The 72,089-nt window shown below is 34.5% G+C and overlaps 1 protein-coding gene across 1 annotated transcript; it reads right to left on the reverse strand.

The window, feature by feature from the left end:
* Positions 1–3,253: 3,253 nt before the first annotated feature.
* LOC148938960 (uncharacterized) lies at positions 3,254–46,508 on the reverse strand. Its single transcript, XM_089107379.1, has 2 exons — positions 46,431–46,508; positions 3,254–3,960 (listed from the first exon to the last, which is right to left on the reverse strand). Exons 1-2 carry the CDS (start codon positions 46,461–46,463, stop codon positions 3,358–3,360), a joined length of 636 nt encoding a protein of 211 aa, XP_088963505.1. The 5' UTR covers positions 46,464–46,508; the 3' UTR covers positions 3,254–3,357.
* Between the last annotated feature and the right edge of the window lie 25,581 nt (positions 46,509–72,089).

The raw sequence follows: 72,089 nt of genomic DNA on the forward strand, positions 1-72,089 counted from the left end.
CATGAAGAAGCTTAACGGCGATTTCCTCAGAGCATGACGCCGGTATAATTGATTATGAACACCTGGTTGCTATGTAATAGTTAATTGTTTACTTATGTAAAGCCCTAAAAACCAATTCCAATGGGAAACAAATACAACTTAAAAACAATAGGGAAATTTTTTTTCAAGACAGTGCAATTTATTGCAATTAAATTGCACTGTCTTGAAAAAATTTCCCTATTGTTTTTAAGTTGTATTTGTTTGATATGGAAAGGCAGTGTGGTCGTCGTCAATATTTAATTCCAATGGGGCGCTAGCAACCAGTTCCAGGTCTCTAGCAACCAACAAGTGTTATTCATTATTGACCTTTTATCTACACTTGGTTGTTCAAGTGCAAGTTTACGTTCAATCATTTTATTATTAACATATACATGTAGATAATTGACATAGGCTCATGGGGAGACAAGCTAAAAAAACTAGGCATAGACAAAGATACAATAACCAATTAAACTACAATACTAAGATAAACACAACGGCAAATATACAACAACACAACAATAATATGAAAGTAGCAGCTAGCCCAGGATCCATAAATAAATAAAAAAATCAATATTATTAGATACAAATTAATATTAGAAGATAGCCGAGAGGCCCACATTCATCCAGAACAACTAACCAAACAAATAGCTTTGTCTTATTAAAAAGACGCTTAGTTAAAAGTAATCCTGAACTAAATGAAATTTAAGATTCCCCTTTATTAACTGGATAGAAGAAAATTTATCAATAAGATCCTTGTGAGCATCCCAGCACCGGGCTATTGACACGAACGGAGCGAATTCAGATCTCTCAGTACTATACTTATCAATGTAGAAACTCTTTTTTTGTCGCGTGTTATAATAATGTAAATCTTGTGATTGGGAGAAAAAACTTTGATTGAGGTAATATGGCGGTAATTTCTTAATGTCATAATTGAATTATGAAATAATTGCTTCAAAAATAAACTGTTGAAAAACTGGAAGTATATCTAGATGTATATCTGGATTCGTTTAATATGGCTTTTAAATGTAGATAAATATACTAGAGAACAATAATCAATATTAGACTGAATCAGAGCAAATAAATGCTTCGTAAAGCAGAGTAGGGCAAGTAATGCTTCAACCTTCACATTAAACCAGCATAACTTGAAATATTTAATCGTATATTTTGAATGTGTGTTTTGAAGATAAGCTTTCGTCAATCACAAGTCCATTTTCACCCGAGATATTGATAATAGATACTTTGAAGAAGTAACTCAGGTAATACGAGGGCATATATTTGACTTCCTGCCGTAAATTATGAGATTAGTTTTTGATAAATTCAAAGCAATAAAATTTGAAGAAAACCAATCAAGAACATTAGAAAAAGCAGTATCAAGTTCAGCCTCCAACTCCTCGTCATTCCTCTCAGAAATTGAAACTTCCATATCATCAGCAAAATGTGTGCTGAGATATGGGATTGCCAAAGCGCGGTGAAGATCATTTATATAAATTAGAAAAAGCAGAGGACCTAAGACAGATCCCTGAGGTACCCCAACCATCGAGGACTGAGGAACAGGCGAAGAGAGGAAATTGCCTCCATCTATTCGTTGCATTCTCATCAAGAAAATATTTAACTAGATCTAACGCCGGTCCGCACACACAAACAATTATCCAATTTACGAAAAAGAATACAATGGGATATTGTATCGAATGCTTTTTTAAAATCTAAATATATAGTTGCTGGAATTTCACCTCTATCTAAGCATTCATTAATATATTGGATGAGAGCAATGATAGCGTGTTCAGTATTGTGTCCAGACCTAAAACCAAACTGGGAATTTGTGAAGAAATTAGACGATTTAAGAAAGTCATAGAACTTCTTATAAATTGTCTTCTCAAATATTTTAGAAAATGCTGACAAAATAGAAATATGTCGGTAATTTGATGGGTTCTCAGGAGAGTCACCTTTGTGAAGTGGAATTATCCTCGCTTATTTAAAAGCATACGAGAATAGATACGTAATATACGGGAATAGATGTTACGTAATATAAGATTGCTTACCTATGTAAATTCATTGAGGATGACGTAATCTCACGTGACTGGTTTTGATAGAGCTGAGTTAATTGTTTACCTATGCGAATTTATTGAGGATGACGTAATTTTGCGTGTCAACGAGACTTGTTGTGATAGAGCTTACGGGTCACTAGTCAATTGGGGAGCCCTCGGATGTGAATTAGGATGACATATTGCGCTCACATTGGTGTTATGTAATACTTTGAGAGATGTTTTTTTTTCTTCAAGACATTTTCTTCGAGATGTGTTTTTTCTTCGAGAAGTTTTTTTCTTCAAGACATTTTTTTCTTCTGGACATTTTCTTGAAAATTTTTATTTCTTCGAGAATTTTTTTTCTTCAACCATTTTTTTCTTCCAGGTATTTTTTTTCTAAGAGATTTTTTTTCAAGTTGTCTTTTTCTCAAGATATTTCATCAAGGCATTCCCCAAGCTCCTTACGCAAGACGTGTTTTGATTCAGGGAACCTTTATCATCCGTCATCTAAGAGTTTTTTCCGGTGTAGGAACCGAACGTAAGACAAGGGATTTCCCAATGGAGTGATGCCTTAGTCATCTGAACTGGCGAGCAATTGTTATTATTACGTTCTTGGAAATAAATCCTGTGCAATAGGTTTCATGATCTTAACTACAATTTCCCCTTTTTCTCCGTAAGCTATGGATCGCATGTTTTTATTCCCAAGGAAACAGTTACCATGGAAAGGAGAAATCAATTACTGGAAATAGGTTTAGGGAAATTATTATTTTACTTTTACACACACGTGGGTATTACATCAGAGTTATGTAAATTTAAACACAATTGTTATTGTTTTTTTAGATAATTTTTTTTCTTCAAGACATTTTCTTCGAAATGTTTTTCTTCAAGACATTTTATTCTTCCAGATGTTTTTTTTCTTCAAAACATTTTTTCTTCCGTAGGTTTTTTCTTCAAGACAATTTTTTCGAGAGAGAGAGAGAGAGAGAGAGAGAGAGAGAGAGGGAGAGAGAGAGAGAGAGAGAGAGAGAGAGAGAGAGAGAGAAAGAAAGAGAGAGAGAGAGAGAAAAAAAAACACACACAAACTCAAAGTCAGACTATTTTAATATCCATGCGTTTCTACAGCAGCATACACGCGCAGCCTACAGCAGCCATGCGTTTTTACTCTACCTATTTACTTACTTATCGTCTAGAGCATTAATTGAAAATTAACACACAAGCTAAATTTTTATTTCCAAAAATAAAAATTTATCAGCTGATGTCACAAAACCTTTTTGGAATATTTAATTTAAAACTCTCTAACGATTCGACCCCAAACTCAACTGAGCTTGTCTTTACCAGTTGAATTAGACATATATTCATTTTCATCAATTGATAGGGTAACATCCTCCACAACATCTTCCATGATCATGCCAGACCCTTCTTTTAAGTTGTATAGCTCTTGTAAAACTTCCTCATAGCTACGAAGTATAGGAATAGAGTCATCAATAAAGCTTGATTTTTCAAAATCAATTGAAGTATCATTTTCCCACTCAACAGTTGCTGTATATGCGGTTTGACTGCTATTGTTGATTATATTTACCATTTCCATTTCATTTCCACTGATGTTTTCCGATTTAGCTATTATTTTTTCAACGCTGTTGTTTCCAACCATTTTTGGTATTTCTATTATCGACGCAGTGGCGTTTTCAGATTCAACCTTTATTTTGTCGTTGCTAATGTTTGTAGTTATATTTGGCGACTCTATTACTGATACAGTAGCATTTTCAGATGTAGCCATTATTCTTTCACTACTGTTAGTTTTAATCCTGCTACTAAGTTGGTAAGCATAATCGAACACTTTAGTTATTTCGCTGTCATTAGCTGGCTTGTCTTTGAATTGCTTTTTCTTCTGGCAATTTATTGTATCTGCTACTAGTACCTGTGGAAATTAAAAGGCATTAAAAAGTATAATCATTCGCTGTAAGCCCTGTTCACACTCCCAGGGAAGCCTATTTATATGTCTTCCCAAAATTGACTCTATCCACGAATCGTCGGGATAAAGACCTAACTACTTATATACATTTTCAACCCTGAAATTACGAAAAAACAAATTTGAGAAGAAAACTAGGAAAAAGCATTTAGTATGGCTCAGTAACCAAAACACCCACGGATAATCAAGGCCAGATCCGCCTTCTAAGGTCTATTATAGTCGTTTGGATATCGAATTGACCAAGCTGGTAAAACAAATGGTGAAGCCATTTTCAATAGAAAATTCATTTCCGGTGTAATGAAGCGCAAATGGTAAAATAGTCTTTAGTGAATTCGGTGGGATGGGGTAGCCCCGCTCTTATTTATGGTAATTCGTGTTCGTTTTAATTTTAAGTTGATTATGCATTTTGATTGCTTTTCGTTTCAGGTTTTATTGCTGTTTCCCTTTTTCAATAAACGTTTCTTTTATATTAGTTTTAAAAAAGAGGGTTCTGAAATTGTGAAAAACAGTAACTGACGCAACGACTGGCTGTAATTGGCGGGGATTTCGGACAAAGAAAGCTTTTTCTGAGACTCAACATAATCAGAAAATTCTTCCCCATAATAGAACACAGTATAAAAATTAGGATATGACATCAAGTTATCTTTTTAACATGCTCCAAGAGATTAGTTATTCTAGTTGAGACTTATTCTAGCAGAGCAATTGAAAACGGCCACAAATTAAATCAAGCAAAACAAAGCTGCCAAACAAATTGCGCTTTGGGTAATATTAGATAAAAGAAAAATGAAGGTACGAAGCAACATTAAAGCTTAAATCGTCGTTCTTAAAGAATTGGACAAAAGTTCGAATTTTAGCGTAAGGACTGGGGTATTGAGGAGGGGACCGAATCCCTATTATACGAAATTGTTTCTGTTCGTTTTAAGTTTTAGTGTTGCTCTTTACTTTCAGCTGATTAAACGTGTTTTTTTATCTGATTTTTATAGTTTTTCAGATAATGCCGGGGAATCCCCCTTCCCTCCGTGAAAAATTCCCCCTCACGAAAAATTCATCCATGAAAATTTCCCTCCAGGTAAAACCTACCCCCAGCCTGGGATTTACCCACGGACGATTCCATCCACGCTTCAAATGACTCTTTGAGTAAGATAAAATTCGTAACATGGACTTGTATATACCTAGTTAGATACAAATATAAAATTATGTGTTTATTTATGAATCATTTTTTTATTTTGTTAATAGCTACTGAGTTTGTCCTTGAGTCCACTAGGATTAATAAAATAAATGACCGTTCAGGATGAAAACGGTCATTTATTATAATTAATTCAAAAAACTTTTCCCACAAAAGAAGTTTTTCAAAGAAAAGTAAAGAACTCCATTAAACAAAAAATGAGAAAAATAAAATCAAATAATCTACCAAGCGTGAAACTACCACAAATTAGCATCGATAAATAGATGAAGCCCAAAACGAACAGAAATTACAATAAATAACCAAGTCAGACTCAAAACGAGCAGAAATTAACATGAGTTGGGCTCAAAACCCCTATGCCTTCCCAAAGAGAACATAATAAGCATCTTAATGAAAAAAAAATATTTTTTTTTTACTTTTATAACTTTAATAAATCAAATAATATGAACATTTTGATTACTAAATCAGAGGTAACGATATAGCGTTGCCTATAGTAAAGGTCATACGGCTCCAGTGTTTTATTATTTATTATTTTTTTTTCCAGAGGCACTTCATATGGAAGGGGTCGTCGTAGAAACTTCAAAGGGGGCTCATTCGATTGGGAATCGAGAGTTCTAGTGCCCTTTTTAAGGGTTAAAAGTGATTGGAAAGCAACTAACACCCCTTCTACGCCCACCAATTCCCCAAACACATTCAATCAAAATTTTGAGACAAACATTTTGTTCAGCGTAGTTGATTTCCAAATAGAAATTATATTTTTGAGGAGGAAACTCCCCCACAGCCCTCAGGGCAAGGGTTCTAAGTTATTCCCTGGGGGAATATGAGGTTCTTATAGAAAGCTTTGTCGTAGAAACTTCGAAAAGGACTCATTCGATTGGAAATTCAAAGGGCTAGTGCCCTTTTTAATAGTCAAAAGTGATAGGAGGGCAACTAACCCCCCTCTCACGCCCACATTTTCCCCAAAGAAATCCAATCAAAATTTTGAGATAGCCTTTTTGTTCAACGTATTTGAAAATTCAGGAAATTAGGTCTTTGAGGATAACACCTCCCCCACAGCCCTCAGAGCAAGGTTTGTAATTTATGCCCTGGGGGCATATAAGGGTTTTGTATAGACAGCGTTGTCGTAGTAACTTCAGAAAGGGCTCATTCGATTGGAAATTTAAATGGCTAGTTCCCTTTTTAATAGTCGAAAGTGATTGGAAGGAAACTAACACCACTTCCACGCCCACCATTTCCCCAAACACATCCAATCAAAATTTTGATATACCCATTTTGTTCAACGTAGTTGAAAGTTCTGGAAGTTATATGTTTGAGCAGGACACTCCTCCCACAGTCCTCAGGGGCAAGGGTTATATGTTATGCCCTGGGGGCATATATGGTTCTTATGAAGGAATGCTCGTATAAACTTCAGAGAGGCCTCATTTGATTGGAGATTGAAAGTTCTAGTTAACTTTTTAGGTGTCAAAAGATATTGGAGGGTAACCAGCTCCCCCCCAAGCCCCTTTTTTCCAAAATGCATCCAATAAAAATTTTACAGTGTCGACACAACCCCCAAGGGCCCGGAGGCGGGCGTTGTAAGTTTTGTCCTTACATATATGGTCTTATGGAGGGGATGGTCGTATTAACTTCAAAGAGGGCTCATTTGATTGGAAATTGAAAGTTCTAGCTCAGTTTTTAAGAGTCAAAAGAGATAGGAGGGCAAATACCCCCCCCCTCTCCACGCCCTTTTTTTCTCAAACCCATCCGATAAGAACTTCGAGATAAACATTTTTTTAGAAATAGTTCAAACACCACATAACGAAAACTCCGGGGTCGGCACAGCCTCCCCGGGCCCGAGGGCAGGCGTTATAAGTTATACCCTGGAGGAATATAGGGTTCTAATTGAAGGGATGCTCGTAAAAACTTCAGAGATGGCTCATTTGATTGGAAATTGAAGGTTTTAGTTCAGTTTTTTAGAGTCAAAAGTGATTGGATGGCAACTAACCCCCCCCACGCCCCTTTTTCCCCAAATGCATCCAAAAAAAATTTTGAGATAGCCATTAAGTTAAAAATCGCTCAAAAGTCAGATAGCAAAAACTCAGGTGTCGACACAACCCCCCAGGGCCCGGGGGCAGGCGTTGTAAGTTATGCCCTGGGGCATATATGGTTCTTATGAAAGGGATGCTCGTTCAGAGAGGGCTCATTTGATTGGAAATTGAAAGTTCGAGCTCACTTTTTAATAGTCAAAAGATATCCGAGGACCTCTAGCCTCCCCCCCCCCCCACACGCCTTCTTTTTCCAAACCCATCTGATGAAAAATTTTGAGATAGCCATTTTGTTAGAAATAGTTCAAAGGTCGAATAAGGAAAAATCCGGTGTCAATACAACCCCCTAGGGCCCAGGAAAAGGGGTTCTAGTTATGCCCTAAGGACATATATGGTTCTCATGAAAGAGATTCTCGTATAAACTTCATAGGCTCATTTGATTGGAGATTGAAAGTTCTAATTCACTTTTTAAAAGTCAAGAGAGTTAAGGGCAACTAGCCCCCCCCCACGTTCTTTTCTCCCCAATCCCGTCCACTAAAAATTTTGAGATAGCCAGTTTTTTGGAAAGTGTTCAAAAATTAGATATAAAAAACTTCCCCCCGGGCCCAAGGGATAGGCGTTGTAAGTGTTGTCCTGGGGGTGTATATGGTTCTTATGAAAGGGCTGCTCGTATAAACTTCAGAGAGGGCTCATTTGATTGGGAATTGAAAGCTCTAGTTCAATTTTTAAGCTCGAAGTTTTAGCTCTAAGTTCAATTTTTGTCAAAAGATATCCGAGGGCAACTAGCCCCCCCCCCACACACCATTTTTTCCCCAAGCCCATCCGATAAAATTTTTATAATAGCCATTTCATTAAAAATAGTTCAAAGGTCAGATAAGAAAAATTACTGTGTCGACGCAACCCACCAGGGCCTGAAGGCAGGTGTTATGAGTAATGCTCTAGGGACATATTTAGTTCTTATGGAAGGGATGCTCGCGTAAACTTCGGCTCATTTGATTGGAAATTGAAACTTCGTGTTCACTTTTTAAGAGTCAAAAGATATCCGACGGCAAATAGCCCCCCCCCACACACCCTTTTTTCCCCAAGGTCAGATAAGAAAAATTACTGTGTCAACGCAACCCGCCAGGGCCCGGAGGCAGGCGTTACGAGTAATGCTCTAGGGGCATATATAGTTCTTATGGAAGGGATGCTCGTATAAACTTCGGAGAGGGCTCATTTGGTTTGAAATTGAAAGTTCTAGTTCACTTTTTAAGAGTCAAAAGAGATCGGAGGGCAACTAGCTTCCCCTCCCCCCTCCTCCACGCCTTCAACGCATCAGATAAAAATTTTGAGATAGACATTTTGTTAAAAATAGGTCAAAGTTCAGATAAAAAAAAACTCCGGAGTCGACACAGCCCCCCAGAGCCCGGGAGTAGGCGTTGTAAGTTATGCCCTGGGGGCATATATGGTTGTTATGGAATGGATACTCGTATAAACTTCATAGAGGGTTCAATTGATTGGGAATTGAAAGTTGTAATTCACTTTTTAAGAGTCAAAAGTGATTGAAGGGCAGCTAGCCTCCCCCAACACTCCATTTATTTTTTCCCAGAGGCACTTCATATAGAAGGGGTCGTCGTATAAACTTCAAAGGGGGCTCATTCGATTAGAAATCGAGAGTTCTAGTGCCCTTTTTAAGAGTCAAAAGTGATCGGAGGGCAACTAGTCCCCCATGCCCTTTTTCCCGAAATACATCTGATAGAAAATTTGAGGCAGCCATTTTGTTAAAAATATTTCAAAGATCATATAACAAAAATTCTTTTACGTATGGCCATTTCGTTAAAAATAGTTCAAAGGTCAGATAAGAAAAACTCCTGAGTCGACACAAGCCCCTCCCCCCAGGGCCCGGGGTAAGCGTTGTAAATATTGCTCTGGGGGCATATATGGTTCTTATGGAATGTATGCTCGTATAAACTTCAGAGAGGGCTCATATTATTGGAAATTGAAAATTCTCGTTCACTTTTTAAGAGTCAAAAGAGATTGGAGGGCAACTAGCCCCCCTTTTCATGCCCTGTTTTACTCAAACCCATCCAATAAGAACTTTGAGAGAGTCATTTTTTCAAAATAGTTCAAAGGTCAGATAACAAAAACTCCGATGTCGACACATCCCTCCAGGACCCGGGGGACAGGCACTGTAAGCCATGTCCTGGGGCCGTATGTGGTTCTTATGAAAGGGATGCTCGTATACACTTCAAAGAGGGTTACTTGAATTGAAATTAAAAGTTGTAGTTCATTTTCTCAGAGTAAAAAAGATCGGAGGGCAACTAGCCCATATCGCCCTCCCCGCCTTTGGGTTTATCGGATGGATGAACCCATCCGATGAAAATTTCACGTGACCATTTTCTTAAAAATAGTTCAGTCATCGGATATTAAAACTCTGGGGTCGACACAACCGCCCAGGGCCCAAGGACAGGCGTTGTAAGGATACTCTGGGGATATATATGGTTCTTATAGAAGGGATACTCGGATAAACTTCAGAGACGGTTCATTTGATTGAAAATAGAAAATTCGAGCTCACTTTTAAAGAGTCAAAACAGACCAAAGGTTAATTAGCCCAACCCCCCCCGCCCTGTTTCCCCAAACTCATCCGATAAAAATTTTGAGATTGCAATTTTGTTAAAAATAGTTCAAACATCAGACAATAAAACTCCGAGGTTGACACAAACCCTTTCTTTCCCTTTGATATTGTTACTTTGATACCAGTTTTAATATTTTGATGAACATTTTATTTTTTTTTTAGGTTTGATTTTGAATTAAGGAATTTTTAAAAACTTGAAACTTTTTGCAATCAAAAACGAACAAAAATTAATTGAAAAAACTTTCAGAAAAATAAGTTTTTTAAAGAAAAGTAAAGGCCATTTTAAACTTAAGCTCAGCAGATACAAATACCTTATAAAATTCAAACTCAGAACGAGCAGAAATTACTATTAAAGAATAAATGAAACATAGAATGAACAGAAATTAAATAAACAATCATAGCAAAAACATACAACAAGTAATAATATAAATGAATAAATAGATCTTAAAGCGAGTAATGCTTAGATTGAATATGAAAATCAAACTTAAAACGAAAAAAAATATTTTCCTAATAAAGTATAAATGAAATTTAAAATGAAGAGAAATCAAATAAACAATCAATGCAAACAAACATACAATAGATATTAATGTAAGTGAATAAATAAATCTTAAAACAAGTGAAACTTAAATTGAATATGTAAATCAAGCTTGAAACGAACAAAAATAACTACAAACAAGAGTTTGGGTATGACCTCCTTCTCTCACTGTAAAAGTCTAAAACCTACTGCGTCATTGGGACTTTACTGAAAACTTTATGCGTCTTGAACAGTCTTGGAAAGTATAAAAAACATCAAGTTGAATATTTGGTGTATAGTGATATGAATTTTTGAAAGATCAATCAGTTCAAAAATTAATTTCACTGTAATTTTATTTTTATTTTCAATGCTGTAAGAACTGGAAAAGAAAAAAAAATTGTAATATAATTCGTTTTCAGTTAAGCGCCAATGACGCATTAGGCTTTTTTTTTTTAGGTGAACGGAATCAGTATCCAAACACTTGTTTGTAGTGATACTATATTCGTCTTGAACAACTTTAAAAAGAGGTAATAAATTAAACTGAATATTTGATGTATAATGATATTAATTGCTGAAAGCTCAGTTCAAAATGTTGCTATATGTTTATTTCCAATGTTTATTTTCATTAGAAAATGTTTGTCATAAAATTGGTTAAGCGCCAATGACGCAGTAGGTTTTAGTCTTTTACAGTGAGAGAAGGAGGTCATACCTCCTTCTCTGTCCTACCCCTTACCTCCTTCATAGTCTTTTAGACGTCAAGATTAGTATATACCAAGGTACCATATTGCGGCCTTTACGTTCCTTCCGGTTTTTTCTGGTAGGTAAACAGGTCATTACACTCGGTCATTACACTCTTTGTCAAGAGGATTTACGCAATTTCAAAGTTCAGCAATACCGGGTCCGAGAGTGATTGATTTTTTTGGACAATTGTCTTTAGTCAAGACTAGTTTTTTGGGAATGTGTCGTTGCTAAAGCTAACTCTCATTGGACAAAGGGGTATAAAGCTTATTGTTTTTGATAAGAATTGCACTATGAATGTATCGTTTGACGTGGGCATTTCTTATGAGCCAATCAGAGGTTGTTCAATATATGATAACTTGAATTGTGGTTTGGATTTGAATAAAAGAAATGGTTATGTTATTTGCTTGCATGTATAGGAATTCCCAAGTTATTTGCTTGCGTGTATATGAATTCCCATGTTATTTGCTTGTATGTATAGGAAATCCCATGTTATTTGCTTGCATGTATAGGAATTCCCACGTTTTTTTGCTTGCTTGTATAGTAATACCCCGGGTATTTGATTGCATGTATAGTAATGCCCTTGTTATGGGATTGCTTGTATAGGAATACCCAGGTTTTTTGCTTGCGTGTATAGGAATTCCCTTGTTATGTACGTGCAGGTATAGATATTCCCTTGTTATTTGCTTGCTTGTATAGTAATTCCCATGTTATTTGCTTGCTTGTATAGTAATTCCCATTTTATTTGCTTGCATGTATAGTAATTCCATTCTTATTTGCTTGAGTGCTTAGGAATTCCCAGGTTATTTGCTTGCGTGTATAGGAATTCCCATGTTATTTGCTTGCATGTATAGGAATTCCTATGTTATTTGCTTGCAAGTATAGGAATTCCCATGTTATTTGATTGCGTGTATAGGAATTCCCATGTTATTTGCTTGCGTGTATAGGAATTACAATGTTATTTGCTTGCGTGTATAGGAATTACCATGTTATTGGCTTGTCTGTATAGGAATTCCCATGTGATTTGCTTGCATTTATAGGAAACCCCAAGTTATTTGATTGCATGTATAGGTATTACCAAGGTATTTTGCTTGCGTGTATAGGAATTCCCGTGCTATTTGCTTGCATGTATAGGAATTACCATGTTATTTGCTTGCGTGTATAGGAATTCCCATGCTATTTTAAGGGCTTATGTCCCCCCCATGCTATTATAAGAGTTTATGTCCCCTTCCTATGCTATTCCAGGAGCTTATGTTCCTTTCTATGCTATTATAAGGGGCTTTTCCATGTGGTTTTTCTTTACTTGGTACCCATTAAAGAAAAAATTTTTGTGTTAAATAAGTAGTTCTTATATATTTTAAAAGAGCTTTACGGGATTTGAGACACTCTGTTGACTGATTCCGTTTGATTTTTCTTTACTTAGTGCTCATTAAAAACGAAATTTTTGTGTTGAATAAGTAGTTCTTGTATCTTTTAAAAGAGCTTTACGGGGTTCGAGAGACTCGGTTGTCTGATTCCGTGTGATTTTTCTTTACTTGGTGCCCATTAAAAAAGTTGCTAGCGAAAACCCCGTGTGGATGAGTTGAAATAAGAATTTTTAACAAGAAATGGCTGAAAAGTGTTTTGGGGGAGATGGGTTGATTGGCAGAAGGATGGATTAGCGAATTTAAAGTGGAGGGCGAGTTGCTAACGAAAAATCTAAGCTAATAGGAGTTTTTGACCGTAAACTCTAGTTTTTTGTAAGAAAATTATGGAAAATACAATTCGTTGGTTCATAGGTGAAACTTAAGTCCAGGTATGGATCGATAAATAAACTATTTCTGTAGAATCTGAGCTAACAAGGGTTTTTGACCATAAACTCTAGTTTCCTGTAAGAAAATTATCCAAAATACAATTCTCTCGTTCAAATGTGAAACTTAGGTCCATTCTCTGGTTCAAATGTGGAAAATCCCGTGTGAATGAGTTAAAATAGAAATTTTTTAAAAAGAAATGACTGAAAAGTGTTTTGGAGGAGATGGGTTAATTGGCAGAATGATGTATTAGGCTAGCGTAGTTATAGTGGAGGCCGAGTTGCTAGCAAAAATCCCGCGTGGATAAGTTGAAATAAAAATTTTTAACAAGAAATGTCTGAAAAGTGTTTTGGGGGAGATGGGTTGATTGGCAAAAGGATGTATTAGCGAAGTTATAGTGGAGGGCAAGTTGCGAGTGAAAAATCTAAGCTAATAAGGGTTTTTGACCGTAAACTCTAGTTTTTTGTAAGAAAATTATGGAAAATACAATATATTGGTTCATAGGTGAAACTTAAGTCCAGTTATGGATTGAAAAATAAACTATTTCTGTAGAATCTGAGATAATAAGGTCTTTTGACCATAAACTCTAGTTTCCTGTAAGAAAATTATGGAAAATACAATTCTCTCGTTCAAAAGTTAAAATTAGGTGAATTTTCTGGTTAAGATTTGAAAATTAAGTCAATTTTAGGATAATAATAATATTGATGAATTTCTTTTCTCATTAAATATTTTTTTTTTCATAAAAAAAAGATATTTTTTTTAAACTTCGAACTTACTCACCTTTTTTTTGTACTTATCTTAAAATTATAAAATATTCTTACGACTCTAACAATATAAATATGTAATTGTCAAGAGACAAACATTGGACCTTCCACTGGTACTATATGTCCGGATATCGACACTACCTAGTCTATTACATGTATTAAATCAGTATTTTTTACGCAGTAGTACGATAAACCCATAAGTCATATCTTTTAAAAAAGTGAAGATGGAGCATTGTAATAAAGTGTGTTCACATTTCAATATTATTGTAGCATTGAATGCTGACAAGTAGAAGTATTTAAACTAAGAAACAAGTAAAAATGGTAGCACTGTTGGAAATGTATGTGTGCATTGTCATGACAGTAAGGTATTTAATTTCTTTGGAGTACCAAAAAAATTCAACTCTTGTTAGGGTGGATATGCAAGAGTGTGATATCCAGAGATGATAGCATTAAAAGAAAATGACAACATAAAAATAATAGTTGATGAAGAGGGACATCTTCTTGCCAGTGCTTGTGGTAATATGCTACCTCTTGTTACATCCCATCTTCAACTTTCGGGTATTAGCATTCAACGGAAGATAAAAAGAAGACTTGCATACTCTTCTACTAATATCATAAACAATTTCTTGTCGACGTGACGAAACTGTTACCTTTTTAAAAATAATGTTGTAATAGACAGTGAAATTGCCGGAAAAATAAAAAGGGCATTTGCAAAAAATATCACTAAGGAATATAAAGATGAATCGATGAAAAAAAAAAAACAGCAAACTTCACTACCATTAATCAAACAATTAATGAACCAAATAATAGTAAAGATGAAGTGCATATTGAACATATGGAAAGCCCTATAGGAGACCCGAGGACACAAGTTAGGATTTTTGCAGTTGTAAAAGCTAAGAAGAATAACTATTTGAAATACGAACAAAGCAAATGCGATTGCACTCTCGGATGAGTAGTCGGGTATCTTAAATAAACTACGTACTTAATTTTCTTTTTAATACCAAAAAAATTCAATGATACACATGGTGGATATGGAAAAGTATCATTTCCAGAGATGTTAGTACTCAAAGAAAATGCCAACATAAAAATAATAGTTGATGAAGAGGGATATCTTCATGCTAGTGCTATAGGTAACATACTACCTATTGATAGAACCTTTCATCAACTATTAGGTATTAGAATTCAAATGAAAGCAAAGAGGGATAAAAAGGCATACTCTGCTACTAATATCATTAACCATACCTTGTCTAAGTGCCTAAACTGTTACTTGTGTAAAAATAATGTGATAATAGAGAGTAAAATTGCCAGAAAAATGAAATGAGTATTGTCAGAAAATATCACTATGGAATATAAAGATGAAACGATAAAAAACAAAGCACCAGCAAACATTACTGACATTGATCAAACACTCAATGAATCAAATAATACCAAAGACGAAAAGCATATTGAATCTGTTCATGAAACACCAGTAAAAATTGTGTATGATTCAAAATGGAATAATGATTATTCCACTGATTACGAACCAAGAGAAGACAATAACTACAATATCAAGACAGAACATGGGGAACCATTTTATGGAACAGATTCAAAATGTCCAAAGTTAATCATTGATATTAATAATGTATCATAATATATTTTTGTATTAATATTCTACATAACACTATTTCATTAAAAACATTACATTGTTATATGTTCATTATTTTTTAGAGTAAGCTAGCACATCAAGCGCTTAAAATATCTATTAAAACATCGAAAATGGAATAAAAGGAATTTGCATACATCCATCGTCAGACACATGTGATAACATTGTCAAAATCTAGCTATCAGAATAAGAAATTGTAGGTAAGTAAGTAAGCAAGTAAGTAAGTAAGTAAGTAAGGAAGTAAGTAAGTAACAAACTCTTTTTTGAATTCACCTCCTGGTTATACAACACAGAAATTTCATTCAATAAATTATGAAAAAAATTGTAAGCAAGTAACAAAAAATTGTAAGCAAGTAACAAACCCTATCCTGAAGTCACCTCTCAGATCAAACGCTTTATTGATTCCACCTCTTTGATATACAGTACAGATAAATAAATAAAGAAATTATGAAAAAAAATCGCCACTACTTAACTTTTTTTCTCTTTATCACCCCAACTTGACGCTGATCTCCTATATGCATAAATGTAATTAAATTAATTGTTAAAAAATTCTAAGGCACCAACACTATTTTTACTGATGTATAGTCTTAGATAGACACAATGGACACTTCAGTCTAGAAATTCTGACAGCATTTGTAAGTAAGTAACAATCTCTTTATTGATCTCACCTCTTGAATATACAGTACAGATACTTCATTCAAGAAACTTGATTAAACACGTTTTTTGAAACTACATGCTATGTGCATGCCTTTCCTTGGCACCTTTCCAAGTGAACGGGAAATCCCCACTGCTTCCTACGACGTGAAAAAAGTAAGCAGTACGACAACTCCGCGTTTTCTACCAGACAGATTTTTTGGTTTTTTAGACAACACGAGAGACATGCACAGTCGACATATCCTTATTTCGTTTTTTAAAATTCTAGAAATTATGAAAAAATTCTCATCTAGTAACAATTTCTTTCTTTAAGTCACCTAATGTGTAGAAATTATTGAAAAATTCTCAGTAAGTAACAATTTATTCCTTGAAGTCAACTCTTGGATACACAATACGGGAATTTCATTCAAGAAATTATGAAAAAAATTGTAACTAAGTAGCAAATTCTTTCTTGAATTCACTTGTTGAATAAACAAAAAGACATTTCATTCAAGAAATTATGACAAAATTCTAAGTAAGTAACAAACTTTATTGTTTTCACGAGTTAGATATACGATGTAGAAATTAAATTCAAGAAATTATGAAAAAATTGTAACTAAGTAGTAAATTCTTTCTTGAATTCACCTGTCGGATAAACAAAAAGACATTTCGTTCAAGAAATTACGACAAAATTCTAAGTAAGCAACAAACTCTTTATTTTTTTCACGAGTTAGATAAACGATGTTGAAATTATTTTCAAGAAATATTGAAAAAATTATCAAGAAGTTACCATTTCTTTCTTGAAGTCAGCTCTTTGATACACAGTACGGAAATTTCATTCAAGAAATTATGAAAATAATTGTAAGTAAGTAAGAAACTCTTTATTGATTCCACCTCTTGGATATATAGTACAGATACTTCATTCAAGAAATTATGAAAAAAATCGCAAGTAAGTAAGTAACAATTTTTTTTCTCTGTCAACTCTTAGATACACAATACGGAAATTAAATTCAAGAAATTATGAAATTATTTGTATGTAAGTAACAGTCTCTTTATTGACTTCTTCTCTTGAATATACAGTACAGATACTTCATTCAAGAAACGTGATTAAACACGTTTTGAAACTACATGCTATTTCCTTGCCATTGCTTGGCACCTTTCCAAATGAATGGGGATTCCCCACTGCTTCCTACACATTGCAAAAAGTGAGCAGTACGAAAACTCCACGTTTTCAACCAGACTGGTTTTTTAAACAACACACCCACAGAGATGAAACACACAATACGGAAATTTCATTCAATAAATTATAAAAAAATATTTGTAAGTAAGTACCAAGCTCTGTATTGATTTCACCTCTTGAATATACAGTACAGATACTTCATTCAAGAAAAACGTGATTAAACACGTTTTGAAACTACATACTATTTGGATGCCTTTCCTTGGCACCTTTCCACACGAGCGAGGATTCCCCGCTGGGTCCTACACATTTCAAAAAAAGTGAGCAGTACGAAAACTCCATTTTTTCAACCATCCGTGTTTTTTAGGTACCAATCTGGAGAGATAGGCAACGTCGACATCGCTTAATTTAATTTTTTTAAGGTTCATTTAGACGGGGTTACGGGGGCATCCTTACCCCCGGAGAAAAGTAAATTAAAAAAAATGAAATAAAGCAATGTCGTCTTTTCCTATCTCTCCTGATTGGGCCCTAAAAAACCAGTCTGGTTATAAAAGTGGAGTTTTCGTACTGCTCACTTTTTGCAATGTGTAGGAACCAGTGGGAAATCCCCGCTCGTTTGGAAATGTGCCAAGGAAAGGCATGCAAATAGTATGTAGTTTCAAAACGTGTTTAATCACGTTTTTATTGACTGAAGTATCTGAACTGTATATTCAAGTGGTTAAATCAATAGAGAGCTTTTTACTTATTTACATATATTTTTTTTATAATTTCTTGTCTGATTTTTCCAGATTGTGTGTGTGTCATCTTTGTGAGTTGGTTGTCTAAAAAAACAGTCTGGTTGAAAACATGGGGTTGTCGTACTGTTCACTTTTTGCAATGTGTAGGAAGCAGCGTGGAATTCTCGGTCATTTGAAAAGGTGCCAAGCAATGGCATGCAAATAGTATGTAGTTTCGAAACGTGTTTAATCACGTTTTTTGATTGAAGTATCTGTACAGTATATTCAAGAGAAGAAATAAATAAGGATACTGTTACTTACTTACAAATACTTTCATAATTTCTTGAATTTAATTTCCGTATTGTGTATCTAAGAGTTGACAGAGAAAAAAAAATTTTACTTACTTACTTGCGATTTTTTTTCATAATTTCTTGAATGAAGTATATGTACTGTATATCCAATAGGTGGAATCAATAAAGAGTTTTTTACTTACTTAAAAATATTTTCATAATTTCTTGAATGAAATTTCCGTACTGTGTATCCAAGAGTTGACTTCAAGAAAGAAATGGTAACTTCTTGATAATTTTTTCAAAATTTCTTGAAATTAATTTCTACATCGTTTATCTAACTCGTGAAAACAATAAAGAGTTTGTTGCTTACTTAGAATTTTGTCATAATGTCTTGAACAAAATGTCTTTTTGTTTATCAGACATGTGAATTCAAGAAATAATTTACTACTTAGTTACAATTTTTTCATAAGTTCTTGAATTTAATTTCTACATAGAATATCTAACTCATGAATTCAATAAATAGTTTGTTACTTACTTGGAATTTTGTCATAATTTCCTGAATGAATTGTCTGTTTGTTTATTCAACAAGTGAATTCAAGAAAGAATTTGCTACTTAGTTACATTTTTTTCATAATTTCTTGAATGAAATTTCCGTATTGTGTATCCAAGAGTTGACTTCAATAAATAAATTGTAACTTACTGAGAATTTTTCCATAATTTCTACACATGAGTTGACTTCAAGAAAGAAATTTTTACTTGCTGATAATTTTTTCATAATTTCTTTAATTTTAAAAAATGAAATAAAGCTATGTTGACTTTGCATGTCTCTCGTGTTGTCTAAAAAACCAAAAAACCAGTCTGGTTGAAAACGTGGAGTTTTCGTAAAGGTCACTGTGCTATCGGTTGAGGTAGCGGTTGGGTGTTCCCGCTCATCTTGAAATGTGCAACTGACTGTCATGAACATAGCATGTAGTTTTAAAAAACGTTTTTAATCATGTCTCTTTAATGACGTATATGCACTGTGAATTCAATAGGTGAAATCAATAAAGAGATTGTTTCTTATTTACAAATACTTTCATAATTTCTAGAATGAAATTTCAGTATTGTGTATCTAAGAGTTGACTTCAAGAAAGAAATTGTTACTTACTGATAATTTTTTCATAATTTCTTTAATTAAATTTCTACATCATGGAGCTAATTTAAAATTGTTTGTGATAAAGAGAAAAAAAGTTACTTACTTGCGATTTTTTTCATAATTTCTTTAATGAAGTATCTGTACTGTATATCCAAGAGGTGGAATCAATAAAGAGTTTGATACGAGAGGTGACTTCAGGAAAGGATTTGTTACTTGCTTACAATTTTTGTTACTTGCTTACAATTTTTTTCATAATTTCTTAAATGGAATATCTGAATTATGTATCCATAGGGTGAATTCAAGAAAGAGTTTGTTACTTACTTACTTACTTACTTCCTTACTTACTTACTTACTTACTTACTTACTTACCTACAATTTTTCATTCTGATACCTAGATTTTGACAATGTTATCCCATGTGTTTGACAATAGATGTATGCAAATTCCTTTTCTTACATCGTCGATATTTTATTAGAAATTCTAAGCGCTTGATGTGCTAGTTTACTCTAGAAAATAATGAACATACAACAATGTAATGTTTTTAATGAAATAGTGTTATGTATAATATTAATAAAAAAATATATTATTATAAATTATTAATGTCAATGATTAACTTTGAACATTTTGAATCTGTTCCATAAAATGGTTCATCATGTTCTCTCTTGATATTGTAGTTATTGTCTTCTCTTAGTTCGTAATCAGTGGAATAATCATTATTCCATTTTGAATCATACACAATTTTTACTGGTGTCTCATGAACAGATTCAATATGCTTTTCGTCTTTGGTATTATTTGATTCATTGACTGTTTGATCAATGACAATAACGTTTGCTGGTGCTTTGTTTTTCATCGTTTCATCTTTATATCACATAGTGATATTTTCTGACAATACCCATTTCATTTTTCTGGCAATTTCACTCTCTATTATCACATTATTTTTACACAAGTAACAGTTTAGGCACGTAGACAAGATATGGTTAATGATATTAGTAGCAGAGTAGGCCTTTCTTTTCCTCTTTGCTTTCATTTGAATGCTAATACCTAAAAGCCGACGAAAGGTTGTGTGCTATAGCATGTTACCTATAGCACTAGCATGAAGATACCACTCTTCATCAACTATTATTTTTATGTTGGCATTCTCTTTGAGTACTAACATCTCTGGAAATGATACTTTCCCATATCCACCAAATGTATAATCGAATTTTTTTTGTACTCTGAAAAAATTTAATTCAATAGTGTCATGACAACGCACGCATACGTTTCCGATAGTGCTATCATTTGTACTTTTTTCATAGTTCAAATACTTCTCCTTGTCATCATTCAATGATACAATAACACTAGCATGTGAACACATTTCTATTGGGGGGTCATCCAAATGTTTAATATGCACTTCATCTTTGCTAGTTTTTTGTTCATTAATTTTTTGATTTATGGTAGTGAAGTTTGCATTCACTTTTTTTTTTCATCGATTCGTATTTATATTCCTTATTGATATTTTATTCAAATGCCCTGTTTATTTTCAAGACAATTTAGATGTCTATTACAACATTATTTTTAAACAGGTAACAGTTTAGGCACGTCGACAAGATATGGTTTATGATATTAGTAGAAGACTATGCAGGTCTTCTTTTGATCTTCTGTTGAATGCTAAAACCCGAAAGTTGACGATGGGGTATAACAATAGGTAGCATGTTACCACAAGCACTGGCAAGAAGATGTCCCTCTTCATCAAATATTATTTTTATGTTGGAATTTTCTTTGAGCGCAACCATCTCTGGATATCTCACTCTTGCATATCAATCATATAAACAGTTGAATTTTTTTGATAATCCAAAGAAATTAAATTCCTTACTTTCATGACAATGAAGAAATACATTTCCAACAGTGCTACCATTTTTACTTGTTTCTTAGTTTAAATACTTCTCCTTGTCAGCATTCAATGCTACAATAACATTGACATGTGAACACACTTTATTAAAATGCTCCATCTTCACTTTTTTAAAAGATATGACTTATGTGTTTATCGTACTACTGCGTAAAAAATACTGATTTAATACATGCAATAGACTAGGTAGTGTCGATATCCTGAAATAGAATATCAGTGGAAAAGCCATTGGGTGTCTCTGACCAATCACAGAGTAAAATTTTTTGAACCGCAATAATATTTTATAATTTTAGTATACGTACAAAAAAAAGTTGAGTAATTTAAAAGTTTAAAAAAATAGTTTGCTTTTACGAAAAAAAAAATATTGAATTAGAACCATCAGTCCTCATTATTATGAGTATCCGAAACTGGACTTAAGTTTCACATTTGAATTAGAGAATTGACCTAAGTTTAACATTTGAACGAGAGAATTGTATTTTCCATAATTTTCTTACAGGAAACTAGAGTTTATAGTAAAAAGCCCTTATTAACTCAGATTTTAGAGAAATAGTTTATTTTTCAATCCATACCTGGACTTAAGTTTCTCCTATGAAACAACAAATTGTATTTTCCATAATTTTCTTACAAAAAACTAGATTTTACGGTCAAAAACCCTTATTAGCTTAGATTTTTCACTAGCAACTTGCCCTCCACTATAACTTCGCTAATACATCCTTCTGCCAATTAACCCATCTCCTCCAAAACACTTTTCAGTCATTTCTTGTTAAAAATTTTTATTTTAATTCGTCCACACTGGTTTTTCGCTAGCAACTCGACTTCCACTATAACTACGCAATTATATCCTTCTGCCAATTAACCCATCTCCTCCAATACACTTTTCAGTCATTTCTTGTTAAAAAAATTTCTATTGCAACTCATTCACATGGGTTTTTCCAACTGTGATCCAGAGAATGGACCTAAGTGTCGTATTTGAACGAGAGCCTTGTATTTTGCATAATTTTCTTACAGGAAACTAGAGTTTATGGTCAAAAACCCTTATTAGCTCAGATTCTACAGAAATAGTTTATTTGTTGATCCATACCTGGACTTAAGTTTCACCTCTGAACCAACGAATTGTATTTTCCATAATTTTCTTACAAAAAACTAGAGTTTACGGTCAAAAACCCCTATTAGCTTAGATTTTTCGTTAGCAACTTGCCCTCCACTTTAAATTCACTAATACATCCTTCTGCCAATCAACTCATCTCCCCCAAAACACTTTTCAGCCATTTCTTGTTAAAATTTTTTTTATTTCAACTCATCCACACGGGGTTGTCGTTAGCAACTTTTTTAATGGGCATCAAGTAAAGAAAAATCACACGGAATCAGACAACCGAGTCTCTCGAACCCTGTAAAGCTCTTTTAAAAGATACAAGAACTACTTATTCAACACAAAAATTTCGTTTTTAATGAGCACTAAGTAAAGAAAAATCAAAAGGAATCAGGTAACAGAGTGTCTCAAACCCCGTAAAGCTCTTTTAAAAGATATAAGAACTACTTATTTAACACAAAAATTTTGTTTTTAATGGGTACCAAGTAAAGAAAAACCACACGGAAAAGCCCTTATAAGATCATAGAAAGGAACAGACGCTCCACCCGTAGAATATGAAAGTGGCAAACACTCTTCGCAGGCCATGGGGGGGGACAGACGCCATTGAACAAGAATGGGACTACCGATCCATTCACTCAAATAACATGGGAAGTCCAATAAATGCACACACATAGCCTATGAATTCCGATAAAAGCAAGCAAATAACAGGGGGAATACATATACATCCAAGCAATTAACATGGGATTTCCTATACACGCAAGAAATTAAAATGGGAATTCCTATACAAGCAATCAAATAACATGGGAATTCCTATACACGCAAGCAAATAACATGGGAATTCCTATAAAAGCAAGCAAATAACAAGGGATTTCCTATGCACGCAAGCAAATAACCTGGGAATTCCTATACACGCAAGAAAATAACATAGGAATTCCTATACAAGCAAGCAAAAAAGATGGGAATTCCTATACAAGCAATCAAATAACATGGGAATTCCTTTACAAGCAATCAAATAACATGGGAATTCCTATACTAGCAAGCAAGTAACAAGGGAATTCCTATACAAGCAAGCAAATAACCTTGGAATTACTATACAAGCAAGCAAATAACATGGGAATTACTATACAAGCAAGGAAATAACATGGGAATATCTATACATGCAAGCAAATAACAAGGGAATTCCTATACACGCAAGCAAATAACCTGGGTATTACTATAAAAGCAAGCAAATAACATGGGAATTACTATACATGCAAGCAAATAACATGGTAATTACTATAAACTCAATCAAAATAACGTGGGAATTCATATACAAGCAAGCAAATAACATGTGATTTCCTATACAAGCAAGCAAATAACATGGGAATTTCTATTCACGCAATCAAATAACTTGGGAATTCCTATACTTGCAAGCAAATAACATAACCATTTCTTTTATTCAAATCCCAACCACAACTCAAGTTATCATATATTGAACAACCTCTGATTGGCTCATAAGAAATGCCCACGTCAAACAATACATTCATTGTGCAATTCTTATGAAAAACAAAAAGCTTTATACCCCTTTTTCCAATGAGAGTTAGCTTTAGCAACGACACATTCCCAAAAAACTAGTCTTGACTAAAGGCAATTGTCCAAAAAATCAATCACGCTTGGACCCGGTATTGCTGAACTTTTGAAATTGCGTAAATCCTCTTGACAAAGAGTGATGACCGAGTTTGATGACCTGTTTACCTAGTAGAAGAACCGGAAGAAACGTAAAGTCGGCAATATGGTACCTTGGTATATACTAAGATTGCTACGATAATGTTTCTTTCAACACAGATTCGTCTTGTTATTAGTTTATTTCTCCCTGTCAATTTTATTTTAGAATTATCACGTTTTCAAATATCACCGTATGTCCGTTTCTGCTACCAAACTATAAGCGATTCTAGAACGAAAATTTCTTAAGCTCATCATTGAACATTTTTTAGGAGAGAGGGGGCAGCCTGCAAAAAATTCTTGGGGGAAAGACTTGAAAGATTTTCTGTCACAAATTTTGATATCTCCAATACTTTTTGAAAAAATCGCAATTTATTCTTGATCTCCCTAGAAGGGGTGCCTGGTTGTAATTTTGGTTTGACTAAAAACCTTAGATAATAAAAGAGGCATAGCTTGCATCTGTCGCCTACATCTACCGAACAATTAGTCTCTGTCCCTGGGATTTTGTATGAACTGCAGACGGCAGACAGGAACAAGGCAGACAGAGAGGTAAGACTCAGTATGTAATGGCAGTTTAAATGGCATTTACTTTTCTTTGAAAAACTTATTTTATTGGTAAGCTTTTTTAATTAATTTTTGTTCATTTTTGATTTATCAGTGTATCTACATTAAACTGACAATGCACATTAATTTGTATTTTTTTCAGTAAAGTGCAAATTATGTTCTGGCCTTGGGAAGGCATAGGGGTTTTTAGCCCAACTTATGTTAATTTCTGCTCGTTTTGAGTTTGACTCGGTTATTTATTGTAATTTCTGTTCGTTTTGGGTTTCATTTATTTATAGATACTTATTTGTGGTAGTTTTACGCTTGGTAGATTATTTGATTTTATTTTTGCTCATTTTTTGTTTAATGGAGCTCTTTACTTTTCTTTCAAAAACATCTTTTGTGGAAAAAGTTTTTTAAATGAATTTCTATTCGTTTTAGATTGAATTAGTCTTTTCAGGAAAAAGAAAATAATAGTTTAAATCTTTTTCTTTTTTTTAAAGACTTTATAGTTTTGCCTGCTATTTGTATGCTGGAGAAAATTGTTCAGCAATTTTTAACAACATGCACCCTTTTAAAAATCTGGACACAAATAGTAGTGTTTAATTTAGTTTCATACCTCCTCTTGTTGACCTGAAATGGAAAACTTGATACCATTTGCAAAAAAATCTGTTTACTTTCTTTGATAGCTTGGATACACTTACACTATTTTGATTTGGCTAAATTATAAGAGCAGAAGTAGCCCCGAAAGTTTGAACATAGTACCCTCAGTCGTTCTTGGGATAGTGCTGAGATTCCTTATTGGGAATTAGCATTAACACAGTGCATTTTGATTTAATCTTAAGGCAACATTTAGTTTTTAAACTTAAGGGCAAATGGAAGGGTGGGCGCGGGAGGGGATTAGTTTCCCTCCAGTCACTTTCAACTATTAAAAAGGGCATCAGCTCTTTTTATTTTCAATGGAATGAGCCCTTTTTGAAGTTCCTGCGACAACTCCTTCGTTACGAAGTGCCATGGTCGAAACAACAACAACAAGAAAAATTTTTTACATTATACCCACACCGATCTTTACTATAAAAATGTAAAGCCTTCCAATCACTTTCGACTATTAGAAAGGGCACAAGGCCTTTCAATTTCTAATCAAATGAGCCCTTTTTGAGTTTCTACGACAACGCCTTCTATAAACACCTTATAGGCCTCCAGGGCACAAACTACAACCCTTATCCTAAAGGCTGTAAGGGTGGTTGCCCTCCTCTAAGACCTAATTTCCAGAACTTTCAACTAAGTTAAACAGAATTGTAATCTTAAAATTTTGATTGGATGTGTTTGGGAAAATAGTGGGCGTGAGAGGGGCGTTAGTTGCTCTCCAATCACTTTCAACTATTAAAAAGGGCACTAGCCGTTTTAATTTCCAATCAAATGAGCCCTTTTGAAGTTTTTAAGACAACACTTTCAATAAAAAACCTTATATGCCCCCAGGGTAAAACTTACTACCCTTGCCCTGAGGGCTGGGGGGACTGTCATCCTCAAAGACCTAATTTCTAGAACTTTCTGCCACGTTGAACAAAATGGCTGTCTGAAAATTTTGATTGGATGTGTTTGGGGGAATGGTGGGCGTAAGAGGGGGGCTAGTTATCCTCCAATCACTTTTGACTATTAAAAAGGGCACTAGCCCTCTCAATAGTAGGAATGGGTAATTACATACGGAACGAACACCACTGCTGCCATCTATAATCGAGTCTAACGGGTCAATGAAACCTCTTTCAAGGTAAATCAGGGGATGTTTCGAAACCTATTGAATACAGACGGGAGTAACACAATATCTTCACTGAATATGAGCATGACAAAGTTATTGATCCACTAACGGGACAAGATCACGTGTCTTTTTCAAGGCCAATCAGGGGATGTTTCTAAGCTATTGATCCACGAAGGGGACTACATTTCTGGGAAATTAATCTCCATAATCGACGGGAAATTCTAATGTATCATAAAGGGATTCCATTTTTAAATATGGCTTCTCTGGTCTTTAGTGTCAGAGATAAATTAATATTCTTTCGAAACCTCAACAGTGTAACTAGGGACACCTTAGATACTTTCAGAAATTCAAACGAGATCAAGACAGATTGAATATATTTTGGTTTCCTGGGAATTTCAAATGTGACAGCGCAGAGATGCCGAAACAAAGGAACATTCTGAAATTACTTTTGGGGGATTATTTAGGCAAAAACAAAATAATCAACATTTTAGGGATTTTTTTGGGTGAAACAGTTGGAGACATTTTAGAGGATGATTTGGGGTGAAACTCTGTGGTCGTTATAATACACAAGTTCCATTTGAACACTGTTGTAAGGTCCCCTACACCAACCCCCCATGGCCCCGCTCCACCCAACTTTTTTGCCATACTTTTTACACTTTTTTTTATTTTTTTTATTTTTTAACATGGTATTTTTTTCAACTTTTTTTTACATCTCTTAGAATGACCTTTAGGCGTTATTTTTCTCCTAATGTAAATTTCGGCTAACAACTTGACTTTTTTTAATATTCTTGTTTATTTGATTGAAACTGTTTAATAATAATAAAAATGAGGGTTCGATTTTCCTCCAATAAGGTATAGTGTCGGAGAGTTATTAAGGAAATTTGGTATAGGTGAATCCAGTATTATTGAGATATCTTTAGCGAGGAAATATATATTTTAGAGAATAAAGCTCAGAGGTCTGAGAAAGAATGTTGGGCTTTTTCATGGTATTTGAAGCATCTTTAGAATATATACATGTAAGTAATATTTAAGATAATTCTTCGTATATATTTTAATTATTTTATTTTTGTTACAAGTAGTCGTTTTTTTAAAATTTAATTTATTTTCGCAAGAAAATAGCTCGTCTTTAACAAACTTAGCCATACCTAATTGAAACTATGTATAATATCTTCATTTTTAGTCCAATTGCATAGGTAATAAAGGAACATTTGAGATTTTTTCTGATTTTGTGTGCTTTCACAAGAAAATAGCTCGTCTTTAACAAACTTAGTCATAGCTACTTGAAACTGTGTATAATTTCATCATTTCTAGTCCAATTGCGTAGGTATTAAAGGAACTTTTAACATTTTTTCTGATTTTGTGTGTTTTAGCAAGAAAATAGCTCGTCTTTAACAAGTTTAGCCATAGATAGTTGAAACTGCGTATAAATATCTTCATTTTTAGTCCAATTCCGTAGGTAATAAAGGAACATTTGACGTTTTTTCTGATTTTATGTGGTTTCACAAGAAAATAGCTCATCTTTAAAAAACATAGCCATAGCTAGTCGAGACTGTGTATAAATATCTTCATTTTTAGTCTCGAAAATATAACAAATACGTCTCTTAGGATGACTTAATACTCCAAAGCTCTCCAGGGGCGGGGCTGAAAGCTATGAACTTTACTCAATGAGTACATCAGAGAATTCTAAAAAAGCTTATGTATATTTACATTTTATTTCACCCAGCGCTGTACATTGCACAAGAAACTACTATGGAAAACCAGACAAACGGCTTTTTTCTAGATATATGGATGGCAAAGCGTGATTTAAATTGCGTTTACAATATTTAAACTGGTGTTAACGCTTAGAATATCTATTAAAAGTTGGAGATACATAATATTAACAAACACGTAATATTTTACAAGCTAAGTCACGTAACAATTTTCATGTTTCATACATAGTTTTAAGTTCTGGAAATTAGGATTTACGTAACAATTTCCATGTTTCATTTGCATGCAATAGACACCGAAAGTTTTATGACTCCTCCCCACAATGAATTCAGATGGTTTTAGGACTCCACCCCCTAGTCTTAAGTCTTTCTAACATTGAGCAAAGATATAAAAAGTTTGAGGAAGTACTTCTCTGCTCAAGCATTACATTAATAGCCTCCAGAATAATAGGACTACATGATACAGAATTTATTAGTTTGAAAAAATCATCCTGTGGTGTTATATTTGAATGTACATTTTTATTATTGTCAATGGAACTTGAAGAAATTGCCTGTTATCATTGGATGGTGAACTATAACTTGTTTGATTATGATAAAAGCTTATGGAGTAATACATTACGCCATATAAACAGACTAGGATTATATGATAGAGTGATTACACCATATAATAAAAGTGGTGAGGAACTGAAAAATGTTCAGGAAGAAGTCAGGGAAATTTGCAGATTTTTCGGGGTTGAAACACTCTATGTAAAGGGTAATGTACCTGCAGATAAAGTTTTAATTCGAAACTGTGATACTAGGATTCCACTTTTCAATTTAGAAGAATTTAAGTGTCCTAAATTTAAAGGGATTTATCACCATCCTGACGAGGAGGTTAGGTTCTTCGCACAGAGGTTACCTAGGGACATACCTGATCGTGATAAGTGCATAAGACATGGTAAAAAGCATTCTATATCATGGGATCCTCATCTGTGGATGTTTAACAGTGAACTTTAAGTACTATTTTTATGTAAATATGTATTTTTTCAAAATGTTTTCAATGTGTTTAAGCAATAAATATCTTAAGTCTCAACCGTCTTTATTCTTTAGAATAGTTCATCGCCATGAAAATTATACTTTCAGATTCAACATGTCTGGGAATACACTTTCAGGTTCAGCATGTTGGAGAACCATAAATAGTCACCCCTAAAAAAGGTAAGTTAACCCTAAAAAGTAAAAGAATTTCTCTGAAATTACACATTCAGATCCAGCATATCGGAGAAGTCCTATATTATTTTTCAACTTCATGTTGTCCAAACACCAAATTTTCAAAATGAAAAAGATATATGTTACAGATCAATTCTAATTATTTTCTTGAGAAAATAAAAAGGTTCCACTTCAGTTCTAATTTTTCTAAAAAAATGAAAAAATTTAAAGTTCTGTTCCAAATTTTTCATAGAAGATAAAAAATTTATACTGTGATCGTGAATATTCGCCATGAAGATAAGGAGCTCCACTTTAATTCTGAGTTCTCTCGAAGAAGTGCAAAAATTGTCAAGTTCTCTTTTGAATTTTCTGAAAGAAGAGAAAAAGTTAGCTCAATTCTGAATTTTACCAAAGAAAATGAAAAAAGCTTCCACTTCAGTTCTTAATTTCTCAAAGACATAAAAAATTTAAAGTTCTGTTCTAAATTTTTTCGTAGAAGATAGGAAAGGTTATACTATGATTGTGAATATTTTTCATGAAGATAAAAAGTTTCACTGTAATTCTAAATTTTCTTAATTTCAGTTCCGATTTTTCTCAAAGAGATGAAAAAATTTGAAGTTCTGTACCAAATTTATCTTAGAAGATAAAAAAAGTTATACATTGATCGTGAATATTCGTCATGAAAATAAGGAGCTCCACTTTAATTCTGAGTTTTCTCGAAGAAGTGCAAAAATGTAAAAGTTCTATTATGAATTTTCTTAAAGAAGAGAAAAGGTAACTCGATACTGAATTTTACCAAAGAAAATGAAAAAAGCTTCCACTTCAGTTCTTAATTTCTCAAAAGACATAAACAATTTAAAGTTCTGTTCTAAATTTTACCGTAGATACATCAATTCTGAATTTTTTCTCCAAGAAGAGAAAAAGTTCAGCTTTAACTATATATTTTCTCAAAAAAGTGAAGAAAAGTTCCAAGTTCTGTTACAAATTTTTCATAGAAGATAGAAAAAAGTCATACTTTGATTGTGAATATTCTCCATGAGGATAAGAAGCTCCACTTTAATTCTGAGTTTTCTCGAAGAAGTGAAAAAAGTTCCAAGTTCTCTTCTGAATTTTCTCAATGAAAAGAAAAAAAGTTACAGTTCAATTCTAATTTACAGTAAAGAAAATAAAAAAAGGTTCCATTTCAGTTCTCATTTTTCTCAAAGACATAACAAATTTAAATTTCTATTCTAAATTTTCCGTAGAAGATAGAAAAAGTCCTACTTTGATTGTGAATATTCTCAATGAAGATAAAAAGTTCCACTTTAATTCTAAATTTTTTCCACGAGGTGAAGAAAAGTTCAAGTTCACTTCTGAATTTTCTCAATGAAAAGAACTAAGTTACAGATCAATTCTAATTTTTTACAGAGAAAATAAAAAGGTTCCACTTCAGTTCTGATTTTTTCTCAAAGAGATTAAAAAATTTAAAGTTCTGTTCCAAGTTTTTCATAGAAGATAGAAAAAAGTTATACTTTGATTGTGAATATTCGCCATTGATGATTAAGAGCTCCACATTAATTCTGAGTTTTCACAAAGAAGTACAAAAATGTTTAAGTTCTCTTCTGAAGATAAAAAGTTCCACTTGAATTCTGAGTTTTCTCAATAAAGTGAAGAAAAGTTCAAGTTTTCTTCAGAATTTTCTCAAAGAAAAATAAGTTACAAATAAATTCTAATTTTTTTCCAGAGAAAAAAGGTTCAATTACAGTTCTTAATTTTCTCCAAGACATGAAAATTTAAAGTTCTATTCTAAATTTTTCCGTAGAAGATAGAAAAAGTCATAATTTGATTGTGAATTTTCTTCTGAATTTTCTCAATGAAAAGAAATACGTTACAGGTCAATTCCAATTTTTTCCAAAGAAAATAAAAAGGTTCCACTTCAGTTATTATCTTCCTCACAGAGATGAAGAAATTTATAGTTTTGTTCCAAATTTTTCATAGAAGATAGGAAAAAGTTATACTTTAATTATGAATATTCGCCATGAAGATAAAGAGTTCCACAATAATTCTGAGTTTTCGCAAAGAATTGCAAAAATGCTCAAGTTCTCTTCTGAAGATATAAAGTTCAACTTTAATTCTGATTTTTCTCAAATTTCTCTTCTGAAATTTTCTCAAAGAAATAATAAGTTACAGATCAATTCTGATTTTTTACAGAGAAAATAAAAAGGTTCCACTTCAGTTCTGATTTTTTCTCAATGAGGTGATAAAATATAAGTTGTGTTCTAAATTTCTCACAGAAGATAGAAAAAAGTTATACTTTGATTGTGAATATTCGCCATGAAGATAAGGAGTTACACATTAATTCTGAGTTTTCTCAAAGAAGTACAAAAAACTTCAAAAGTTCTGTTCTAAATTTCTCCGTAGAAGATAAAATAGAAGTTACAGTTGAATTCTGAATATTCTCCATGAAGAGAAAAGGTCCTGCTTTAATTCTAAGTTTTCTCAGAGAAGTGAAGAAAAGTTAAAGTTCTTTTCTGAAGTTAAAGAGTTCCACTTTTAATTCTGAGTTCTCTCGAAGAATTGAAGAAAAGTTCAAGTTCTCTTCTAAATTTTCTCAAATAAAAAAATTTACAGTTCAATTCTAAATTTTTCCATAGAAGTTATAAAAAATTTATGATTCGATTCTGAATTTTTCCCCAAGAAGAGAAAATTTCCTGCTTTAATTCTATACTTTCTCAAAGAAGTGAAGAAAAGTTCAAGTTCTCTTTTGAATGTTTTCCCAAAGAAACGAAAAGGTTTCACTTTAATCCTGAGTTTTCAAAACGAAGTGAAGAAAAGTTCAAGTTCTCTTCTGAATTTTCTCACAGAAAGAAAGAAGCTATAGTCCAATTCTAATTTTTTCCAGAGAAAATAAAAATCTCAGACTTTTTAATAAACATTCTAAGCGTTTTACATGCTAGCATATCCTAGGAATAATGGAAATATAACAAAGTAATGCATAAAATATTTTTTTTGAAATAACAACATGTAGAATATTAACATAAAAATATGTTATTAAACATTATTAATGTCATTGAACAACTTTGGACATTTTGAATCTGTCCCAACAAATAAATCATCATGTTTTCTCTTGATAATAGAGTTACCCTCTTCTCTTAGTTCATAACCAGTAGAATAATCATTACTCCATTTTGAGTCATACGCAATTTTTACTGGGGTGTCACCTACAGGTTCAATACACGTTTCATCTATTGTATTATTTGATTCATTGACTATATGGTCATTGGTAGTAATAATGTTCACTTGTGCTTTATTCACTATTAATTTATCTTCCTATTCCTTAGTGATATTTTCTACCATTGCCGTTTTTATTTTACCAGCGATTTCATTGTCTATTATCACATTATTTTTACAGAGGTAACAGTTCTGGCACGTAGACAAGATATGATTTATGATATTAGTGCAGCAGTATGCATGTCTTCTATTTACCTTTGCTTTCATTCAAATGCTAACACCGGAAAGATGACGAAACGATCCATCAACGGGTAACAAGTAACCAGAACCATTAGCTAGAAGTTGCCCCTCTTCATCAACTATTATTTTTATTTTGGCATTCTCTTTGAGTACTAACTTCTCTGGAAATGATACTTTCAAATATCCGCCATTTGCATGATGGAAATTCTTGGGTACTCCAAAGGAATTTAACTCCTAACTTTCATGACAACGTAGGCATACATTCCCAATAAGATCTCCACTACTACTTGTTTCATAGTTCAAATATATCTATTTGTCAGCATTCAAGGCAATGATGACTTTATCATGTGTACACTCTTTCCTCGAATAATTCATTTTCACTGATACAGGTGTTTATCCCTCCAATATATGAAAATTACTGATTTAATACATGCAATAAACTAGGTATTCTCAATAACCTACCATAGAGTATCAGTGGAAAAGCCGCTTCGTGTGTAAGAGCAAGCATAGAGTACGATTGGTATAGCCACAATCATGTCTCTTGTTGTTATAGATGGCAGGTCACCCTCCCAGACAAACAGTCATAGTGAGAGAGAAGATAACGAGCTCCACTTTAATTCTGAGTTTTCTCGAAAAAGTGAAAAAAGTTCCAAGCTCTCTTCTGAATTTTCTCAATAAAAAGAAGAAAAGTTACAGTTCAATTCTAATTTACACTAAAGAAAATAAATAAAAGGTTCCATTTCAGTTCTTAATTTTCTCAAAGACATAAACAAAATTTAAAGTTCTATTCTAAATTTTTCCATAGAAGATAGAAAAAGTCATACTTTGATTGTAAATATTCTCAATGAAGATAAAAAGTTCCACTTTAATTCTAAATTTTCTCCACGAAGTGAAGAAAAGATCAAGTTCTCTTCTGAATTTTACCAATGAAAAGAACTAAGTTACAGATCAATTCTAATTTTTTACAGAGAAAATAAAAAGGTTCCACTTCAGTTCTGATTTTTTATCAAAGAGATGAAAAATTTTAAGTTCTGTTCCAAATTTTTCATAGAAGATAAAAATAAGTTATACTCTGATTGTGAATATTCGCCAATGAAGATAAAGAGTTCCACATTAATTCTGAGTTTTCTCCAAGAAGTACAAAAATGTTCTCTTCTGAAGATAAAAAGTGTCACTTTAATCCTCAGTTTTCTCAATAAAATGAAGAAAAATTCAAGTTCTCTTCTGAATTTTCTCAAAGAAAAAATAAGTTACAGATCAATTCTAATTTTTTCCAGAGAAGAAAGGTTCCATTACAGCTCTTAATTTTCTCCAAGACATAAAAATTTAAAGTTCTATTCTAAATTGTTCCGTAGAAGATAGAAAAAGTCATGCTTCGATTGTGAATTTTCTTCTGAATTTTCTCAATGAAAAGAAATAAGTTACAGGTCAATTCTAATTTTTTACAAAGAAAATAAAAAGGTTCCACTTCAGTTATGATTTTTCTCAAAGAGATGAAGACATTTAAAGAGATATGCAAAAAGTTAGGTTAATTTAGGTTCACTTAGAGTGGTGCGCCTAGAATTTAAAGTTCTAGAATAGAACTTTAAATTTGTATGTCTTGGAGAAAATTAAGAACTGTAATGGAACCTTTTTTCTCTGAAAAAAATTAGAATTGATCTGTAACTTATTTTTTCTTTGAAAAAATTCGGAAGAGAATTTGAGGTTTTTTTCACTTCATTGATAAAACCAGAATTGAAGTGGAAATTTTTATCTTCAGAAGAGAAATTGAACATTTTTACACTTTTTTGAGGGAACTCAGAATTAATGTGGATTTCTGTATCTTGATTGGCGAATATTCACAATCAAAGTATAACTTTTTTCTATCTTCTATGAAAAATTTGGAACAGAACTTTAAATTTTTTCATTTCTTTGAGAAAAATCAGAACTGAAGTGGAACATTTTTATTTTCTCTGTAAAAATTAGAATTGATCTGTAATTTATTTATTTTCATTGATATAATTCAGAAGAGAACTTAAACTTTTCTTCACTTTGTTGAGAAAATTTAGAATTAAAGTGGAACTTTCTATCTTCATTGAGAATACTTACAATCAAAGTATAACTTTTTTCTATCTTATATGGAAAAATTTAGAACAGAACTTTAAATTTGTTATGTCTTTGAGAAAAATGAGAACTGAAATGGAACCTTTTTTTATTTTCTTTACTGTAAATTAGAATTGAACTGTAACTTTTTTTCTTTTCATTGAGAAAATTCAGAAGAGAACTTGGAACTTTTCTTATTAGCTACGCAATTGAACTGAAAATGTTTTTATTAGCTACTTATTAGCTACGCAATTTATTATTAGCTACGCAGTTTTCTTATTAGCTACGTAATTGAACTAAAAATGAAGATATTTATAGACAGTTACAATTAGCCTGTGCTAAGTTTTTTAAAGACGAGCTATTTTCTTGTGAAACAACACAAAATCAGAAAAAATGTTAAATGTTCCTTTATTACCTACGCAATTGGACTAAAAATGAAGAAATTATGCACAGTTTCAAGTAGCTATGACTAAGTTTGTTAAAGACGAGCTATTTTCTTGTGAAAGCACACAAAATCAGAAAAAATCTCAAATGTTCCTTTATTACCTATGCAATTGGACTAAAAATGAAGATATTATACATAGTTTCAATTAGGTATGGCTAAGTTTGTTAAAGACGAGCTTTTTTCTTGCGAAAATAAATTAAATTAAAAAAAACGACTACTTGTAACAAAAATAAATAAATTAAAACATATGCGAAGAATTATCTTAAATATTACTTACATGTATCTATTTTAAGGACGTTTCAGATATCTTAATAAAATAAATTAAAAAAAACGACTACTTGTAACAAAAATAAACAAATTAAAATATATGCGAAGAATTATCTTAATAATACTTACATGTATCTATTCTAAAGATGCTTCAATTACCATGAAAAAGCCCAACATGCTGCCTCAGACCTCTGAGCTGTATTCTCTAAAATATATATTTCCTCGCTAAAGATATCTCAATAATATTTGATTCACCTATACGAAACGTCCTTAACAACTCTCTGACACTATACCTAGTGGAGGAAAATAGAACCCTCATTTTTATTATTATTAAACAGTTTCAATCAAATAAACGAGAATATTAAAAAAAAGTAAAGTGTTTAGCCGAAATTTACACAAAGAGATATAAAAAAAAGTTGAAAAAAATACCATGTTAAAAAAAAGTGTAAAAAAGTGTAAAAAGTGTGGTAAAAAAGTTGGGTGGAGGGAGCCCTGGGGGGTTGGGGTAGGGGACCTTACAACACTGTTCAAATGGAACTTGTGTATTGTAACGACCACAGAGTTTCACCGCAAATCATCCTCTAAATGTCTCAAACTGTTTCACCCAAAAAAATCCCTAATATGTTGATTAATTTGTTTTCATCCAAATAATCCCCTAAAAGTAATTTCAGAATGTTCCTTTGTTTCGGAATTCCTGCGCTGTCACATTTGAAATTCCCAGGAAACCATTTCCCGCGTAAAATATATTCAATCTGTCTTGATCTCATTTGAATTTCCGAAAATATATCTAAGGTGTTCCGAGTTACACTAATAAGGTTTCGAAAGAATATTAATTTATCTCTGACACTAATGACCAGAGAAGCCATATTTAAAAATGGAATCCCCTTATGATACATTAGAATTCACCGTCGATTATGCAAATCAATTTCCCAGAAATCTAGTCCCCTTCGTGGATCAATAACTTAGAAACATCCCCTGACTGACCTTGAAAAAGACACGTAATCTTGTCCCGTTAGTGGATCAATAACTTTGTCATGCTCATATTCAGTGAAGATATTGCGTCACTCCCGTCTGTATTCAGTAGGCTTAGAAACATCCCCTGATTGACATTGAAAGAGGTATCATTGACCCGTTAGACTCGATTATAGATGGCAGCAGTTGTGTTCGTTCCGTATGTAATTACCCATTCCTGCTCTCAATTTCCAATTGAATGAGCCCCTTTTGAAGTTTTTATGACAAGTCTATTTATAAAACCTTGTATGCCCCCAGGGCATAACTTAGAACCTTTGCCCTGGCAATTCTGGGGGTTTGTCATCCTTAAATACATAATTTCCAGAACTTTCAACTAAGTTGAACAAATTGACTATCTCTAAACTTTGATTGAATGCGTTTGGGGAAATGGTGGTTGTGAGAGGGGGGTTAATTACTCTTTAGTCACTTTCGACTATTAAAAAGGGCAATTTCAATTTCCAATTAAATGAGCCCTTTTTGAAATTTCTACAGAAACTTTTTATATAAATCTTATATGCCCCTAGGGCAGAACTTACAACCCTCGCACTGAGGGCTCTAATGGGGTATCATCCTGAAAGACCTAATTTCCAGAACTTTCGACTACGTTGAACAAAATAGATAACTTAAAATGTTGATTGAATGTGTTTGGGGAAACGGTGTTCTTGATAGGGGGGTTAGTTGCCCTTCAATCACTTTCAACTTTTAAAAGGGCACTAGCTCTTTCAATTTCCAATTCAATGAGCCCTTTTTGAAGTTTCTACAACATCACTTTCTATAAAAATCTTATATGCCCCCAGGGCATAACTGACAACCCTTTTCCTGAGTGCTGTGGGTGGGGGGAGGTGTCATCCTTTAAGACCTAATTTCCAAAAATTTCAACTACGTTGAATAAAATGGCTATCTAAAAATTTTGATTGGATGTGTTTGGGGAAAAGGTGGTCGTGAGAGGGGGTTTATTTCTCTCAAATCACTTTTGAGACTACTAAGAAGGGCACTAGCCCTTTGAATTTCCAATCAAATGAGCCCCTTTTCAAGTTTCTACGACAAAGATTTCAATAAAAACTTGTATACCCCCAGGGCATAGCTTATAACCCTTGCCCTGAAAACTCTGGGGCGAGTGTTCTAATCAAAGGTATAATTTCCCGAACTTTAAACTGCGTGGAACAAAATGGCCATCTCAAAATTTTGATTGGATGTGTTTGGGGAAATGGTGGGCTTGGAAGGGGTGTTGGTTGCCTTCCAATTGCTTTCGATTATTAAATAGGGTACTAGCCATTTCAATTTCCAAACGAATGAGCCCTTTTTGAAGTTTCTACGACAACGCGTTCTATAAAAACCTTATATGCCCCCAGGGCATAAATTATACCCCTTGCCCTGAGGGCTGTGGGGGAGTGTCCTCCTCAAATACATAATTTCTATCTGGAAATCAACTAAGCTGAACAAAATGGCTATCTTAAAATTTTAATTATATGTGTTTGGGAAAAAGGTGGGCGTGAGAGGGGGGTTAGTTGCCCTCCAATGACCTTCGACCATTAAAAAGGGCACTAGCCCTTTGAAATTCCAAGCGAATGAGCCTTTTTTGAAGTTTCTACGACAACGCTTTCTATAAAAACCTTATATGCCCCTAGAGCATAACTTACAACCCTTGCCTGAGGGATGTGGGGGAGTGTCCTCCTCAAATACATAATTTCTATATGGAAGTCAACTAAGCTGAACAAAATGGCTATCTGAAAATTTTGATTGGATGTGTTTCGGGAAATGGTGGGCGTGGAAGGGGTGTTAGCTTATTTGTTAGAAAATTTGGATTGAAAGGCTGTTAGCCTTCCAATCACTGTCGACTATTAAAAAGGGCACTAGCCATTCCAATTTCCAATCGAGTGAGCCCTTTTTGAAGTTTCTACGACAACTCGTCCGATACGAAGTGCCCTGGTATGTAAAAAGAAGAAGAAGAAAAAAATACATAGTGCCAACATCGTTCTTTATAACTATTAAATAAAAAAACAAGGTTTTTTTTAACTGAAAGTAAGGAACGACCTTAAAACTTAAAACGAACAGAAATTATTCCATATATGAAAGGAGCTATCCCCTCCTCAACGCCTCGCTCTTTACGCTAAAGTTTTTTATTGTTAAAAAAAATAAAGTTGGGAGAAAGTCAAACTTTAGCGTAAAGAGCGAGGCGTTGAGGAGGGGACAGCTCATTTGATATACGGAATAATTTCTGTTCGCTTTAAGGTTTAACGTCGTTCCTTACTTTCAGTTAAAAAAACTTGTTTTTTTATTCAATTTTTGAATGTTTTTGAATTAGTGCAGGTTTTCATTTTGGCTCACCGTACATGAATAATTAAAACACAATTTGCATGTTAATTTAACTTTTATTTGGTTAAATGGCTTTCTCGAAACTTGTTTAATTTTATTTACGAACGCCTTTATTAGTAATAAATATACGAAACTTACGAATTAACTTACGTAAAGAACTTCTATATTCATATATTTTTAACACGTATATTAGGGGGTTCGCCCCCTAGTCAATACCTTGCTCTTTAAGCTAAAATTCAAATTTTGTTCCAATTCTTTAAAAATTACCCCTTAATCACAAAGGCCGTTAATTAGAATTAATAGCTCTTATGAAAGCACTAAAACATCTTTGGCTTAAAGAGCGAGGTATTGACTAGGGGTGAACCCAATCATATACGTAATATTTTCTATTCGTTATAAGTTTTGATGTTGCTCCTTCCTTTCCGTTGAAACACTTCATTTTTATATTGAATTTCTGATCTTTTTTTTAAATATTGCTGGGAAATCTGGCGCCCCCTTCATAGGAATGTTCATTCCCCCATGGAAATTTCCTTCATGGAAGATCCTCCCATACAATTCACGAACCACCCATCCCCCCCACTACCAGAAAAAATCCCCCTAGAAACGTCTGGATACTTCCCAATAATCAATACTGTATACGAGTATTGTTAATACTCGTATTAACATTGTGTAAAGTTCATTACTTTCAGCTCTCCCCGCGGGTACTTCGGGGGATTAAGTCATCCTAAAAGACATAGCTATCATATTTTCGACCATGCTGAACAAAATGGATATCTCAAAATTTTGACCGGGTGACTTTGGGAAAAAATGAGCGTGGGATGGGGCCTAGTTGCCCTCCATTGTTTTTGGTCACTTAAAAAGGGCACTAGAACTTTTAATTTCCGTTCCAATAGAGCCCTCCCACGATATTCTAGGACCACTGGGTCGGTACGATCACCCCTGGGGAAAAAAAGAAAAAAAAACAAATTAACACGCATCCGTGATCTTTCTTCTAGCAAAAAAAAATGGAAAATTCCACATTTTTGTAAATAGGAGCTTAAAACCTCTACAGTAGGGTTCTCTGATACGCTGAATATGATGGTGTGATTTTCATTAAGGTTCTATCACTTTTAGGGGGTGTTTCCCCCCTTTTTGGAAAATCAGCCAAATTTTCTCAGGCGCGTAACTTTTGATGGGTAGGACTAAACTTGATGAAACTTATATATTTGAAATCAGCATTAAAATCTAATTCTTTTGATGTATCTATTGGTATCGAAATCCCGTTTTCCAGAGTTTTGGTTACCATTGAGCTGGGTCGCTCCTTACTTACAGTTCGTTACCACGAACTCTTTGATAACACCGGCCATTTAACAGCGAGATTTAGCTGTTTGGCTAGCAATGACAAGCTAAGATAGAACAATTTTACTAAATGTTGCTTATGTTTTATTTTTAGGGAATCCTGGGGAAGATAGTGAAATTACTCTCTGCTTGATGACACCATACCCGGGGTTTGAAATTAGCCTGGAATTGCATGGAGATTATGCATTTGCGTCTCCAAATAATCAAACAAGAAGAAGAAATTTTTATTTCCTCTTCTTATTTGAATTAGTATGCAGACGCTTTTTCATAATATCATCACTGGAATCAAATTCCGAGCCCTGTAATGTATTACTGTAGCTAAGTTAGAACTATTTGGCCCTGTTCATGGTTGCAGCGGTAGCTGCAACGTAGTAAATATTTAACCAGAGCCCTTAGGCCTAGTCACCAAAAGTTAAAAAACACGTTTTGAAAAAAAAACTGCCTAGTGAAAAAAATGTCGTCTCACACTGATTCAGGAATGGTAACTATTATTTTGGTTCATCTTAAAAGCAAAAGTTTATTGCAAAAATAAATTTATAGTAATTTCAAAATAGCCTGAAATGCCTTGAATGGAGTTCGACATGAATTGGATCGATATGAAAAGTACACCATTTGAATCAGCATGGTTAAAAACCTTGAATTGGAAAATTACAGTCTCCCACCTTGAACAGCAAGGAAAATCACTTTCTTGCATCGTTTTTTTTTTTTTTTCTGTAGCCAATTACTAGAACATAATAAATATCTGTTTAATGACTCATTTAAAAGCTATTTATCACATCTCCATGCTTATTGTTAGTTCCACCATCTGCAAGTGCCACATGGCACTAAAACGGCACTGTTTACGCCATTTTAAAAGGGATGGGGTTAGCAAGCTACCAGAACATCTTAGATGGATGTTTAATGGCTCATATATCAACGTTCTTCCTATAAATTTCAGCATCTGCAAGTGGCACTAAAACTGCAAATGATACTAATTCCAAATGGCACTAAAAACGGCACTTTTGGTGCTAGGTCTCAAGTGGAAAAGCTTGGGCTAAAGGGCTACCAGAAGGTCTTAGAGAGATGTATAATGGCTCATTTGAAGTCTATTGCTCATATCTCCGTGCTTCTTATCAAAATCGGCCCTTTGGGTGCCACTTCTTAAGTGGAAAATCTTGGAAGAACAAAATAGTACCATTGTAATAATTATAGTCCAAAACCCTTAAATGAAGGTTTACAGGAGCCGTCTCGCATACTCCCGCTCCAAGCCCCCTCAGTAAGTTCCCCTACTTACCAGCAGGCTACTGTAACATTAGCAGGATTAGCAGGTAACCAGAACATCAAAGAGAGGTGGTTAATAGTTCCTTCAAGCGGAAATCAAAATTGCTTGTGCCCTTTTTAAGTAAACAAAAAGACTGGAGGGCAGCTAGCTCCCTCCCTCTGCACTCCTCCCCCAAAGCCGTTCAACCAAAACTTTGAGATATCCACTTTGTTCAACATAGTTTAAAGGTCCAATAAATATGCTTTTGGTGATGATATGACCCTCTATAGTCCCTATGGAAAGGGCTGTACGCAGCATCGGACGTATCGGTATCGCACTTATCGGCATCGACCGTATTGATATCGCGCTTATCGGTATCAGGCGTATCGGTACCGTGTTTTTGCTTTTAATCATGGTTTTATACCTTCTATATGATTTTTTTTTATTAAAATCGGGCAAGGATTAGTTTAAAAAGACAAAATTTTTCTGAGGGAAGAAAAGAGCAAAGTTGAAACTTAAAACGAACAAAAATTACTAGATATTGTCCTATTTTTGTGGTATTATAGAAAACTAGCCCTTTACTGAAAACGCAAATGCAAAGAATAAAACAAGAATATTGATTTAAGAGTCAAAATGGAGTACATAGCCTCACAACAACAAAATAGGCTGTAGCACTTTTCATAGTCTTACACGAGCTGTAATATCAGTATCTTTCAGTAAACAATTAAAACTATCTTAAAAACTTAGGCATAAAAATAAATATTACCTTAATAAGTGCAAAATCATTAAACAGCATACAAAAATAATGGATTGATTTATCAGGTAAAACCTTGGTCTCACCTAGCATTACTCGAAATAAAGAACAAATAAACCATAACATGAACACTGGAAATCTGGTTATTTCTCTCTATACAACGGAGAATTTTAAGTTTATTTTTTTTTTTTTTTTTACAAGCTTCACGGCTCCCTCACAGATGATGATTTGCCGCTAGTCCTGGTAGCTACCTCATTTTTTAACACTGAGGTACTTGTTATACCCTCTGTTGAACGCGTCAAGGGAAGGATTTTCCGGGATTACCTCTGCCGGCAATCTATTCCGTGTGGCAACCTATCACCGGGCCAAACTCGTTTTCAGATATTCTTGGCGGGGAGTACCCTGCTCAAGGTGGTCCTGACGAGCTGCACTTCGGCGAGTTGATCGCAAGGGCTTTGCTTTATCAGGAACGAACAGAAAATACAATAATTATCCGAGTCAAACTCAATACGAGGAGAAATTAACATAAGTTGAGCGCAAAACCCCTATGCCTTCCCGAGGCCAGAACAAAATTTGCACTTTACTGAAAAGATACAAATGAAAGTGCAATGTCAGTTTAATATACATATACTGATATTTAGTAATCAAAATCTTAATATTATTTGATTTATTAAAGTTATAAAAGTAAAAACATTTATATCTTTTCAGTAAAGTGCAAATTTTCTGGCCTTGGGAAGGCATAGGGGTTTTGCGCCCAACTTATGTTAATTTCTGCTCGCTTTGAGTTTGAATCGTTTAATTATTGTAATTTCTGTTCGTTTTGGGTTTCATTTTATCAATGATGATTTGTGGTAGTTTCACTCTTGGTAGATTATTTGATTTTATTTTTGTTCATATTTTGTTTAATGGAGTTCTTTACTTTTCTTTGAAAAACTTATTTTGTGGAAAAAGTTTTTTTTAGTTAATTTCTGTTCGTTTTATATTGACATAGTCTTTTCAGGGAAAAAGAAAATAATACTTTAAATCTTACAACTTTTTTTTTACTAAATTGATGTTTCTAAGAATGTTGGGATCTTTTTAGTATTTTAATAGCAATTAAATAAAATTTTGTCATTATTAGAATTTTTTATGACAAAGTTCCCAATCCTTTATAGAGTGAACAACAATTTCTGCTATGAATTTAATATGATGCGACGATGTCATAAAGATAATATTTTTTTAAAGATTTTTAAATATGCAGTTTTTAATAAAACATTGCATCACATTCATACTTTAACCTAATCACTATTGACTCTTCAAATAGGAATAAGGGCTTTCGATTTCCAATCGAATGAGCCCACTCCCAAGTTTTGATGACCATCCCTCCATTACAAGAGGCCGGTGGGGAAAAAATACCATATGGAGGCCCAATAAGTTTTTAGTTGGTGTTACCTACATGGGCATTTTGATTGAATTTCTCTTGGCTCAAGAAATGACAGCTGTAAGTTCCAAACTGATTTTGGAACCAAAAGTTTGTTGGTCCTTTTCTGGACCCCCTTCCTTATAACAAAAAATATAATCGTTTTACCCAGATAACGATCCCTACAAATTTCAGGAATCGGCTCTCACTCAGACCATCTGTGTTGGCTTTTTCTCCAACTAACCAGGGTTTGATGGCAACTTGATTTTAATTAGAGTCCGTTGATTTTTGAATTAAAATCAAGTTGCCATCAAGCCATGGCACAAGTATCATCAAACAGTCCCCCGTTTTGAAACAGTTCGTGGTAATGAACTGTAAGTAAAGAGGGAGTGCTTTTTTCCCAGGGGTGATCGTATTGATCCAGGGGTCCTAGAATATCGGGAGAGGGCTCATTTTAACGAATATTAAAAGCTCTAGTGCCCTCTTTAACCGACCAAAGAGATTGGATGGCAAATAGGCTCCCTCCCATGCTCCTTTTTTCTCAAAATTGTCCCATCAAAATTTTTAGACAGCCATTCTGGAAAGTTCGAATAACTATGCCTTTGGAGAAATAATGACCCCCCACAGCCCCTGGGGAAAGGTCTTTAAGTTACATAATTTGCCCATTGTTCATGTATAGTATTTGTTATTGGGAATTATGCATATACTTTTCGGGGAGGGGGGGAATTTCCTGCTGGTTGGGTTTTCCAAGGGGAATAATTTTCCAAGAGGAGGGAAGTTTCCAGGGGGTGAATTTTTCAGGAGAAATTTTACGCTAGGAGAAATTGCCAGAATTCCTATACGAAATTCTTCTTAGGTCTTGCTTTCTCTTCGCCGACTCCATTTTACGCGTGGATAAATCAAGAGTAATTGGCCAGGAGATTTCCTGGCATTATTTAAAAAACAATCAAAAATCAAAAATAAAAAAATGTTTTTCAACTGAAAGTAAGGAGCAACATTAAAACTTAAAACGAACAGAAATTATTACGTATATAATGGGGATGCTCCTCCTCAATATTTAATTCTTTACGCTAAAGTTTAAGTTATGTTCCAGTTTTTTAAGAACGACTCTCGAAACACTATGTTCGTTTAATTAGAACAATGGGAAGTTTTTCTTTTAAGTACTAAAAAACTTTAGAGTAAAGAGCTAGGTGCTGAGGAGGGGCAACCCCACTCATATACGTAATAATTTCTGCTCGTTTTAAATTTTAATGTTGCTTCTTACTTTCAGTTGAAAAAACGTTTTTTTTTATTTAATCTGTTATAAAACCTATATATGAACATTGGACAATTTGCATCATTTACAGCCCTTTTCCCAGGGGCTGTGGGGGCCTTGTCGTCAATGGAGGCAAACTTTTTGGATCTTTTTAATTTTTTTTTAACAAAATGGATATTTAAAAATTTTGATCAGATGTCTTGGGGGATTACAGTAGGCCAGGTAGGAAAAAGGGTGCAGGGGAGGAGGGCTGTCCCCCAATCACATTTGACACTTAAAAGGTCCTAGAGCTTTCAATTTTCAATTAAATTAGCCTCCTCCGAAGTTTCAATTACTTCTTCTTCCATACAAAATGACTGGGTAAAAAAAAATGATAATAATACATTTATGACATTTTGCTATTTACTTAGCGAGCGCCATTTCGATTACTTTTATGCTACAGATGAAACAAAACATACTTTACCAGTTCAAATTCATCATACCTCTTAACTTCGTTTAATTTTTTTTTATTATTATCATCAAAAACCCTTCTTGTAAACGAATACCCTTTATGCAATTTAAGAATCTGAAAATTAGAATTTGTGTTAAATTCAAAGCTGGTTAAAAATAGTTTCCACGGTATAAAATTCAGTGTTTTCAAATGGTTCTATATGCAAACTATGTGTTATAGAATGTTTTTTTTTACAGAAAATTACCCTTTTTATTATAAAAATTTATAAAAGTTCTATTTTGTCTTAGTTACACTGGCGGATCCAGGAGGAGCTTGGGGACCCCGTGCCCCCCAAAGCTTTTTCTGGTGCCCTCATTTCTTTTTTCTGTTTTTTAATTTTTTGAAAACGAATTTGTCAATTTGGTCAATTATTGGCGCCCTTGTCACATAGGCCCCCCAAGATTTTGCTTGCTGGCACCCCTGTCACATAGCCTCTCCCCCCCCCCCCCCCTTCAAGATTTTGCTCTAGATCCCCCTGTTTAGTTTTACTCTAAAATGAATATTTAAAAAGGGAAGTTGCAGCAGATAAAAAAGGGGAGTGTGCAGCAGATGTGCAGCTTGTCTATCAAAAGTAAGTCCTTCACTTGCATGACATTAATAAACTTATTCTGGTAAGAAATTAAGAAAAACTATGCTAAATCCCAATTAATTGTTTTCTATACAGCTAAGGCTGGAGGTTCCTGGTTGACTGGCCTTGGGTAATTCTAAAATATTCAATTAAGTAGTATAGTTAATTGATCCTAGCCTGGAGCGTCAAACTACGCTTTGGTCTTTAGAAGGTTTAGGGGGAAGAAGATTTTTGTTAAAAGGTGTCACTTCCCTTGACTTTTTTAATCCATTTCAGTTTATATTTGTTTTTTGATTATTTATCCATCTTATCTTTATATTGGTTGTGATTATTAGCTTTATTTTCTGTTCGCTTTGCGTTTCCTCTATCCATTAGTTTTAATTTATGTTGGTTTTAAGCTCAAATTTTGTGAATTTATTTCTGCTCGCTTAGATTTTAATTGGCTCGTTACTTTTTTTAATTTTTTTTTTTGAAGACGTTTTTAAGCTAATAAAGTAACCGAATGGATTATTCAGGGTACTAATTATTATGTCAGTCACTTTAGCTACCTTGAAACTTTTTGTGCCGTTCAAATTTTTCACCATTTCTGTTGTGCACTGATGGGTCAATACTTTCAAACTAATTTGTTTAGCAGAAAACTAATTAGCAGGTTTTGGCTCTGGGTAACGAAAATATGAACTGGTATAGACTACCTAGTGAGAGCAGAGATGAAATACTTACAAGAACCATTATCGTGACAGAAAGTAAAGACATATTCAGAGCAATTTGATACACATTCAAACAGACAACTGAAAATTTCGGAAGGTGCTACTGCAATGGTTTTTCACTTTTAATTACCGAATCTAATCACGATTTGGATTTTGCGAATGAATTTTTGAGTAATGTACACCAAAAGCATTCCTAATTAGAAACAAAAGACTGCGCTGAGGATATACCTTAAGTAGTATGCAGAAATTACACGAAAAATGTCAAAATGAAAGTGGCATCAGAGCCATTCAAAGGTGGGAGGGGGACAACCGAGTCAGCTGCCCCGAGCAAAACAGCTGGTATGGGGGGGGGAGGGAGGGGTGCTGCGAATGGGGGTGCCCAATTTGATAAAAATTTTACTTCGGTTCGGCTTTTTTGTTTATATTTGAATCGGGAGGGGGCTCTTTAATTATTTCTTTCCCAGGCACTGTCAACCCTAGGAACGGCTCTGAGTGGCATATATCTTTATCCGTCAGGGCCAAATATGTCTCAGACACAACTTCATGCAGGTCGATGAGCTAGAACAGTGAGGGGGGATGCGAAGGCGATGATACCCATTACTCTTATACCTTAAAGTGCTCTTGCATAGTTGAATTTTCTTCTATTTGTATTTTTGAGCAACTAAGAAACTAGTAAAACCTTTATCAGGCTCTCAAGGGTCTCGGTAATGAGCTCGTTGTTGCTTCTTGAACGAACGTCGATTAACATGAATGAAAAAAATATTTATAAATGTTTGTTTATGCCTTTCATTCTGGGTTCCTTTAGTTATTGTTGCTAGAAATTTCGAAAAGGAAAATCGTATTTGTTCCAATAGGTCGGTGCTGACACTCTAGAAGGCTGACTTGAGGAGCTGTTGACACTTCAGGGCGCTGACAATGTGACACTGATAGCGATTGAAGGTCTGGGAGTTTGTGAACAGTTTGTTCTTCAGTAGCTCAAAGTACAAATGGCAATCGAAAATGTCGCGCTATCTCGCGAGTGGTTGTGCTTACTAGATAGCAGAATGGACTTTTTTTTTTAATATGTCAGCCCTGATAAGGCTAATTTAGTCTGGGTCAAATGAATTTCCCTCCCTGTGTCCTTTTATCTCTGCAACTGAAGCGTCGATTTGATACCCAGCAATACAGCAATCGTTTATCCGATTATCAAATCGTATATAATATTTGCTCACTATCCTCGCGATATGGAGTCGCAAGTCCAGTGTCCGCGGTACAGAAAAGAAATGAGAGATATCCGAGGCAGATTATTGGTGAAAGCACCTCTGAAATTGTCCGTCGTTGATAATATGTTTGTTTTTACATATAATTGCCCTTATTTGTAATTTTTTTCTTCTTCTTGTCTGTTCTTCTTTATTTTGGTTCTGTTTGTATTAAATAAAAAAAAGTTTTTTAAACTGAAAGTAAGGAGCGACATTAGAACTTAAAATGAACAGAAATTATTCCGTATATGAAAGGGGCTGTCCCCTCCTCAACGCCTCGCTCTTTGCGCTAAAGTTCTTTATTGTTTTAAAAAATAAAGTTGTGAGACAGAGTCAAACTTTAGCGTAAAGAGCGAGGCATTGAGGAGGGGACAGCCCCTTTCATATACGGAATAATTTCTGTTCGTTTTAAGTTTTAATGTCGCTCCTTACTTTCAGTTTAAAAAAAAATTTTATTTTAATTTCTGATCGTTTTTTAGTTAATGCAGCTTTTATTTTGGCTCACCGTCATTGAATAAGTAAACAAAATTTGCATACAAATTTTACTTTTCTTTTGCTAAATGGCTGTATCTAACATAATTTGGTTCTGACGTAATTTACAAATTAACTTACGTAACGAACTTCTATATTCGTATATTTTTCTTCTGGCAAAAAATACAAAGTTGCAGATTTTTGCAGATATGAGCTTGAAACCTATGTAATAGGGTTTTTTGATACGCTGAGTCTGACGGTGTGATTTTCATTAAAATTCTTTCACGTGTAGGGGATGTTTCCCCCTCTTTAAAAAATCAGGTAAATTTTCTCAGGCTCGTAGCCTTTGATGCGTAATACTAAACTTAATAAAACTTATATATTAAAAATCAGCATTATAAGCCTATTCTTTTGATACATTTATTGAAATCAAAATTCCGTTTTTAAAAGTTTCGATTACTATTGAGCTGTATCGCTTGTTTTTTTTTGTTTTTTTTTTATTACGTATATGTTATTACGTATATGAGGGGGTTCTCCCCTTATTCAATACCACGCTATTTACGTTAAAAGTTAAAAAAAATTTAATTGACAAACCCCTGAATCACAAAGGCCGTTTAATTAGAATAGATAGCTCTTTTGAAAGCACTAAAAAAAAACTGTAGCGTAAAGAGCGAGGTATTGACTTGAAGGAGACCCCCCTCATATACGTAATAATTTACGTTCGTTTTAAGTTCTAATGTTGCTTCTTACTTTCAGTTGAAAAAACTTAATCTTTTTATATTTAATTTCTGATCGTATTTTAAATAATGGTTGGAAATCCGGCACCCCCTTCATAGAAATGTCCTTTACACCAAAGAAACATCCTCCACGGAAAGATTCTCCCAAGTAACCCCCTCCTCCAGCCCCCCCCCCCCCCAGAAAAAAATCCTTCCTGAAAATGTCTGTATACTTCCCAATAACCAATACAATATGTAGGCTAAGCAATGGGCAAAGTTCATAACTTGCAGCCCATCCCCTGGGAACTTTGGGGGATTAAGTCATCCTAAAAGACATATTTATTAAATTTTCGACTATGCTGAACAAAATGGCTATCTCAAAATTTTAATTCGGTGACTTTGAGGAAAAAAAATTAGCGTGGGAGGGGGCCTACTTGCCCTCCATTTTTTTTGTCACTTAAAAAGGGCACTAGAACTTTTAATTTTAATTTCAATGAGCCCTCCTAAGATATTCTAGGACCACTGGGTCAATACGATTGCCCTTGAGGAAAAGAAAAAAAAAGAAAAAAAAACCAATAAACACGTATCCGTGATCTTTCTTCTGGCCAAAAAATGGAAAATTCTACATTTTTGTAGATAGGAGCTTGAAACCTCTACAATAGGGTTCTCTGATACGCTGAATATGATGGTGTGATTTCCATTAAGGTTCTATAACTTATAGGGGGTCTTTCCCCCTTTTTTCAAAATCAGCCAAATTTTCTCAGGCGCTTAACTTTTGATGGGTAACATTAAACTTGATTAAACTTATATTTTTGAAACCAAAATTAAAATCTGATTCTTTTGATGTATCTATTGGTATCAAAATTCCGTTTTTTAGAGTTTCGGTTACCATTGAGCCGGCTCGCTCCTTACTTACAGTTCGTTACCACAAACTGTTTGATTTGTCAGAATTGATTTGTTTCATTTTCTTTCTTTATCCTCCATCAGTGTTTATTTTACATTTATGATGGGCCATAAATTTATACACACATACATACATACATACATAGCAATCGTTTGGAACTATCATATCATATGCCATCAGTCGTTTGGAACTATCTTTATCCTTCCATCATTGTGTTACATAGTTTTGATATTTGAAGCTTTTACTTTCTGTATATCAGTTACTTCTTAGAACGGGCAAAAAATATACTATATGGAAAACGTAAATAGATAATAACCGCATAAAATCACCTTCAAAACAGTTGAATAGTCAGATTAGTACTTCAGATCTCTCATGTCCTCCTTGAGTGACCTTCCTACCTAAACCTAGTCATCAAACGCCCCTTTGATGAATTTATGTTCATGTGTTATTTGTATTCTAGTCTCTCAACATATAATTCACTTTAACTACAATATAAATTATTTTTTTGTTTTGCAAACTGTAGCTGACCAGTAGATATGAGCTGAATTGCAAAATTTTATATTCTTCTTCTTCTTATATATTTTCACTTTATATATTCACTTTACATTATTTTTGACTTTATATACACCATTTATATATTTTCACTTTATATCTTCTTCTTTTATATATTTTCACGGTCTACGCTCTCTTCTTTTTCTTCTTGATTATTTGTAGACATTAATGCATAATCTCCACGCAATCGCAGGTCCAGCGAAAGCTGACATCGAACTCCTATTCCCGTACTGCCCAGGGGATATCAATACCGCTATTCAAGCACAGGGTTTGTCTAAACTATATGTTAGATTTGAATCTATTTCTACTAATGCAAACATTTTTGGTTATTTGTTTTATTATTATTAATTTAATTAGTTCATTTTGAATTTCTTTATTTTTATTATTTGTTTTTATAGGAGACACGTAGGGCCACCATCCGGAAGAGTTTAGAGGTATGGTAAGGAATGGCCCCCGTATGAAGGGCTTCCTGTTGGGGGAGGACGTCCTTTTCCACGGAAATGGCAAACTTTTGTCTTTTTTTGGATGGTTTTTGGTAGTATATGGTGACTTGAAGTGTGTCCAGTTCGGCTACTATTTAATAAACAAAAAGAGTAGGTTACATCTAAAGTTAAAATTAGATGTATTTTGAATTTAAAATTTGCCGTCACTGAGAGGAGAGGAGGTAGGTTTTTTAATTTAAAGAAAAACAAAAAAAAACATTTTTGAGCAAATAAGTATACTAACTACCAGCACAGCATATAGGGGGGCAGACATAAAGAGTAGAAAAAACACATACGATTGGAAACCCACTGGTTCTGATTGCATAATTAGGAAAAACTTGCTTCGTCGTATAAAGCTATGTGACTGTTTTCAGATTTACTAAGAGTTTTGGACACTTGCCAAGTATATAAAGGAAGGTGAGGTAAACAACAGTTCATTTATTGAAATCATCTTCATCAATTCATAACCAACCGAGTTTAGCCCGAAAGGATACCTACTTTCCGCCACTCGGTGTAAATCTCGGAGCACCATCCGTGCCGCAGTTCTGCCACGCCTGGCGTGCGCCACCTGATGTGATTTCTAAAAGCTGGTAACCCCTGATTTTAGCCAACGGTTGATATTAATATAAGCTGCACTTGATATTAATGGGCAGAAACCCTTACTAAATTTACTTTATTTCAGAATATGCAATGTTTGATTTTTTCATATAAAAATATGATTTTTTACTGTGAACATGATCGGTATTTTCATAAGGTATTAAATGTCACGAAATCAGTTTCGCTAAAGACAAACGCACTCACACGGTGAAGACTTATTCACAATGAATACTTATTATTGGTATTGTACAATTTGGCGAACAGATTAGGTATTAGTCGGCATCCTATGCAAGTTGATAAACCTTTTACTTTCGTTTCGAAACGTGTCAATGATAACCATAACTCTAAAAAGCCGAATTTTGAAAACAGTATATAATTCAAAAAATAAAATCTATACCGTATGCAAAATCAGCTAATGGATTTCTCACATAAAAATATTAAATTATTCTTATGACCATGACCATAAGCGAATCAAGCTTATTGCTGAGATAAATATTGCGAATAGAAGGACATATGACATGGTTGTTCCTAGTAGCCACACCAGGCATTAAATATGACAAAATTAATTTGACCAAATATAAACCACACTCATGTTCAGAGTTAATAGTTATTGTTGAAAATTATAAATCCGAAAATATTTTAGTTTTTATCTATTTGGTCAATTATGCTACTGCTAGTATTAGAAATTGTTGGAGAATATATAGGGGTTATAATCCCCCCTGAGGCGGAAAATTTTATCACTCTTGAATCCAATAGCTCACCCTTGCCAATCACAACCGGAACTCTAAAAACCGTGCTTTGAAAACGGTATATACTACATCAAATGGATATAACCTATATACTGATTCAAAATATCTAGAGTTAGTTAAGTTTAGACTTGAGCCAATTGGCTTCAGCAAATTCGGATAAAAAATATGACTTTTTGTATTTTTCTTAAGCTGGACAGTAACGGATGAATGTCCATTCATTATTTATCCATTAAAAAAAACTTTTTCCACAAAATAAGTTTTTCAAAAATAGTAAAGAACTCCATTAAACAAAAAAGGAGCAAAAATAAAATCAAATAGTCTACGAAGCGTGAAACTACCACAATTCAGCATCGATAAATAAATAAAACCCAAAACAAACAGAAATTACAATAAATAACCGATTCAAACTCAAAACGAGCAGAAATTAACATAAGCTGGGCTCAAAACCCATATGCCTTCTCAAGGCCAGAAAATAATTTGCACTTTACTGAAACAAATATAAATATTTTTACTTTTGTAACTTTAATAAATCAAATAATATTAACATTCTGATTACTAAATATCAGTATATGGATATTAAACTGACAATTCACATTCATTTGAATTTTTTTCAGCAAAGTGCAAATTATGTTCTGGCCTTGGGAACGCATAGGGATTTTGAGCCCAACTTAAGTTAATTTCTGCTCGTTTTGAGTTTGACTCGGTTACTTATTGTAGTTTCTGTTTGTTTTGCGTTTCATTTATTTATCGATGCTGATTTGCGGTAGTTTCACGCTTCGTAGATTAGTTGATTTTGTTTTTGCACATTTTTTGTTTAGTAGAGTTTTTTAATTTTCTTTGAAAAACTTATTTTGTGGAAAAAGTTTTTTTTAATTAATTTCTGTTCGTTTTATATTGACATATAAAACATTTTATATTGTCTTTTCAGGGAAGAAGAAAATAATACTTTAGATCTTTTTGTTTTTTTTTAAGACTTTATAGTTTGGCCTGCTATTTGTATGCTGGAGAATATTTTTAGGCACTTTTTAACAACATGCACCCTTTTAAAAATCTGGACATAAATGGTAGTGTTTAATTTCCTTTAATACCTCCTCTACTTGAACTGAAATAGAAAACTTGATACCATTTGCAAAAAAATCTGCTTACTTTCTTTGATAGCTTGGATGCACTTACGCTATTTTGACTTGGTTAAATTTTAAGAGCAGAAGTAGCCCCGAAAGTTTTAACATAATACCCTTAGTTGTTCTTGGGATACTGATGAGATGCCTTATTAGGAATTAACATTAACACACTGCATTTTGATTTAATCTTAAGGCAACATTTAGTTTTTAAACATAAAGGCAAATGGGAGGGGGGGCGTGGGTGGGGGATTAGTTGCCTTCAAATCTCTTTTGACTATTAAATAGGGCATCTGCTCTTTCTATTTTTAATCAAATGAGCCCTTTTCGAAGTTCCTACGACAACTCCTTCGATACGAAGTGCCCTGGTCTAAACAAAAAGAAAAAAAAAGGAATCACACATTATACCCACATCGATCTTTACTATAAAAATTTCAAGCCTTCCAATCACTTTCGACTAATAAAAGGACACTAGGCCTTTCGATTTCCAGTCTATTGAGCCCTTTTTGAGTTTCTACGAAAATGCTTTCTATAAACACCTTATATGCCCCCAGGGCATAAACTACAACCCTTACCCTAAAGGCTGTGAGGGTGGTTGTCATCCTCTAAGACATAATTTCCAGAACTTTCAACTACGTTAAACAAAATGGCTGTCTAAAACTTTTTATTGGATGTGTTTGGGAAAATGGTGGGCGTGAGATGGGCGTTAGTCGCTCTCCCATCACTTTCAACTATTAAAAAATGCACTAGAACTTTCAATTTCCAATCAAATGAGCCCTTTTGAAGTTTCTACGACAACGCGTTCTATGAAAACCTTATATGCCCCCAGGGTATAACTAACAACCCTTGCCCTGAGGGCTAGGGGGGGGGGGGGGGGTTCACCCTCAAAGACCTAATTTCTAGAACTTTCTACAACGTTGAACCCAATGGCTATCTGAAAATTTTCATTGGATGTGTTTAGGGGAATGGTACGCGTGAGAGGGTGGTTAGTTACCCTCCAATCGCTTTCGACTATTAAAAAGGGCACTATCCCTCTCAAGTCCCAATTGAATGAGCCCCTTTTGAAGTTTTTACGACAAATCTAACTATAAATACGTTATATGCCCCCAGGGCATAGCTTACAACCTTTGCCCTGGGGGCTCTGGGGGGTTTGTCATCCTTAAATACATCATTTCCAGAACTTTCAATTACGTTGAACAAAATGGCTACCTCTAAACCTTGATTGAATGTGTTCGGTGAAATGGTTGGCGAGGGAGAGGGGGTCAATTATTCTCCACTCAATTTCGACTATTAAAAAGGGTAATTTCAATTTCTAAGCAAATGAGCCCTTTTTTAAATTTTTACAACAACTTTCTATGTAAAACTTATATGCCCCCAGGGCAGAACTTACAACCCTTGCACTGAGGGCTCTGAGGGAATTATCATCCTAAAAGATCTAATTTCCAGAACTTTCGACTACGTTGAACAAAATGGATATCTAAAAATTTTGATTGGATGTGTTCGGAGAAATGGTGGGCGTGAGAGGGGAGTTAGTTGCCCTTCAATCACTTTCGACTATTAAAAGGGCACCAACCCTTTCAATTTCTAATCGAATGAGCCTTTTTTGAAGTTTCTACGATACCATCTTCTACAAAAACCTTATATGCCTCCAAGGCATAACTTACAGCCCTTACCCTGAAGGCAGTGGGGGAGTGTCCTCCTCAAAACATAATTTATATCTAGAAATCAACTACGCTGAACGAAATGGCTATCTGTAAATTTTGATTGGATGTGTTTTGGGAAATGGTGGGCGTGGGAGGGGGGTCAATTGTTCTCCACTCACTTTCGACTGTTAAAAAGGTCAATTTCAATTTCCAAACAAATGAGCCGTTTTTGAAAATTTTACAACAAATTTCTATATAAACCTTGTATGCCCCCTGGACATAACTTACAACCCTTGCACTGAGGGCTCTGAGGGGGCTATCATCCTAAAAGACCTAAATTTCCAGAACTTTCGACTACGTTGAACAAAATGGCTTTCTCAAAATTTTCATTGGATGTGTTTGGAGAAATGGTGGGCGTGAAAGGAGGGTTAGTTACCCTTCAATCACTTCAATCACTCAAAACCTTATATGCCCCCAGGGCATAACTTATAACCCTTGCCCTGAAGACTGTGGGGGGAGTGTCCTGCTCGAAGGTATAATTTCCTGAACTTTAAACTGCGTGGAACAAAATGGTCATCTAAAAATTTTGATTGGATATGTTTGGGGAAATAGTGGGCGTGGAAAGGGTGTTAGTTGCCTTCCAATCATTTTCAACTATTAAAAAAGACACTAACCATTTCAATTTCTATTCGAATGAGCCCTTTTTGAAGTTTATACGACAACGCCTTCTATAAAAACTTTTTCTGCCCCCAGAGTATAACTAACACTCGTGGCCCTGAAGGTTGTGGGGGAGTGTCCTCCTCAAAAACATAATTTCTATCTGGAAATCAACAACGCTGAACAAAATGGCTATCTAAAAATTTTTATGGGATGTGTTTGGGAAAAAGGTGGGCGAGAGAGGGAGGTGAGTTGCCTTCAAATTAATTTCGACTATTAAAAATGGCACTAGACCAATGAATTTCTAATCGAATGAGCCCTTTTTCAAGTTTCTACGACAAAGATTTAAAAAAACTCATATGCCCCCAGGGCATAAATTATAACCCTTGCCCTGAAGACTGTGGGGGGAGTGTCCTGCTCAAAGGCATATTTTCCTGAACTTTAAACTGCGTAGAACAAAATGGCTATCCCAAAATCTTGATTGGATATGTCTAGGGAAATGGTGGGCGTGGAAGGGGTGTTAGTTGCCTTCCAGTTACTTTCGACTATTAAAAAGGACACTAGCCTTTTCAGTTTCTAATCGAATGAGCCCTTTTTGAAGTTTCTACTACAACGCTTTCTATAAAAACCTTATATGCCACCAGGGTTTAACTTTCAACCCTTGCCCTGAGGGATGTGAGGGGGTTGTCATTCTCAAAAACCTAGTTTCCAGAACTTAAAACCAGGTTTAATAAAATGGCTATCTCAAAATTTTGATTGGATGTGTTTGGGGAAATGGTGGGCATGAGAGGGGGTTAGTTGCCCTCCAATCACTTTCGACTATTAAAAAGGGCACTACCCCGTTGAATTTCCAGTTGAATGAGCCTTTTTTGAAGTTTCTACGACAACGCCTTCTATAAAAACCTTATATGCCTCCAGGGCATAATTTAAAACACTTGCTCTGAAGGCTGCGGGGGAGTGTTCTCCTCAAAAACATAATTTCTATTTGGAAATCAACTACGCTGAACAAAATGGCTATCTCAAAATTTTGATTGGACGTGTTTCGGGAAATGGTGGACGTGGAAGGGGTGTTAGTTGCCGTCCAATCGCTTTCGGCTATTAAAAAGGGCACAAGCCACTACAATTTCTAATTGAATGAGCCCTTTTTGAAGTTTCTACGACAACTTCTTCGATACGAAGTGCCCTGCTCTAAAGTTGCCGTTCTATCATTTTTGATGATCAAAAAGGGCAATCCAATCCCTTTGAATTTCCAATCGAATGAACCTTTTTTGAAGTTTCTACGACAACGCCTTCTATAAAAACCTTATATGCCCCCAGGGCATAACTTACGACCCTAACCTTAAGGGCTCTGGTGGAGCGTCCTCCTCAAAAACATAATTTCTATCTGGAAATCTACTACGCTGAACAAAATGGCTATGTCAATAAATTGATTGGATGTGTTTAGGGAAAGGGTGGGCGTGGAAGGGGTGTTAGTTGCCTTCCAATTACTTCCGACTATCAAAAATGGCACAAGCCACTCCAATATCCAATTGAATGAGCCCTTTTTGAAGTTTCTACGACAACTCCTTCGATATGAAGTGCCCTGCTCTAAAGGAAAAAATAACAAAAAATACATTGTGCCAACATCGTTCTTATATGCCCTCAGGGCATAACTTAAAACCCTTGCCGCGAGGGTTTTAGGGGAGTGTCCTCCTCAAAAACATATTTTCTATCTAGAAATCGACGACGCTGAACAAAATGGCTATCTCAAAATTTTGATTGGATGTGTTTGGGAGAATGATGGGCGTGGGGGGGCTAGTTGCCGTCTAATTTCTTTCGACTATTAAAAAGGGCACTAGCCCTTTGAATTTCCAATTGAATGAGCCTCTTTTGAAGTTTCTACGACAACGCCTTCTATAAAAACCTTATATGCCCCCAAGGCATAACTTACAACCCTTGCCCTGAAGGCTGTGGGGGAGTGTCTTCCTCAGAAACATAATTTCTATCTGGAAATAAACTACGCTGAACAAAATGGCTATCTGAAAATTTTGATTGGACGTGTTTCGGGAAATGGTGGACGTGGAAGGGGTGTTAGTTGCCGTCCAATCGCTTTCGGCTATTAAAAAGGGCACAAGCCACTCCAATTTCCAATTGAATTAGCCTTTTTTGAAGTTTCTACGACAACGCCTTCTATAAAAACCTTAGATACCTCCAGGGCAAAACTCATAACCCTTGCCCTGAGGGCTGTGGGGGAGTGTCCTCCTCAAAAACATAATTTCTCTCCGGAAATCAACTACGCTGAACAAAATGGCTATCTCAAAATTTTGATTGGACGTGTTTCGGGAAATGGTGGACGTGGAAGGGGTGTTAGTTGCCGTCCAATCGCTTTCGGCTATTAAAAAGGGCACAAGCCACTCCAATTTCTAATTGAATCAGCCTTTTTTGAAATTTCTACGACAACTTCTTCGATACGAAGTGCCCTGCTCTAAAGGAAAAAATAACAAATAATACATTGTGCCAACATCGTTCTTATATGCCCTCAGGGCATAACTTAAAACTCTTGCCCCGAGGGTTGATGGGGAGTGTCCTCCTCAAAAACATATTTTTTATCTTGAAATCAACTACGCTGAACAAAATAGCTATCTCAAAATTTTGATTGGATGTGTTCGGGGGAATGAGGGGCGTGGGGGGGCTAGTTGCCCTCCAATCACTTTTGACTCTTAAAAAGGGCACTAGCCACTCCAATTTCCAATCGAATGAGCCCTTTTCAAAGTTTCTACGACAACAGCTTCAATATGAAGGGCGTATGGAAACAAAAATAAATAAATAATACATTGTGCCAACATCGTTCTTTACTTAGGCAGCGCTATTGCGCTGCCTATGATTTTTCTAAGCGATGACTGCATCAAACCAGTGGTGATAGAATAATGAGAAGGTTCTTAGTTGAACGGAAATTTCAATTTCTAGTTACTTCTTCAAGGATTAATTGGGTCCTGAAACAAATAAGTGCATCTTCCCACCGTTTTGCGCCATAAAACAGTGATTTTAGCAAAAAAAGGTAATATTTCTTCTTGCCGACCTTTAGTTCAAGGAACATTTTGATTCTAGCAATATAAATGTATAAAGGGGGAAAGAAGCTCCCCTCTGATTGTGTAACCATTCCGAATGTAAAGTGGAAGATTACATTCACGTGCTTAACGCGTCATCTTCTTGTCATAGGAAACCTCAGATCTCATGTTCGAAACCTAAACCAGACAAATATTTCATAAATTCAATGGAAAATGCTTAGAAACTGAGAAAAAATAACATAACATGTTCACCCAAGATTACGTAATAGCAATAAATATATTTCCATAGGCACTTGTAATCATGTAATCATTAGACCTATAATTTTGCAAATAAACTACATCCTTGACAAGGTTGTTTCACAGCTATATATTTAAATTCTCCATGTAAACACAGGCCTTTTAAATTCTTTACCCAAAAAAGGGTTAAAAAACTGACGGGTGACAGCTCCAAATGGCTCCAGGTGCACCCCATATGAGCGTTGCAGTATAGGTTGATCCAATACTACTAATGATACCTTCCTTATTCAATTGTAATTTTCTTAAATATCTAAGTTACGCAATAGCATAATTATCGTAATTTTCTTTAGTTTTCAGTCAAAGTTCCGTTTGAAATTCAATGTGATTTTTCGCTACTTCTTGTTCCATGCCTTTTCTTTAGCTGTTCAGTCTCATTTGTCATTTTGTGTAGTTTTGTATGTGTCTTATATACTAAAAATTAATTACAACTTTCTGTTTATTAATCACAGACTCACACATGCTAGACTAACATGTTCCTTTGTAACGTAATTCCATTGTAATTTTCCTTTGTCTTGTAACAGCAGATTTCGTTGTGCACTGTTTTCTTTGCAATTCAATATGATTTTTGCTGTTCAAATCAAGTTCAAGTTCAATATGGGTTTTAATTATAAAAAAATATATAAAAATACACTTAACTCAGTTCCTTGTGCATTGATGCAGTTTGTCTTCTTGTATAATTTAGCATGCGTTATAGATACTAAAATAGCATAATCATTCTAAATACTAAAATAGCATAATAGTTTTATTCTTTAGTTTCAAGTCATAGGGTGGCAAATCAGCAATTCCAGTAGAATCAAGAATTTTAGTTGTGAATTCAATTTTTGCTTCCGGCTTATCCTTTAAAGATTGTAAAATAACGCGTTCCTTATTCAATTGTAATTTTCTGGGATATCTAAATTACGTAAGAGCATAATTATCGTGTTATTTTTTAGCTTTGAGTCACATTTTCGATTGCAATTCAATGTGATTTATTGCTGTTTTTTATTCCATGCCTTTTTCTTTAACTGTTCTGAGTTATTTGTGATCCTGTGTTATTTTTCATATGTCGTAGATACTAAATATTAATTCCTTCTTCATGTTTATCAATCATAGACTCAAAAACGCTGAACTAGTACGTTTCTTCATTCCATTGTTAGGGCCGATTCTCCCAATTCAAGTGAAAATGACAGTGAAAAATAAAAAATGAGCCATATTGCACCATAAATGCAAAAGTACAGTAAATATAACTGATCTGTGTTTTTTATGCTTGAATTATTTAGGCCTACCTTCGTTTCGATAAGATTTTTGAAGACTCTAAATTTCATCTGGGGGGGGGGGCAAACTGGGGTACAGGGGACAGCTGCCCCTCCCCCCGCTCTATAAAAAATTACACCCCTGTCAAAATTCTCTAGGAAACAGCCCTGAATAATATGGTTCGTAATTTTTCAGTTTAATGAAGTTTTGTAAGAACTATAAACATTAATAGTTATATTGTGTCCAAGTGAAATTGTGGCTATCTCAGTTCTTTGAGCAGATTTTTCATTCTCAATTAGGTTAATCAACAATTAAAAGTGAAAGGAATTTCCAGTATTATTTTACCATGACATTCAGTCATGGATATGGATTCACTACCTTCAAAACAGACTTCATAAAAAAATATACATGATAGTTTTCCGAAAACGGAAAAAAAACCTTCAAATCTAGATGGGTTTACAAGGTTGGCAATGCAAAATGTGCGAGCTTGGTATATTATGAATTTCGAAGCATATCCCAAGTCTATATCCATTAAATTGAAAGGTGACGTATTATCAAATAAAAATGGGGAGTGAGATTAAAACAAACAGATCTTGCTGGATATTTAATTCATGTGTCTCGAGCCATTTTAGAATTAAAAAAATATAGCCTGTTGTTAGTCATAAAGGCATAATTTACCAATTGCTTTTTAAAACACAGAAAATTTTACTGCGTAAAGCAAATGCTGTCAAATGAGTGGTTTTATTCTCAAAGTACTGATAAAGAAAAAAAGTAACAATTTTTCTCATACTTTTCTTGCGTTAAAGCGTTCACTCTTCAAACATTGAGATTAAAAAAAATGGTTTATAGCACGGAGGGGGGGGGGGAGCAGGAGCTCCGTCCTGTGCAGCATAATTCCTGTTTGTTTTAAGAATTAAAGTCACTATGCTTTCCTTTGAAATGACTTATTTTTAAGTTTTGCTTTATTTTGTTTTCTTTTGGATATATATAACATTTCTAAAGATGAAGAGGGCTGACACTCAGGTGGCAGAGGTGGTTCGAACAACCACCTAAGTACTACCACCGCTCAGTGCACATGTTTTTGAGCTCGATCTTTATGTGCTTCTTTAAATCAAGGAAATTTGGGGGGGGGATTATCCCTTCCATATAATCTGAAAGAATTTCCAAGGAAATTAAAAAAATGGGCCTAAGAATATGTTTTTGAAGCATAAACGCATATTCAGGAATGAGTGCATCGCTGTGCGGCAGCATGACTTCTGAGGATTCAAGGTTATATGAACAGCTGTTATGCATTTCCAAACTCATTTGCTATGTTAGAATATTTGCTCGATAGTTTTTCAACGTCACTCGGCTCAAAATTATCGTTTTGCGGTCAATATGGCAGATACTTCGTTTTTCCGTGACCTCTTTTGCATCTTATAAAGGGCTTTAGAATTTCATATTTACGCTTGGTTAAGCCCTCTCCCGCCATTTATACGATCACTGGTTCGTTTCAAGTGTAGTTGTCAGAAAGAACACACACATCAAGGATTGCCACATGTAGCACGAGAGTGCTATTTTAGCACTATTTCATCATGTACAGCACTGTAGCAGCTGCTACATTGAATTTAGCACTTATTCTTTTATATGACCAAATTGAAAATATAGACATATAAAATACAATTACATGATGTGTCTTACATCAAAATATACATCACAACATTTCTATGCATGACAAAAATCTAAATACACTAAAATATGGGATATTGCATATGCACCTACATTCTCCCATTCAATGCTCTATTCAGCTCAGAATACATTTTTATTCATCTACATTAAAAAAGAAAAATGAAAAATTGACCTAGTATCCAATCTCGGTACGCTTAAATGAACCATGCAACCCTGCACACATCCTCTACCAGTCTTCTCGGAAAAAATAGGGGGTTTCGTTTTTTTTTTTTTTTTTTTGTCGAAAAGGACGTAAAACCTTCAGTCCAGAGTTCTCAAACATTTTGATGGAGAGGAATACGTTTAATCCGACGTCACTTAAAATATCTTCTACATCGTTTTAGTAGATTTGTTAAAGCTTGTTAGCCAAATCTGTTTAGATAAATGAGATTTTTGCAAAGCTATGGATATCTTAGAAGTCAAGAGCATTACAAAGTGAGAGGATGCTTTTAGCGATTAAAGAGATGGCAATGGAAGAAAATACTAATAGCTATAATGATAATAATAACAAATTGATTATGTCGAAATACATGTATCTAATTTGAAGACCTCAGAACTGCTTTTTCTTTACACTTTTCCGACAAAAAAAAAATACTAAACCTCAGTCAAAGATAATCCTTTCTGCTTAATTTCGAGGCCTGAGCTCCAGAAAAGATTTCCAGAAAACTATGAAAAGGAAAACAGTAAGGAAAGAAGAAAGAACAATCAAACATTCAAGAAGAAAAGACATCAAGGTACACAATATTATTTAAAGGGTCACACATGTTTAAGATCAATTGTTTTATCAAGAGCGAAAGTGAAAGTACGTGAGTTTCAGAGTCTATTCTGCGGTTTGACGGTGACAAAACTATATTACAGATCTTACTTCGTCTAAACATCAGTGATAAATCTAGATGATGGCAATCGTCATCCTCATGGCTCATTGACTCTCTTTTCTTTAAAATGGAAGTAAAAGATAGTGAATCATGGGTTAAATTGCCGTCATAAAGATGAAATTAATCTACGGTATAATTTGGTATGTTTTCGTCTAATTGCTGAAAACATTTCAAAATAGATTTCACCGCATTAGAATTGTCAATGAAGAATAAAGAATATCTATTTTATGTTTTTTTTCTTAATAAATAAAGAAAATTATGTATGCCCATCGACAAAGCTGGTTTCCCGTTACAGTACTTTACAGTACAGTATTTGCAAAAATATGCACCATTTTTCTTTGAGAAAAAGGAATTTTAGTCTTACCCTCCAAGAAATACTTTTGGAGATTTTCAGCTCTAGCTGAGCATGTGTTTTTAAACATTTGACGTGGGCCTAATCTCCTATAAAAATGAAAATCGTACATCTGGCCTCAATGAATCAGATAAAACTTGGAAGGAAACGAGTTGGATTTACCGCAGATGCGCGGACCCACTGAGGTTGATCAGTCCAACAAAACCAAGCTAAAAGGAGTAGATGTATCTGCAAGCTAAGGTTGCCACCACGGTCAGTTCGTAAAGTGCCACGATTGCCCAAATTTGAGTGCTACACAGCGATTTTCGTGCTACAGTCCAAACAATTTTTGAGAGTTTGTGTTATGGCGTGTTATTTAAGTGTAGTTAGATTAGTTTTTACGTCATTTTTTTTTTATCTTTCTTAGTGAAAAGGAATAAATATGTATCTTGACCGGATCAGAGTAATGAATGCAAAAATGTACGCGCACAAACATATCCCGTATTTAAATGTAATTAGGTTATTGTAAAAAAAATGTTCTGACATTTATTTTGATGTGAAACACACGAAATTTTATGTCTATGTTATAAATTTGGTCATATAAGAGAAAAAGTGTTACATTCAATGTTGCAAGTACTACATTGTGCTAAAATAGCCCTATCGTGCTACGTGTGGTAACCCTGATACAAGCCCAGCCGAATTACAGTGTTATCGGAGTGGAATGTGTGTATAAAGAACCAAGTGATAGAAACAGATTCACTGCATTCGTTTTTACCGCTTATCTCACGTTTTTTCTCCCTCGCGTATAGCCTTTTTTTCACTTTTCTGTGCGAAAGGCTTAAGCCCTTTGTTTTCTTTTTCAGTCTGTTTTTTCACTTTTCTCGGCCTTCACCAGAATAACAAACAACAAAAGGAGAATAAAAGTACGTTTTGCTTCCTGTCAGTCTTTTAGAGTACGTTTTTGATGCTTTCCGTTAATTGATTTAAAAATCCTTTTTCGATATTTTAAACTGCACCAATGGTTGAAATGAACATAAATATGCCTTGGTTTTAGTATATGGAATTAAATAAAAAAAGTTCTTTTTTAACTGAAAGTAAGGAGCGACATTAAAACTCAAACCGAACAGAAAGTATTCCGTATAGGAGAGGGACTGTCTTCTCCTCAACATCTCGCTCCTTACGGTAAAGTCTTTTATTGCTTAAAAAAATTAGAGTTGTAATAAAGAGTCAAACTTTAGCGTAAAGAGCAAGGCGTTGAGGAGGGGACAGCCCATTTCATATACGGAGTAATTTCTGTTCGTTTTAAGTTTTAATGTCGCTCCTTACTTTCAGTTAAAAAAACTTGTTTTTTTTATTTAATTTTTGAACGTTTTTGAATAAATGCAGGTTTTGATCTTGGCTCACAGTACATGAATAATTAAAACAAAATTTTCATATTAATTTACTTTTATTTGGTTAAATGGCTTTCTCGAAACTTGTTTCATTTTATTTACGAACGTTTTTATTTGTAATAAATATACGTAACTTACGAATTAACTTACGTAACGAACTTCTATATTCATATATTTTTAATACGTATATTAGGGCGAATTGCTCTTTAAGCGAAAGTTTGAACTTTGTTCCAATTCTTTAAAAATGACCGCTTAATCACAAAGGCCGTTAATTAGAATAAATAGCTCTTATGAAAGTACTAAAAAATCTCTGGCTTAAAGAGTGAGGTATTGACTAGGGGGTGAACCCAATCATATATGTAATATTTTCTGTTCGTTTAAAGTTTTGATGTTCCTGCTGTTGCAGTTGAAATACTTGTTTTTTTTATATTTAATTTCTGATCTTTTTTTAAATAATGCTGGGAAGTCCGGCGTCCCCTTCATAGCAATGTCCCTTCCCCCATAAGAACTTCCTTCATGGAAAGATCCTCCTACATAACCCCCGACCCCCCCCCCCACTACCAGGAAAAATCTCCCCTGAAAACGTCTGTACTGTATACTTCCCAATAACCAATACTATATGTTAACACTGGGTAAAGTTCATAACTTTCAGCCCTCCTCCCGGGAACTTCGGGGGATTAAGTCATCCTAAAAGACATACTTATAATATTTTCGAACATGCTGAAAAAAATGGCTCTCTCAAAATTTTGATCAGGTGACTTTGGGAAAAAAATGAGCGTTCCATTTTTTTTTGTCACTTAAAAGGGCACTAGAACTTTTAATTTCCATTCCAATGAGCCCTCCCACGATATTCTAGGACCACTGGGTCGATACGATCACCCCTGGGAAAAAAAATACATAAACACGCAACTCTGAACTTTCTTCTGGCAAAAAATAGAAAATTCCACATTTTTGTATATAGGACCTTGAAACCTCTACAGTAGGGTTCTCTGATACGCAGAATATGATGGTGTGATTTTCATTAAGGTTCTATATTTTTTAGGGGGTCTTTCCCCCATTTTTCGAAAATCAGCCAAATTTTCTCAGGCGCGTAACTTTTGATGGGTAGGATTAAACTTGATGAAACTTATATATTTGAAATCAGCATTAAAATCCAATTCTTTTGTTGTATCTATTTGTATCAACATCCCGTTTTTTAGAGTTTCGGTTACCATTGAGCCGGGTCCTAATAACCAATGCTATATGTTAACATTGGGTAAAGTTCATAACTTTCAGCCCTCCTTCTGGGGGCTTCGAGGGATTAAGTCATCCTAAAAGACCTATTTATAATATTTTCGACCATGCTGAACAAAATGGTTATCTCAAAATTTTGATCGGATGGCTTTGGGAAAAAAATGAGCGTGGGAGGGGGCCTAGTTGCCCTCCAATTTTTTTGGTCACTTAAAAAGGGCACTAGAGCTTCTAATTTTCGATCGAACGAGCCCTCTCACGATATTCTAGGACCACTGGATCGATATGATCACCCCTGGGGAAAAAAAAAAAAAAAAAAAAACACGCATCCGTGATGTTTCTTCTGGCAAAAAATGGAAAATTCCACATTTTTGTAGATAGGAGCTTGAAACCTCTACAGGAGGGTTCTCTGATACGCGGAATATGATGGTGTGATTTTCATTAAGGTTCTATAACTTTTAGGGGTCTTTCCCCCTTTTTTCGAAAATCAGCCAAATTTTCTCAGGCGCGTAACTTTTGATAGGTAAAAGTTAAACTCGATGAAACTTATATATTTGAAATCAAAATTAAGATCTGATTCTTTTGATGTATTTATTGGTATCAAAATTCCGTTTTTTAGAGTTTCGGTTACCATTGAGCCGGGTCGCTCCTTACTTAACAGTTCGTTACCACGAACTGTTTGATGAAGTACATGTATCTGAAAGTTGTGTTAATTCATATCATATATATATATATATATATATATATATATATATATATATATATATATATATATATATATATATATATATATATGTATATATATAAGTAGAGATGACCCTATAACTCCGAGCCCGCACCCCTGCTGCCACTTACAACTTTTTTTACATAATTTATGTCTGTTTGTTGTCAATGAGAATGAAAAAACAGGAATTTTGTCAAATTTATGGATGTTTTCATGGATGGTTATATGAGTTGGCCAAGTTTTTTGATATTCTTCATGGATGTCAACAGCAATTTATAGATGTTTTATGGTTTTTGTCAGTGAGAATTTGAAAAAAAGGAGTTTTGTCACATTTATGGATGTTCTTATGGTTTTTGTCAGTGAGAATGAAAAAACAGAAACTTTCTCACATTTATGTCTGGTTTATGGTTTTTGTCAGTGAGAATGGAAAAACAGGAACTTTCTCACTTTCATGGATTATTGAGTCATTAATCAAATTGTTTCCGGGCAAGGTTAATTAATGTCTGAAAGATGGCGTCAAGTTAATTAATGTCTTTGATGTATTTCCAAAGAGAATGTTTCCAAGGCAAAGTTTAGATCACACATGACAGATGATGTCGTGATTGATTGATTGACATGGAAGGGGAATTAATTTGTTGTTTCTAAAGAGAATTGATTTGACACGAAAGGGAATTAATTTGATGTTTCTAAAGAGAACTGTCTCCAAGCGAATGTTTGGATCTTAGCGATGAAGAAATTGATTCACGAAAGGGTTTCCAAATAATTTCAAATGTATCAGCTCAGAGGTGCGAAACAAACGGAACACGCTGAAATTACGTTTAGAGATTATTTGGACGAAACCGTTTCAGTCATTTTATGGAATTATTTCGGCGAAACAGTTAGAGACATTTCAAAAGATGATTTAAAAGATGAATTTAGAAGGGAATTTGAGGGTGAAACTCTGTGGTCGTTATAATACACAAGTTGCATTTTAACAGTGTCGTGAGGTTCTCGACCACAACCCCAAAGGCTACTCATACCCCCCCCCAACCCCGAAGGCAGCCCCCGGTGCTCAAAGGTCCCCCCGGCTTCCCAAGGGCCCCTGGACCCCCAAAGGCCCTCCCCCTGTCCTCAAAGGTCCCCCAGGCTCCCAAAGGGCCCCCGGACCCCCAAAGGGTCCCCCAGACCCCTAAAGGCCCACCGGGTTCCCAAAAGACCACCGGACTCCCAAAGGGCCCCCCAGACCCCCAAAGGCCCTCCCCAGACCCCCAAAGGCCCTTCCCGGGCCCCCAAAGGCCCACCGGGCTCCGAAAAGACCACCGGGCTCCCAAAGGACCCCCCGGACCCCCGAAGGCCCTCACCCGGTCCCCAAAGGTCCACCGGGCTCCCAAAGGACCAATCGGCCCTCAAGTGCCCCCCAGACCCCCAAAGGCCCTCCCCAGACCCCCAAAGGCCCGCCCCGGACCCCCAAAGGCCCTCCCCCAGTCCCCAAGGGTCCCCCCCGACCCCCCAAGGACCCCCCGCGCCCCAAAAGCCCCTGAGCCCCCAATTTTTTATAATTTTTTATTGCTTTATTATATATTTTCATAACAAGTTATTTTATTAATTTACAACCAAAAACCAATTTAAAAGTTGAAGTACCCATCCTTTTCACCCACAACTTTACTACTGATTTTTCAATGCTCCAACACCAAGCAATACTTTTCAATGGCATTTCAGAACAAGTTTTTTTCTTAATATCCCTCCTAAACCCATTTTACAAATTGCAGTACCCATCCTTTACACCCACAACTTTACTTTACAGCTTTTTGAATGCTACAACACCGAGCAATACTTTTCAAATGTCATTTCAGAACAAGCTCCTCTCTTAATATCCATCCTAAACCCATTTTACAAGTTGAAGTTCCCATACTTTTCACACACAACTTTACTTTACAGCTTTTTGAATGCCCAACACCAAGCAATACTTTTCAAACGGCATTTCAGAACAAGTTATTTTCTCAATGTCCGTTCTATACCTATTTTCCAACTTGAAGTACCCATCCTTCTCACCCACAACTTTACATTACAGCTTTTGAATACTACAACACCAAGCAATACTTTTCAAATGGCATTTCAGAACCAGTTCTTCTCTTAAGCTCCCTCCTAAACCCATTTTACAAGTTGAAGTTCCCATTCTTTTTACCCACAACTTTATTTTACAGCTTTTTGAAGGCACTAACTCCAAGCAATACTTTTCAAAAGGCATTTCAGACCTAGCTTTTTTCTTAATGTCCTTCGTAAACCCATTTTACAAGTTGAAGTACCTATCCTTATCACCCACAATTTTACTTTACAGATTTTGAATGCTCCAACACCAAGCAATACTTTTCAAATGTAATTTCAGAACCAGGTCTTTTCTTAATCTCCATCCTAAACCCATTTTACAAGTTGAAGTACCCATCCTTTACACCCACAACTTTACTTTACAGCTTTTTGAATGCTCCAACACATAGCAATACTTTTCAAAAGGCATTTCAGAACAAGTTATTTTCTTAATGTCACTTCTAAACCTATTTTTCAACTTGAAGTACCCATCCTCTCACCCACAACGTTACTTTACATCTTTTGAATGCTCCAACACCTAGAAATACTTTTCGAAAGACCTTTCAGAACAAGTTCATTTCATAATGACCCTACTAAGCCAATTTTACAAGTGGAAGAACCCATCCTTTTCACCAACAGCTTTACTTTACAGCTTTTGAATGTCCCAACACAAAGCAATACTTTTCAGAAGTCATTTAAGACACAGTTCATTTCTTTCTGCCCCTCCTATACCCATTTTACAATTTGAAGTACCCATCCTTTTCACACACAAATTTACTTCACAGCTTTTTGAATACGCCAACACCAACCAAAACTTTTTAGTGCATTTCAGAAAAACTTCCATTATAAATGTCCATTCAAAGTCCATTTTACAATATGAAGTGCCCGTCCTTTACACCCACAACTTTACTTTAAAGCTTTTTGAATGCCCCAACAGCAAGCAATACTTTTCATATTGCATTTCAGAACAAGTTCTTTTCTTCATGTCCCTTCTAAACCTATTTTCCAGCTTGAAGTACTTATCTTTTTCACACACAACTTTACTTTACAGTCTTTTGTATACCCCAACACCAAGAAATACTTTTCAAAAGACATTTCAGTACAAGTTTTTTTCTTAATTTTATTCATATACTAATTTTACAAGTTTAATTAAACATATTTTTCACCCAAAACTTTACTTTACAGCTTTTTGGATGTCTCAACACCAAGCAATACTTTTCAAAAGACATTTAAGAGCAAGTTTCTTTCTTAATGTTCCTTTTAAACCCATTTTACAAGTTGAAGTACCCTTCCTTTTCACCCACAACTTTACTTTACAGCTTTTTGGATACCCCAACACCAAGAAATACCTTTCAAAAGGCATTTCAGAGCAACATCTTTTCTTAATGTTCCTTCTAAAACCATTTTACAAGTTGAAGCATCCATCCTTTTCACCCATATCTTTACTTTACAGATTTTTGGATACCTCAACACCAAATATAACTTTCAAAAGGCATTTCAGAGCAAGTTCCTTTCTTAAAGTCCCTTCTAAACCCATTTTCCAACTTGAAATACCCATCCTTTTGACCCACAACTTTACTTTACAGCTTTTTGGATATCTCAACCCCAAGCAATACTTTTGAAAAGTCATTTCAGAGCAAGTTTATTTCTTAATGTCCCTCTTAATCCAATTTTACAAGTTGAAGTATCCATCCTTTTCACTCACAACTTTACTTTACAGCTTTTTGAATGCCTCAACACCAAGAAATACCATTCAAAAGGCATTTCAGAACAAGTTATTTTCTTAATGTCCTTCCTAAGCCCATTTTACATGTTGAAGTTCCCAACCTTTTCACCCGCAACTATACTTTACAACTTTTTGGATACCTCAACACCAAGAAATACTTTTCAAAAGACATTTCAGAGCAAGTTCCTTCTTAATGTCCTTTCTAAACCCATTTTATAAGTTGAAGCATCCTTCCTTTTCACCCACAACTTTACTTTACAGCTTTTTGGATATCCCCAACACCAAGAAATACCTTTCAAAAGACATTTCAGAGCAACATCTCTTCTTAATGTTCATTCTAAACCCATTTTCTAACTTGAAGCATCCTTCCTTTTTACCCACGACTTTACTTTACAGCTTTTTGGATACCTCAACATCAAGAAATACCTTTCAAAAGGCATTTCAGAGCAAGTTCATTCCTTAATGCCCCTTCTAAATCCATTTTACAAGATGATGTTCCCATTCCTTTCACCCACATCTTTACTTTACAGCTTTTTGAATGCCCCAACTCCAAGCAATACTTTTCAAAAGGCATTTCAGAACAAGTTATTTTCTTAATGTCCCTGCTAAACCTATTTTCCAACTTGAAGTACCCCTCCTGATCACCCACAACTTTACTTTACAGCTATTTTGATACCTCAACACCAAGAAATACTTTTCAAAAGGCATTTCAGAACCAGTTCATTTCTTAATGTCCCTTCTAAACCCATTTTCCAACTTGAAGTACCCGTCTTTTTCACCACAACTTTACTTTACAGCTTTTGAATGCTCCAACACCAAGCAATACTTTTCAAAAGGCATTTCAGAACCAGTTCTTTTCTTAATGTCCCTCCTAAACCCATTTTACAAGTTGAAGCATCCATCCATTTTACCCACAACTTTATTTTACAGCTTTTGAATGCCCCAACACCTAGCAATACTTTTCAAAAGTCATTTCAGAACCAGTTCCTTTCTTAATGTCCTTCCCAAACTTATTTTCCAACTTGACGTTCCCATCCTTTTCACACGAGACTATCATTTACAGCTTTTAAGTGCCACAACACCAAGCAATACTTTTCAAAAGGCATTTCAGAACAAGTTATTTTCTTAATGTCCCTTCTAAACCTATTTTCTAACTTGAAGTACCCATCCTTCTCACCCACAATTTTACTTTACAGCTATTGAATGCTCCAACACCAAGCAATACTTTTCAAAAGGCATTTCAGAACAACTTCTTTTCTTAATGTCCCTCCTAGAAACATTTTACAAGGTGACGTACTAATCATTTACACCACAACTTTAATTTACAACTTTTTTCTTATTGCCACCCCTCAATCCATTTTACAATTTGAAGTACAAACCTTTTTCACCCACAACTATACTTCACATCTTTTTGAATGCCCAAAACAACAAGCAATACTTTTCAAAAGGCATTTCAGAACAAGTTCTTTTCTTAATGTTCCTCCTAAACCCATTTTACAAGTTGAGGTACCTATCCTTTTCACCACAACTTTACTTGACAACTTTTGTGCACACCACAATATCATGCAAGTTTCCACTTCAGGTTAGATTTTTTTTATGCACGCCACAATATCATGCAAGTTTCCACTTCAGTTCAGATTTTTCTCAAAGAGATGAAAAAATTTAAAATAGTGTTCCAAATTTTTTCATAGAAGATAGGAAGTTGAGGTTATCTTCAGGTTCTTATTAAATAACTTACAGTTGAATTCTAATTTGCCCAAAGCAAACAAAAATTATCCATTTAAATTCTTAATTTCACAAAGACAAAATGAAATTTAAAGTTCTATTTGAAATTTCTCAATGAAGTGAAGAAACGTTCAAGCTCTCTTCTAAATTTTCTCAATGAAAAAGAAATTGGTTTTTGATCAATCCTATTTTTCC

Source organism: Artemia sp. Qi Xiang Cuo, unplaced genomic scaffold (assembly GCF_049724085.1).
Source record: "Artemia sp. Qi Xiang Cuo unplaced genomic scaffold, ASM4972408v1 HiC_scaffold_23, whole genome shotgun sequence".
In the NCBI taxonomy this organism is placed as follows: Eukaryota; Metazoa; Arthropoda; class Branchiopoda; order Anostraca; family Artemiidae; genus Artemia; species Artemia sp. Qi Xiang Cuo.

Excerpts from the sequence above, each read along its gene's own strand:
- LOC148938960 (XM_089107379.1), bottom strand. The coding sequence starts at position 46,463 with ATGTCTTTACTTTCTGTCACGATAATGGTTCTT. Across the intron at positions 3,961-46,430 it reads CTGTCACGATAATGGTTCTT|GTACTAGTAGCAGATACAAT; the intron begins GTAAGTATTTCA and ends TAATTTCCACAG.